The 72,089-nt window shown below is 45.4% G+C and overlaps 1 protein-coding gene across 1 annotated transcript; it reads left to right on the top strand.

Annotated features, from left to right (window-relative positions):
* Positions 1-30,735: 30,735 nt before the first annotated feature.
* Positions 30,736-70,971, top strand: KLF13 (KLF transcription factor 13). The gene is made up of 3 exons (XM_080980857.1): positions 30,736-31,973; positions 60,667-66,948; positions 69,333-70,971. Exons 1-2 carry the CDS (start codon positions 31,436-31,438, stop codon positions 60,957-60,959), a joined length of 831 nt encoding a protein of 276 aa, XP_080836983.1. The 5' UTR covers positions 30,736-31,435; the 3' UTR covers positions 60,960-66,948; positions 69,333-70,971.
* The last annotated feature ends 1,118 nt before the right edge of the window (positions 70,972-72,089 follow it).

Below are 72,089 nucleotides of genomic sequence, written 5' to 3'. Positions count from 1 at the left end.
TTGGCTTTTTTAGCTGCCGCGTCACACTGTTGGCTCATGTCAAGTTTGTGGTCAACCAAGACTCCTAGATCCTTTTCACATGTACTGCTCTCAAGCCAGGTGTCACCCATCTTGTATTTGTGCCTCTCATTTTTTTTGCCCAAGTGCAATACTTTACATTTCTCCCTGTTAAAATTCATCTTGTTTGTTTTGGCCCAGTTCTCTAATCTGTCAAGGTCGTTCTGAAGTGTGATCCTGACCTCTGGGGTGATAGCCACCCCTCCCAGTTTGGTGTCATCTGCAAATTTGATCAGGATGCCCTTGAGTCCATCATCCAAGTCGTTGATAAAGATGTTGAATAAGACCGGGCCCAAGACAGAACCCTGTGGCACCCCACTAGTCACTCTTCTCCAGGATGAAGAGGAACCATTGATGAGCACCCTTTGGGTTCGGTCAGTCAGCCAGTTACAAATCCACTGAGTGGTAGCATAGTCAAGACCGCATTTTACCAGCTTCTTTACAAGAATATCATGGGGCACCTTGTCAAATGCCTTGCTGAAATCAAGGTAGGCTACATCCACTGCGTTCCCTTCATCTACCAGGCTTGTAATTCTGTCAAAAAACGAGATCAGGTTAGTCTGACATGACTTATTTTTCAGAAATCCATGCTGACTATTGGTGATCACAGCATTCCTTTCTAGGTGCTCACAGACTGTTTGCTTAATGATCTGCTCCAGAATCTTCCCTGGTATTGATGTCAGACTGACTGGGCGGTAGTTATTTGGGTCCTCTCTTTTCCCCTTTTTGAAAATAGGGACAACATTTGCCCTCCTCCAGTCTGCCGGGACTTGGCCTGTTCTCCAGGAATTCTCAAAGATGACTGCCAGTGGTTCTGAGATCACATCTGCCAGTTCTTTTAATACTCTTGGATGCAGTTCATCTGGCCCTGGAGACTTGAATACATCTAGACTAGCCAAGTATTCTTGTACTATCTCCTTAGTTATTCTGGGCTGTGTTTCCTCTGCTGAATCATTTGCTCCAAATTCTTCAGGTCGAGCATTGTTTTCTTTATCGGAGAAGACTGAGGCAAAGAAGGCATTGAGGAATTCAGCCCTTTCTGTGTCCCCTGTTTGCATTTCACCATCTTCTCCTCTGAATGACCCCACTGTTTCTTTGTTCTTCCTTTTGCTACGAACATACCCATAAAAACCTTTTTTGTTGCTTTTAACCTCTCTAGCAAGCCTGAGTTCATTCTGTGCTTTAGCTTTTCTGACTTTGTGTCTACACGTGCTGGCTATTTGTTTGAGTTCCTCTTTGGTGGTTTCCCCCCTTTTCCATTTTTTGTACACATCCTTTTTTAATCTTAACTCAGTTAAAAGTTCTTTAGATAGCCACCCTGGCTTCTTTAGGCACCTTCCATGTTTCCGTCTCATTGGTATTGCCTGAAGTTGTGCTTTTACTATCTCCCTCTTAACAAACTCCCAGCCATCATGAACTCCCTTTCCTTTTAGTATTACTGTCCATGGGATAGCACTTCCCTAAGTTTTATGAAGTCGGCTTTCTTAAAGTCAAGAAATTGAGTCCTAGTATGCTTGGCTGCTCCTTTCCGCTGTATAGTAAACTTCAGAAGAGCATGATCACTCGCGCCTAATGATCCTTCCACTTCTACCCCACTAACCAGGTCATCAACACTGGTTAGGACCAGATCTAAAATGGCTGTTCCTCTTGTTGCTTCTCCCACTTTCTGGACAATGAAGTTGTCTGCAAGGCCAGTGAGGAATCTGTTTGACCTTATGCTCTTGGCTGAGTTTGACATCCAACAAATATCTGGGTAATTGAAGTCCCCCATTACTACTATCTCCCTTCCTTTTGCATGCTTGGCCATCTGTTCCAGATTTAACACATCACATTATTCTTTTCACCAAGGACCCCCCCCCCAATGCTTTTGTCTGGTCCCTCTGCTACAGGGTCCTCTCTAGCACTGGGAGGGACAGCAACCTATGGGCTCCTCAGCCTATGGGGTCTGGATTCTCCTAGTCTACTGTGGCCAGATGGGAATTCAGTCCCAAAGCAACCCAGTCGGCTGTCAAACTTGGTCATAGCTCGAAGAGTCAATAATCCAGTTCCATAGTTCTCAGTAGGAAGAGACCTCCTTTAGAAGATGCAAACAGTTGCTAGTTAAGAGGACGTTACTATGGTTTTGCATAGATTTGGGTTAACCTGGGATTAAGCCAGGGTGGGTTGAGGCAGCCCCGGATCAGGTCCACCTGGAGTGATCTGTGGCTTTCAAAAGGTAGGGCTATTTGGTGACTAGGAGGTGGATGGAGGAGACATATGTAGGAGGTTCAAAACCCTAATTAACCCTGCGAAAGACCCCTGAATTGGTTTGGGGGCCCCAATCTAGGTTGGATGATTCTGGGTTAGACTGGAGCTGCTCTAAGGTGCTGGATTGGGTATGGAATCAGAAGTGGGGGCTGTGCACAGCACTAAAATTTATGTAATTCACCTGTTAGATTCCCTGTCCATGCTTAAAGCATCAAAATAAAGCTTTGTTGAGCCATCTGCATGTGCCTAAGTGCTTCCTCTTATCAGATTTTCCATGATCACCTCTGGCTCCACCTACTTGTTTCCTGGCTCAGTTCAAATTGGCATGTTAACCTTTTAAGAGCCAGTGTGGTGTAGTGGTTAAGAGCGGTAGTCTCGTAATCTGGGGAACCGGGTTCGTGTCTCTGCTCCTCCACCTGCAGCTGCTGGGTGACCTTGGGCCAGTCACACTTCTCTGAAGTCTCTCAGCCCCACTCACTTCACAGAGTGTTTGTTGTGGGGGAGGAAGGGAAAGGAGAATGTTAGCCACTTTGAGACTCCTTAAAGGGAGTGAAAGGCGGGATATCAAGTCCAAACTTTTCTTCTTAATGGAATGCAACCAGAATACCTTAAGAACCACCTGCTCTCAAATGGACCTGCCTGAACCCTGAGATCAGAGTCTTTTCTACTGTGAGCAGGAATAAAGAACAGGGTCCTTTCTGTGGTGGCACCTAGTTTGTTGAATACCTCCCTTGGGGTGAGCTGCAGCATTCTTCCTCCACTTTCCAAATCGTATTTTAGAAAACAACTTGTTTCAGCCATACTTTTTACTCTCTGAGTGGCTGCTGTGGGTGCTAGTGATCTGCTGATGCTCCTATGTCTTTTTTCGTATGCTGATTTAATGATTTTAAGTCTTATGGACTGGTTGCTTTAAATGGTGTAGTTAGCTAAATTAAGAACCCTGTGCTCTTGAATCCTAATTGAGTGGCGAATACGTGGGGATGGTGGCGCTGCTATGCTTTCCAAGGATGTCTCTGCTAGCAGTTTCTCCCTCTCCCCCTCCTTCTCCTAACACCTCATAGCTTGGCAGCTCTGGGTTCTGCGGTAATTCAATCCTGTCTCCCTCTTCTCTTGAAACTACTGGAGAAGGGGGAGCAACCCCCCCACTCCTCCTCTGACGGAAGCGGAGGAGGAGGAGGGGGTGATCCCCAGCCCCCCTCTTCAGTCCAGTCTCTGATACGTAGTTAACTACATCAAGAGGCAGATTAATTCACCTTTCTCGGACTGAGCTACAAACAGGTGCCAGGGTGCATCCTGCTGAATTGTAGCACAAATTAAGCCCTCATTCTGGTGGCATTTCATACATGACATTAGGTAGAGTTGCCATATTTCAAATAGTGAAAATGCAGACAGAAAAGTTGTTGAGCTTTCGAGCCATTACTGAGGTGTTTTTATGGGAAATCGGCAAATCCCATTAAGCCTCTAACAACCATGCCTTTTCTCACCACCTGATGGCGCTAGCAAGCTACTGGCTGCCACAGTTTAGAACAAGTCGTAGCCGTTCTGAACAGTTTCTGATTTTAGATATAGGCAATATTATTACTGCACAAAGTCTAATGCTTGTTTGGTGACCTTCACATATAGCTGGATCAAGAGATTCTGCGCCAGGCACCTCTGAGAAGCAGGAATCTACCCCACTCCAACCCCATCCTGCATGAGACTTAAATATAAAAGAAACTGTGCTGTGCATTTACGTCAAGGTTTTCTTTACAGAATTCCAAATCCCACAGACTGGTGGGGTTTTTTTGTTTTGTTTATTCACTTTGAACTTTGTATGTACTCTGCAAACTTTGAGTACTCTGAAATCTCAAAATTTTGCTTTTTTATTTAAAAGAAATGCCCAGAGGAAGCTCCCTTCTACCGCCATCCTAGTCCACCTAGCTCATGACGGGCAGTGCTGAGTGGCAGAGGCTGAGTGGCAGAGTTTCAGGCAAAGGGGCAGGTGAAAAAGGTAAAGGGCCCCTGGACAGTGAAGTCCAATCAAAGACAACTATGGGGTTGCAGCGCTCATCTCTGAGCGCTGAGGGAGCCGGTGTTTGTCCACAGACAGCTTTCCGGGTCATGTGGCCAGCAGGACTTAAACCACTTCTGATGCAACGGAACACCGTGACAAAAACCAGAGTGCACGGAAACTCTGTTTACCTTCCTGCCACAGTGGTACCTGTTTATCTACTTGCACTGGTGTGCTTTCAAACTGCTAGGTTGGCAGGAGCTGGGACAGAGCAATGGGAGCTCACCCTGTTGCGGGGATTCGAACCACTGACCTTCTGATCGGCAAGCCCAAGAGGCTCAGTAGTTTAGACCACAGCGTCACTCACGTCACAAAGTGCCACAAAGGGGCATTCCCTGTCCAATCAGGGGTTGAACCTGGGACTTTCTGTGGGCCAAGCAGATGTTCTATCCCTGAGGAACAGCTCTTCCCCCAAAAGTATGCAGGAAAGGGGATAACAGCTCCATATCATTAGAGGCCATGGGTGGGGGCAGCGATATTCAGGACACACAACATCAGAACCTCGAGGAGTAAGCTTGCTTTGGATTTGTTGCCATAACTTCAGGGGAAGATGCAAGCATTTCAAAAGTGAAGTGAGCCCAGAAACAACCAGTTTAGTCCTTCCTGTTTCCAGGAGAAGCTGCCCAATCCTAAGTGGCTGACTTTTGTGGCCATCACAAAGTCCCTCCCACCCTGTGTTCATTTTTTAAATTCACTTTTTGTTTTGAGCTACTGCACAGACATTTACATGACTAAACATGCCAGGAAGTGTGTGTGTGTGTGTGTGTGTGTGTGTGTTTAAAGCCTGCCTGAAGCAGGATGACTATTCACGCTGAATTTGCATCCACTAAGTGTCTCACTAGAAGAGTGATGGGAAGCTGGGGCGGGGTGAGGGGTGGACCTCTTCCCTCTTGGGCCTATGTAATGGGAAAGACTCAAGCAGGGAATTCTATTTCTTCTCTATTACATCCCTGTAATGTCTTTCCTCCTAGGCAGCAAACAGGCATTAACATGGTTCTCCTCCCTGGCCCATTCACAGCCACCCCCTGAGCTCGGCAGCTGAAGGAGAAGTGGGCAGAGGCTGGAGAAAGAACTGTGAGCGGAAGGTGTCTTTCCCCCTCCCTTGGGACCCTCTGGGGAGCTCACCAAACCTGCTGCACTTGGAACTGGGTGTGGGGAGTGCAGCTGACTGCTGAGCGGGACACGCCTCTGTGCGCAGCCTGAGGATGCTTCCTCCGCCCTGGACCTGCCCATAAGAAGCAAGCCTAGAGTCAAGGGCAAGGGTGATGTCAGGAGCAACCCTTCCCCTGGTGAGGCTTCCGTATTTGTTAGGCCTGTTGGGCAGCACGCTTTCCCCAAAAGAGTGGCAGTAAAACAACAACAACCCCTCTGGCAGATTCAGATGGGGATCCAGTGCTTTCTCTGCCTCCTGCTCTTTCCTTTGGCTTGTCATTCTGAAAAAGGAACGGATGCCTGAATGCAAAATCTATCTCTCCGGAGGCCCAGCCCCAAAAACAACATTTCTGCCATTCAAATCCTGAGGGTTGACCTACTTTTCCTCTTTGCATTCAGCACTGGAACCCTAGAATAAACACACCCTGACTGTACAACAGGTGCTGTGCAGATCGAAATCTTTGTTCCTACTGGGGTGGGTGGGGCCCTGTTTTGCTAAGCCGGGCTGCTGCTGTGGCGCTGACATGACTCATAACCTCTCCTCTTTTCTGCTGCGGAGGCGTGTGGCAGATGGGGGTGGGCAGCCGCAGGAAACACAGAGAATGTGATAGGGGAGGAGGAGGCATGCACCCCTCCCTCTCTCCCCCACTCCCTCTCTCCCCCCAAAGGTAGAACAAGTGATTTGTGTTCCACGTCTTAATTGAGAGTGACAGTGTTTAAGGAGCTGGATCCTTCCATAATACAAGAAGTAAATATGGCAATGCATCCCAGAGATGGAATGGAAGTCTTGACTACACAGGAAAAGGTCTGAGCTGAGTTGTTGTTTTTTCTTTACTGGGCCTTTGGCAGCCTGAGAGCTGTCTGCTTGCCAGGGAGGAGTCTATAATAAGCCCAAAGCAGAGATCTTTGAAAGGAGAAGCAAGAAAAAGAGAACAGCCCTGTCTTCATGGAATGATGCCCTGTTTGAAAGGAGGGGAAAGCTCAGGACTGACAAATTTCAGGAGTGGACAGTCTGAGAAAGTTTCCCCTCTTCCATGCTGTAATGTTTGCCTTTTACAAGCAAGTGGAGTAAATAAGGGCGGTGGCAGCAAGGCTTAATGTTCATCCCTGGCCGCAGGCTGATGTTTGTTGGTCTTCCTTTTATTTGTTCCTTTAAAATGTGCATACCCTACTTTTCCATCTAGAGACTTGCAAGGTAGCATACGGTGCAACTGTTAAAAGGTGGTGGGACCACAGTCATGTACAATGTAAAATAAGATTAAACAAACAGCCAGAGGCTATAAAACCAGACCATGCGTGCATAGATCAGTGCAAGGGGGGGGGGGGACTCGCCATCAGCCTGCAATCTCTGGGGAAAGGCCAGAGGTCAGTGAGCACATAGCCTGCTTCACATGCAGAAGGCTCCCCGGTTCAATCCCTACCAACACAAGTGTTAAAACCAGGGCGGGGGGCAGTTGCAATACTTTGAAAATCCTAAGTCCCCATCGCAGCCTTGAACTAAGGCCAGGATGATGAGCCTGACCGTTCCCTTACACCAGGGGTCCTCAAACTTTTCAAACAGGGGGCCAGTTCACTGTCCCTCAGACACTGTTGGGGGTTGGACTATTGTTTGAAAAAAAATATGAACAAATTCCTGTGCACACTGCACATATGATATTTTATATCATGAACATCATTGCTGTAGGGATGGACTGAACAGGAAGAAATGGTGTTTCCAAGGGAGGGATAGCTACATGGGCATAGCCAGGATTTATGGAAGGGAGGGCAGGCTTCATGGGGGGGGGGCAGGACCTCAGTTAAATATTTTGGTTGATTTACTTGATTTAGGTGGGGAGGGCAGCTGCCCACGGATAGCTAAATTAAAGATGGATAAACGTGATTCTCTCTCTCTCTCTCTCTCTCTCTCTCTCTCTCTCTCACACACACACACACACACAAACACACCCCAAAGTGGATCAGCTGCTCCTGTGAGGCTCAGCCTGACCTACATATCAGCAGTCAGAGCTCTTGCCTCCTCACTGGCGCTGGGAGGGAATCTGCTGCCGCTGCCACATACAGCCGCCCCTCACCCCCAGGGCAGGATGGCGCTCCTCACTCCTGGAGTTGCCCACGGCAGGGGCAGCAGCAGTGGCGGCTTCCCATGGGCAGCAGAACATGAGCAGGTGCAACCCCAGGCTGGGGCAGGTTGTTGCCACCTCACAGGCTGCTTGCTTTGGTTCCTGTGCCTTTGCCATACCCACGATCGGAGCTGGGTCATCAGAGACCCCCGGGGCCGCCTTTGCGCAGCCCAGCGAGGTGCACAGTTGACAGTCTCCCGCCACCTCCGCTGCTTCATGCTTTGCAACTGCCCCCACTTTGCTGATATTGCTTTAGGTTGCGCTCGCACACGAGATGCCATACTTCCTTTCGCCTTAGACAGCGATGGGTTCTGCAACTGCCGGAAGGGCCAGGTTCAGGACCCTGGCGGGCCAGATCAGGCCCACGGACCGTAGTTTGAGGACCCCTGCCTTACACTGTATAACATACCAAACCTTCAACAATTCACAAGAAATCAACGGTTGGTCTGATTCTCTCCATTCCAATGGCATGTTGCTCCTAAAGGGAAGGCAGATCCAAGCTCCTGCCTCCCTCCATAATCCCTTGAGGGGTCACATACCCCTCGCTCCTCCACGAGGTGTGAAATCAAACCCCACAGTGGGGGGCAGGAGGTGTTCATGAGCAACAATGTTCCAGCAGAAATCCATTGGTAGAGTGGATTGAGACCCGATCCTTTCAAAGCGCACAATCAGGAAAGCCTGGAGGCCAGAGAAATGTGTAAATAATTTTATTGTTTTTGGGGAAGCAAGTACTTAAAGGGTGTTGGGAACTGGGGTGATTGACAGGGGTGGGGGGACAGTTTCATGTTTCTTCATGCCAACCACTCCTCTTCTGTGACATATCTGTGATGTATTGATGATGCTACTGGAAATGTATTATGGGAAAAGGGGGGGGGAGTCTTAAAAGCATGCAACCCCATGTTTGAGGTTCCTACTCTTTGTGTCTTTGAACCTTGTTGCAACAATAAACCTACTGACTGCCATTTTGCTTCTTTAACTCGGCTGGAGACGCCTTCTTTTGCTGACCAGAGCAACCTGCGGTGAGTGGCACCCGACAAGCTGGGCAGCAGAGTAAACCCGCACCCCAGGAATTTTTTCCTTATCACTTGTTATAAGGGTTCGGTTAGCGGATAATGGGAAAGCACCTTCTCTAGCTAAGACTCTGAAGAGTTGGTGCCCAAGTGGGCAATGCTGAGCTTGATGGACAAAAAACCCTGACGTGAGATGAGGCAGCTTCCGAGGCTCCAGTTAATCACGATTTGGGGCGGGGGCGGGGGCTCCCTGGAAAGCTAAATGGCAGCATAATTCTGTGTCTGCAATCGCGCTGGGACAAAAATCTAAGCAGAGTGGATCCTATTGACATCTAAACAAAAAGTTTTATACAGACTCAGCAAGATGATGATCCAACAAATACGGGGAACTAAAAGCAAATTTGCAAGGTTCTTCATGAAGAAATAGAGGAAGCTCTGCCTTAGGCTTCAGAGGAGGCCTCAGACACTAAAGGCAACATGAAGGTCCTAAAAGGCAGGAAATTATCTGCCATTATGGAGGATGACATAGACTCAGATGAGTACATTCATAAAGGCACTGGCCTTGGACTGAAGAGCAGCCCTAGCTCCATTTGAGCAGAAATTTGATATGCTTTCTAACTAACTAACAGATATTTCTAAAACAGCAAATGATGTACACAATTTTTCTCTAAACAACCAGACTGAGATCCAGCTCTTACAAATGACTGAAGTTTTCACTATGAAGCTGGAGGAAAAATGACAAAGGGATAAGAGGTATTTTTTTCACCTACCAGAGAAAGATGAAGCGGGGTGGGGGGGGGATGGTGCAATTCATTATTGACTGGATACTCTCCCTGAATTTAAACATACCATTATCCCTCAATGACACAGAAAGAGCCCATCGAGTTCCGGGCAGCAGAAGCAGAACTGGGGAAGCCCCAAGAGATGGCTTCCTATAGTCTTTGCTTTGAACACTATAGGCTCAAACATTCAATTTTCAGAGCATTATGGAATGTTAGAAAGCTAAAATATGGCAAAGCCACCATTGAAATATTCCAAGGTATCAGCCTGACCACACTGGGGCATTGGAGGGCCCTCTGGCCTTATACACCAGGACTAAAAGAAGTAGGTATAGCATATTGCTGGGACTTCCCTTTTAAGTTGATTGTCCAGCACAAAGGCAGAACCTGGGTTGTGGGTAATTACCAGCTGGCTGACCAAAGAGCTCCAGCTCCAAGCAGCAGATGACTCTCTGCAGTGCTTCTCCCCAGCTCAAGCAGGCAAGAGCACTCTCACAGGCTGGTCAACAAAAAAGGCAGAAAGAAACCAGGCAAGTCCAACTAGAAGGTAAGAAATTGTTTTATTTTCATTCCTTGTGCGTGAAAAGGATCTGGACTCCATTAACAAGTACAGCAGTAAGTTGGAAGAGCCTTTGTCCCAGGGTGGGAGGAGAAAGCATGGAGATTAGCACCAAGCCCCCGCCTGCCCCCTTAATCGATCCTAGGTTCCATTGGAGGGATCTCCACCACTCCCATGTTCTTGCTGACAAGCAGGGAAGCCCGCCCTAGGATTTTTGCACATTGTTTTCAGTGTGTTGTTTGATTTTCAAGTTAGAAGTCTAGCAGAAAAAAAATTAGTTTCTTGGAAAACACCATCTTTAATAGAACAGGAGCTGCTTACCTAAGAATTAACTCTCTCCTATCCATATCTCTCCCAACATTACTATGATTCCTCAAAGCCAAACTATAAAGCTTCTCTCCAACATTAGAGGGCTACGATTACCAATCAGAGTGGAGTGGAGGCAACCCAGCAGAGGGACCATCCAGACATTGTTTTCCTGCAGGAGACTCATCAACGCAGGAACCAGAGGGCTGCCACACTGAAAGGATGCTGAATAGCCAAGCAACTCCAAGCCCCTGGCTCTGGGAAAGACAGGTGTAGCCATGGGTGTAGCCAGGATTTTTTTTGCAGGCAGGGCAGAACCGACATGATTGGTCAGTTACTTAAGTATTTCTATTGTTTTACTTGATCTGGGGGGGGGGGCATCTTCCTGTCTGCCCCCCCTGGCTGTCCTGATAAGCAAGCGCTGCCCTCTGAGTATTGAGGAAACTTTGGCAGACCCAGCAGGCAGATCCCTCTTTGTTTGTGGTGTCAAAGGCAGCCATACAATCAGCATCACCTGTCTATATGCACCCAACTCAGCACAACAAAGCTTTTTCTGGAAGACACTAACAGAATTAGACCATTTAAAAAGAGGACATTTCACAATGAGCTTGCCCCATGACAGACTAAACTGTAAAATTCAGTCGGGGTGTGTGTGTGTGTGTGTGTGTGTGTGTGTGTACCACAAACGTGGCATTTTTCAAAACTGACAAATTCTTCAGCGGCTCATCAGGGGTGGGACTCATCATCGGCAGTGGCAAAAGGCAGGAGCAACTCTGCTGGTAGCCTGGTGAACACCATTTTGCATCCCTCACAATGCCCTAGAGCCACCGGCATCATAGGACATGATTTTGGAGCTGGTGGTGGTGGAGGAATAATGGCTGGCCTAAATAAATAAATAAATAGTGAGAAATGTCTTCTGAGAAATTTCAGCTCACCTCTACTCCTAATGTTTGAAATAGCTAATCATAGAAGAAGAAATCACATCAAGTATCTGGCAAAAATATGAATAAGTAAAAGAGACACACACAAAAATGTCTAGTGGCAAGAGGTTCCCTAAGACAAACTGGAAATATGTGCTTCCTAAGAAACCAAGAGGGAAAGACAATAACCAGACAGCCTCTGACAGACCATTCCAGATTCTGGGACAGCCACCACGAAAGCTCTGCTTGTGCTCAGTGATGCTGTCACCTGTCTCCAGGGCAGGAAGAAATGTTTTCTGAGATATGCAGACTGTAAAATCAACACTGAAGCCTTTAATTGAGCCCAGGATCTCAACACTAGCTGAGTATGTTCCTGCCTTGTCTTCCTGGGCAACATCCTTATCACAGAATTGTAGAGTTGGAACTTGTAATAATGATCCTGACTTACAGGACCTTGTTAGAATGAGTAACAAAATGTATGTAAGGCATCTGTTTTAAGAAGACACAAGCATGATGATTATGCAGGGGTCAGATCGCAAAGTCATATAAAGGTCAAAGGCATGTTTGTACATCTTACTAAGCAAAGATCCACCCCACATACCCTGGAAACCCACATGTGCCATAACCTTCCCTCCACCATGACATCCTCATTTGTCTGTGTGTGGCCATGGTACTTATTTCTCCCCTAAAGGATGGATTTCACTGTCTCCTCCCACTTCCCATCTGCTTGATCCTCTCCTGCTTTAGTTCTCGGCTGTGAGGCTGCAGTGCTGACTCCTCCCTTTTCCCTGGGGCTGATCAAGTTCTGTTAGAAAGACTGGGGCCCCTTGTTTGCATGATCCTTTAACAGGTCCTGACAGAAAGCCCTTGTTTATAACACACAGGGAATTTGCTGGTAGACACTTTGGAAGAATATCATGGCACTAAGGTCTCTAGGGGTTCATAAAGCCTTTTGCAAACTGACTCACGTCTGCCAAGTGCAAAGGGCAGCACATTATGAATGCACGCTTGAGGTTCCTACTTTGACGCTGGGAGTTCAGTGGGCCGAGGGCGTCGCTGCACTTAGAAGATTACTTCTGCCCTGTTAACATAAACTGTTGCTACCACAGACTGATTTGCTGCACACCGAGAATGTCAGGAGACAGAAGGGAAAGTGTGTGGATGGGGATGAAAGCCCTGATGGAAAATGGGGTCTGCTCTCTATATCAGCAGCACTGATTTAAACAACAACATTTTTATAATTACTCCCACCCCAGAAAGTTAAGCTCAAGATGAACAACACTCCCAGTTCACTCTAGCTCTTAGTGACTCATGCACCTTACACATTAGTACTGCTCTGCCAACCTAGGAAGAAAGGGATGGGTGTTAAGTTAAAGGAACGTCAGGCGCTCTCTGGCAGCTGCTGATCTGAGATTATGCTGGTGCCCAGTATGAGCGTGACCTGTGCTGTTGTGGAGGAGGAGATCAAGAAGAGAAATACTTGGGGGAGCAGGGTCAATGAACACCCCATTCTTGAGGAAAAGAGCACAGGGGGTGACATTCACTAGCTGGGCCCAATGTGCAATGCTGACCGTTTGCTTCCCAGGAAAACTGCAACCCTTCACAAACAAGATAGAAGGTTCATTAGATAACAAACACCATTCAAACAAAACACTTTAAAGGTGATATTAGCCACCTTGAATGCTGGATTGTTGGAAGTTGGGGTAGAAATATTTCAAGGAAATAAACTTTGAAAATCATTTTAAAGAAGCCGCATGGAATGCTCACATGGGCACATGTGTCGCGGAAGGCTATGATGTAAGGCTCAGAGGACACACCAGTCAGTAGCTAGATGAGAAATTCATTGAACAAGTTCTCTCTTGAACAAGAAAAGGACAGACATGGGAAGTTCCTGACTCTAGCCAGATTCTGCTAAGACCAGTGTCTCCTAGTGACTAAACTGCATAATGACACTATCCATGTAAATACAGTACGGTCATGTCTTGTGCAGGGCTTACATTTCATATTTGAAAAAATGTGTATACCTGAACTGGTCCCATGTGAGCAATCTTACATTCGGTGTGCCGAATGAGTCTAACCTGACACCCCTTGCAAGGCAGAGAGCTTTTAAGCTCCTCAGGGGACCATCTGAGTTCCTGCGAGAGCCTCTCAGAGCCCGGTAAGCAAGTCGGAGAGCTTACAAGCTCTTTCCATGCGAGGAGCATTTCAGTTCTCTACTTTGCATGCAGTTAATTTGCAGGATTTCAGCCAGCCAGCCAGTTTTCAACCATGTAAGGTTGGAATCGTGCAAGTTAATCATGTGCAAGATGTATTTAAAGAGAAGCTGCCTCATAGTAATTCAGACTATTTGTCCATCTAGTCCTATATTGCCTACTTTGACTGGCAGCAGCTCTCTAGGTCTCAGCCTGGGATCTTTCCCATCAGTTCCTGTCTGATCTATTTTGAATAGATTGCAACGGATTGCTGAGGACCTTCCTCATTGCGCTCTGACCACTGAGCTATGGTCTCTTCCTGAATATTCTGAAGTGCTATATAAATGCTAAGTACATTTTTAACAGAAAAAAATATGCAGGTATGACTGCCTCAGTCACACAGTTTTCCAACTCGCCTAAGTCCCTGGCCTTAGTGAGTTCAAGGCAAAGGTGAGCTTTGAACTGCGGACTTTCCAAACTCTGCACAGACGATCATACCAGGCAAGCAGGCTTTTGTTTCAAAGGCTCTGGACAAGCATTGCCTCTTGTGTCTGCTTACAATTTGTGCTAAAACTTTTTTTATTTAAAGGGGGGAGGCAGGGCCATGTTGCCCCCTCCTTGTTGGAGTGGTTTTACTTCCCCAGACCTTGCCAGCTCAAAGAACAAAGTGGGCATGAACTGTCCATGCTAAGGCTCACCACAATACAAGAAAGCCAAGGCTGAGCTGCCTCCAGGTACATTCACACCATCTGCTTAAGCCACGGGAAGCTCATGATAGGCTTAGATCACCTTCCAGCGTGACTCTCACAGTTAGATAATTGGCTAAGGTGATGAGGGAGGAGGGATCTGTGATAGATAGTCCATGATAGCAGCATCACACCTGCGAGAAATCCCATTATGCGCATGCAATGGTCAGCTGGTGCTGAATGTGCTGCCTGCCTCCAAATGGGGATGGGTGAAGCCACTGGAAGCACATTCTCCAGTGCCCCAACAGCAGCCCCATCCCCTCCAACTTAGGACAGTCCTGTACCCTCAGAGCACTTATTTTCACACACAAACACACCAAGGCTGCACCTTCTTCCTCTCTGGTAGATTTTGTTTACTCTGTAATAATCTGTCCAGTACTGGCTTGTGAAGCAGGTGTCCTAGTGATCCAGCCATAATAGTTTCCCTTTTCTAAACAAACACACGCACACGCACACACACACACACACACTTTGTAATTCAGTGTTTAAGAGCACAGGAAGCTGTCCTAGACCAGGTGAGACTTGTTTTGCTGACACCCACCCAGCCCAGCATTGTCAAGGTTCTCTAAAGGCTCATCCAGAGAAGGGCCTTCAGCATCATCTGCTGCTTCCTGATTCTTTTTTCCACTTGGAGATGCTTATAAAGCAGATGCTTGACTGCTCTCTGGGTTCTGCCCTGCCCAGCCCTCAAAACCAAGGTTTCAGAGGAGGAGGAGCAAAGGGAGCAAGAGTCTCCAGCACACCTCCACCTTATCACTGACGCTAGATTCCTGGCCAGCTCTCAACTCCCCTCCATCCCCCCCCCCCAGGGCCACAGAAGCAGACAATCCAGGGAGCCAAGCAAGAGCTTCAGAGCCACTGCCACAGTGCATGTGAAGGCACTCAAGGGGAGAGCTGCATTATACTAGGTCAGACCATAGGCCCATCTAGCTCAGAGCTGTCTACACTGGTTGGCAGTGGTTCTTTCAGACAGGGGACATTCTCACTCCTACCTGAAGATGCTGGGGATTGAACCCAGGACCTTCTGCATGCAGAGCAGATACTCTGCCACAGAACTATGGCCCTTGCCTTAGGAATGGTGGCCGAGATTTGTACTCACATGATAGTCTGAATTTCTTCCCAGCTCTCACCTTCCCCTCCCTCCCACTCCTTCAGGCTGAACAATGACTGGGGTAATCCTTTCCTTTTGTCCTCACAAGCTTTGAGCCTAGGAAACATTTTTCTGCTGTCACCAGGCCCCACTGGTTGAGTTGACAGCCTGGATAAAAACAGCCTGGTAAACTGCAGGGTTCCACCAGAGCTGTAACTGGCTCTCACTGTGCCACTTCTAAACTGGAGTCATCCACACACCTTTGCCTGGAGCAGTACAGTGGTACCTCGGGTTACAAACACTGCGGGTTACAGACTCTGCTAACCTGGAAGTAGTACCTCAGGTTAAGAACTTTGCCCCAGGATGAGAACAGAAATCGTGCAGTGGCAGCAGGAGGCCCCATTAGCTGAAGTGGTACCTCAGGCTAAGAACAGTTTCAGGTTAAGAACGGACCTCCGGAACGAATTAAGTTTGTAACCAGAGGTACCACTGTACATCTCAGGGTTTCCCCCTCTTCTGAGCCTATTTCAAACCATCCCTGAGATGTGCTCCCTATTGCTTAGGCATTTAAGAAGGCACTGTTTCACCTTACAGCCTAAGAATTAATCTCACAACCACACAAGTTTGTCCCCCTCTCAGGATTCCTAAGCTGGCAGTGTGGGGCGATTTAATTCTCAAGCCTTTTCTGACAGCCAGTTATGTGCAGTGGAAGGCTGGCTCAGAAAAGGGCTGCTTAGGGTTGGGTTTTCCGGCAAGTGATAGCTCTCTGTGTCCTGAAGCTGAGTGGGGAGCGCCCATCGCGTGCTTAGCAGCGAGCAAGCCCTCCCCCTTGTGTGAGTATTAATAGCTCCATGGAGTATGGAGGAGCTACTCAGCAGCAGGGTCACCTAAGGACAGCAGCAGCTGCAGCTGAAAACACAGTACTTAAAAGGGCTACGGTTCCCCTACCCAGTCGCACACAGGGCTCACTCCTCATTCAAACACAGCCCGCATGCAGCTGTCTTGCACTGCAAATCTGGAGGCTTTAATGACTTAGCCTCTGGCCTTCCTGAGGCTTGTGGGGCCCCCACAACTGGATCTCTATGGAAGAGCACAACTGAAGCTTCTTTCCTTGAGAAGCTCTGCTAAAGCCCACTTTTTCTACAATATTCCTGCCCCCAGTCTCCAGTCTTCCCTGAACAGCTGGCTCTGCAGGCTGGAGGGTGAGCTGATACAACAGAACGCAGGCCTCCTCCACTTCCAGTACCTGCGCAGTGGAGGGACTTTTGGATAGGTTTCTCAGCCCTGCCCCCTCGCCCCATGCCACAACAAGTTGCGCCTGCCAAAACTCCCTGAGGCTCAGAGTGGGAGGAAAGCCCCTGGCATTAAGAATGATTCCCCGCCATTTATAGCATCATTCTATCTCCACAGGGTGTTCCCTGTACACCCAGGTCACTGGAAGGAGGGGTGCAGCTGTAGGAATGATAGGAACCATATTCGGGGGGGGGGGGAGATGTCAGTTTTGACCCTCAGGCCACCCCCACATCTCAACCAGTCATGCCCTGGCTGCCCACACTTCACATTCCATGCGGTTTTGCTTGGCTGGAAAGTGTGGTGCATACAGTGTACCCCAAGGTATAAAAGTACAGTTTTGCCTCTGACCCTCATGCACCACCAGCATGTGGCCCCTAGAAGATAAAGTGGCCCCTGGGCTACAAAAGTCTCCCCCCCCCCACTTGTTTGGACGCGTGGGTGGCTCTGGGGTCAGGGGCTGCCTAAACTGCTCAAGGACAAAGATGGCTCATTATGCTGAGACATGCCTTGTCCCAGTCGCTTGCCAATCAATGGCTCTCTGGCAAGTGGAGCTGATAAGAACGGGCGCTTTTCACCTTTCATGGGTCAGTAAGTGGCTAAATGGGAAAAGAGGTAGGAATAATTGACTTGCAGAATGGGAGAATGGAGGTGAATTTCGCAGCTCACCTGCGGGCAGAGCTTGGCGGTGGGTGGGGTGGCAAGTGCACTTTAACCTGTTAATTAATTGCCTAGTCAAAGGTGCCTGCAGCACAGTTCTGAGCAGGGACAATTAGCCCAGAGAATCTCATAGAAAACTGAAGAAGAAGCATAACTTAGTCAAGTGGTCAGGGAAAGAATGAATAAATGAGTGGAAGCACAGACGTCCAGTGAAGCAGGAGCTGCTGGTGGGTCACTCTCCCCCACTCAGGATTCCTTCCCAGGGCTTGGGGAACCTTTCCTGCAGTGTGCAGAAGAAACAGGAAGACAGGAGAAGGCGGCAGGATTATTTTGCTTTCCCCTCCTCCTGAGTAACGTCGTGCGCAGTTCAGCAACAGCCCTGGCTGTCTCTTCTGCTCCTGTGGCCCTGTGGGAAATGCAGATGGGTAGGTCTGAAAGCCACCCAAAAACCTAGGCAGTTAGGCAGGCCTAACCTAGGCAGGCCACCCAAAAACCTCCAGCCCTGGGGAAGGGACACCTTGATCTAACAACTCTTCAGGGTCACTGGCAGCTTGGAAAACTGCTCTTCTTGCTCCTCCTCCAAGGAGACCATAGGCCCCAAGTCTAGGCAAGGCTGAACCTGAACAGCAGGCCAGGAAGAGCCAGTGCGCTGCCTAAGAGACAGGGATATTCTGGAGACTTCAGAAGGCACATGGGGCCACCACTGTGCTGAAGCTGGGATGGCTCAGTTGGTAGAGCATGAGACTTTTAATCTTAGGGTCATGGGTTCAAACCCCATGTTGGACAAAATATTCTTACATTGTAGGGGGTTGGACTAGATGACCCTCATGGTCCCTTCCACCTCTATGATTCTCCTCTATACTGCAGCCTGTGCTGTCAGGCCATAAAAGCGCTCTAGCATGCAGACCTGGAAGTCACCCCCTCAGGCCATGGCTAACTTTGAGACATGTGATGACCTTTAAGGGGGAAACAGCAAAGCGACTACAATATTGCACTAGCTGCAACCCAAGGGCAACTCCTGTTTTTTGCCCTTTATCCCTGCTAAATCAGAGTTCCAAGTTTTAGAGATGCCCTCTTGTTAAATGGTTGGAATTGCCAGATCTGCGTTCCTCAAGGTTTAGCCTCTCCCTCTGCAAAAAGTCTGCGGATTTTAGAATAGTTCAGTTGAGTTGAGAGGATGGGTGCATCTCACCTGAAATGAGCCTACATGCAACAAGTACAGGCATGAATGCTGAAATGCAATGCAGAGTCTGTCATTTCGCATGCTGCCCAAGGTCATTTTGGACGACTGATAACAGACTGTAGGGCAGTTATTTTTTTCCATAGTATATCTTTGATCTACAGAAGAAAACACCACTTTGACTGTTCTAGCAGTGCAGAGCATTCGGCAGATGGGAGAAACTTCAGAAACTGCAATATTAGAGCAGGAAGGGGTATTGGTGGTCAGGCCAGTTCTCTCATATGGCATGCTGAAGAGTATGATTTGCATTTAGTCATAGCCAGTGTGGTATGGAGGTTAGAGTGTTGGCCACGGTGAAGTCCCAAGGACCACTCACATTCTTTCAGCCTGATCTACCTCACAAGTATGTTGTGAGAGTGGTGGTTGTGGGGAGAAGACCACGGTCCATTTACACATTCTTCCTTGAACTTCTTGGAGGAAAGGCAGGATTTAAATGTAATAATTTTTTATTTTTTATTTTTTAAAAATAGGATCCCCACTCTGGATTCTGTGCTCATTATTATTATTTTTTAAAAAAATATTTTATTAAGGATTTTCTTGTTTTACAGAAGTGTAGTGCCTCGTATTTTTTTTTTCATGTAACATTTTTACAAATCCGTTTCATTTGTTGAGGCATTAGGGGGAGAAGAAAAAAGAAAAGAAAAAAGAAAGGGGGGTGGAGAGAGGGAAGATGGATGGGGGTGGGGTCGGGTGGCGGTGTTTCTATTATGTTTAATGTATGTAGAGTTTGGTGTCAGCGTTGCTTGTGTTGTTCACTTGTGTTCCTTTGGTGGTGAGAGAGGTTGGGGTTGGCCTAGGGTGTGATTGTTTGCTTGTGATTGGCTGTGGTGATCTTTGTTTTCGTGTGTGAGTTAAAAGATCTGTCGGGTCTATTTCTCTTGGGTGGCATTTGGCTTTTTTTTTCATCTGCAAAGCAACCTGTGCCAAGCTGCATCTTTCTAGCTGTCCTAGAAGATGATCCGGATGTCACTCTGTCTGTTTCTGGAGGAAAGAAGCCCTCCAGTTCTGACCACAATCTTCCTTGAGCAAGCTCCACCAAGTTCTTGCAGAGCTCCCTGCTCATTTCAGTAGTGTGGTGGGTTCAGGGAAGCTTGACCCTATTGCGCTTGGAATAGCAGATGTGACTGTTTGGCAGAGCTTCTTCCCAGAACACAACTGCAGGGCCCTTCAGAACTGAGGACGTGCCACTCACAATCTTGTAGTTCCCACCTAGCAGATCTCCTCCTCCCTAACCCTGCTAACCCCGGCCTCTGTGAAAGTCTAAAATCAATTAACCTTAAGAAGAGGGGGAAAGAAATTTAACCACTTGGGTTTGCTCAGGATTCCTGACATACGCTCTCCTCTTGTGGTGTTGACACTTACTAGGCATAAGAGGCGTCAAGCACTTCTGCTGGGAAATGAAATATTGCCTAACTCTGTATGGTAACCACAAGAACAGAAAAACATCTCTGGTTTTTTTGTTTTTTGCAGCTGGTGACATTTCCCCCATACCTCTGCCCAGCCTATCTCAATTGCAACATTTACACACACACATGGAAAGAGAGAGAGACTCAAAGCCATCTAATGGATCAGCCAGACTTCTGCACATGGCAAGAGCAGGCACACTCTTAGCGTCACACCTGTAGCTTCATATTACACCTCTGCCTAAGCCAGGCCAGAGGGAGGGAGGTTTGCAACACACATAGGAAACTGGTCCGCCTGTCACAGTGGTGCTCTTGAGGGTAGCAGCTCTCCGGAGCCCCAGCCAGAGGCAGGTCTTCCTCATCACCTGCTAACTGATCCTTTGATGCTAGAGATTGAACCTGAACCCTGCATGAGAAATGGCTGCTTTACCAATGGGCTGTGGCTACTCCTCAGAAGGCAGGCTCTGAACCAGCTTCTGCTGCTGCTCCTGCTGGGGGCGGGGGGAGGTGCTTAAGTAGCTCTTTGCCTGCCTCTGCTTAGCTCACATGGGACGGTGCCTGCAAATAAATCCTACCAGGTTGCCCTCCGCTCCTTTTTCTCATAAGTCCCATTACAATTTTTTCCTGCTGACTGGGACTTGCAGGCCTGCCACAGGAGCACGTGGGAGCTACCTCTGTTAGCTTTGCAGCCTTTGGCAAGCAAGTCTTGGCAAACTGCTTTTGAACTTGAAGCCTGTGGTCTGGCCCAAATGTCAGGGAGGTGGGTGGGTGAGGGAAACTCTCTTGGATGACCTTAATGTGGATCCTGCCCATGCCTGTATCACACCCAGAGAAAGGCAGACAACAAGGAGGCAAATGGCAATCTCAGGCCTGACTCAGCCATCCAGCTTCTTCCACACTTATGGCTGTCTTCAAATCCCCCCCCCCCCCCCGCAATGCTGGAGGGAGTCCACAACAAATCAGTGGTTGTTTCAGAGACTTTACAGAATACAGTGGTACCTCGGGTTAAGTACTTAATTCGTTCCGGGGGTCCGTACTTAACCTGAAACTGTTCTTAACCTGAAGCACCACTTTAGCTAATGGGGCCTCCTGCTGCTGCCGCGCCGCCGGAGCACAATTTCTGTTCTCATCCTGAAGCAAAGTTCTTAACCTGAGGTACTATTTCTGGGTTAGCAGAGTCTGTAACCTGAAGCGTATGTAACCTGAGGTACCACTGTAATGACCCCTTAGAGTTTAGTCATCTACGTCACAATTACTGTGACTTCTCCGAGGTTGAAGGAGGAGGATGCCCTGAGTCCCCTGGAGATACCATGGAGGGGATGGTCCTATTCCAAAGAAGTGGGGGAAGAGATCAGGGAATGGGAGATAGATGGTCCATGGGAAGGCCCAAGCAGAATAAGTGAGGTGGAATTGGGGCCTCAAGAAGTGTCGAAGGGGGCCAGGGGTCAAGTGGGTCAGGAGCTGGATCCTGAGGAAGGCTCAGGAAGGTTGTCAGAGTGGTGCCACCCCATGATTATCAGGCACCTCTAGCCAGGCACCTCAGAAAAAGCTGCTGTCACTGGACCCTCCTGCCATTCCTGTCCATAAGGCACCTCTTCTGGGGAGGCATCTGAGAGTGAGTCGGATATTGGGCAGGCACCTCCATCACCAAGGACATGGAGTTGCCAGTGCCAACTCAAACAAACTTTACAGGCCTCGCCCACTCGCCAGAGTACCCGTTTGCTTGCCCATATAGCAGAAATGCATCCTCTTTGCCACCATAAGGCTTGTGCCCACCTGATCACAGGAGCCTACTACTAGGGGCTGAGGTCCCCCCAATAAAATATCTGAGGATCCTGCCCCCCCAAGTTGACGGGGAATTGCCATTCAAATGGTGGGTATGCGCCGTGTCTTGTGATTGATTATGTGGGGTGAGGTTTACCTGCCCCCCCCAATATTTTGTTCAAGTTGGCACCCCTGTACCTGACTCTTCAAAAGGAAGAGGCAAGAGGACGCACCTTGTAGGAAGCCATGCAATCCACCTGTTGTGCCCTTCGCCCTTGTTGGGCCAGATTCATACATTGAACAGTTGGGCAGAAACCGAAACCCGGGACTGAGTTTGTCATCAGGCAGTGAGAGACAGTACAGAGGAGAAACGCAGAATGGTTCTGTCAGCCTGACTTTTCCCACCTTGTTGGAAGCATTTCTCGCGTCCAGTTCTTGCTAGGATTTAGCATGGCCCTAGATGATATTAAAAATGTTTTGCATTTGGAATTGAAAGCTATAATACCTTTCCTGAAAAATTCTACAGAGACCAAACCAGCGTTATAAGCATTGCTCCAGGCAGCCTTCTTCCAGTGTGCAGGACACAGCTCACACGTACGTTGGAGATGGACGCGCCATACGTGTGTGTGCGTGTGTGTTGGTGTCTCTGGCAAACATGCCTCTGAAATCTCAACTGCCAATGAATTTATTGAAGTTAGACCAGAAGAGCAAATATGAGACAGTGTTACAGCCCATTTTGTGGAAAAAGTGCAGTGCATGAGAAAGCATAACTTGTACTGTACATTTGCATTTCAGCCAAGAGTAAATTTTAGAACGAAAGTGAAGACTTATGAATTGCTAACTGTGTGGAACAAAGCCAGAACCCAAAATAATTGCCTCTATTCACTGTCTCTCTCTGCTGAAGAAACGCAGAGGGGCTGGGCCTAGACAATGGCCTTCGTGTACTGAGCTATTGAAACAGAATTAAAAATGGTAGACGTCTAATCCTGCCATTCTGAGCACTAACATTTTGTTATTCTGTCTTCGTTCTTTCATAGAAAGACACACACACACACGCTTCCTACCAGAGTGCATGATACAAAAGTAGCTGTGGGGTAACTTCTTGTACATGGAATTGTGCAATTAAGCCAATTCTCAAACTGGGGATAATAATAACATTTGCAGCAAGAATAAAAAAGACCAAGTCAGCCTGGCTCTCTTATGTCAGCTTGAATAAGAATCCCTCATGAAAATGTATGTCTCACTTGTTATTTTTTAAATAAGTGTTCCTAAGTGTCATATCCCTTTTCATCAGTAATCACTGGGACAGTTCTGCACATTCTGTAGTGCCTGTGTGTGAACACAAATGCCCATATGCACACAGGCCCAAGAGTCTGTTTCCAGCAGCCAACTTCCCTCACTTGACTGCCGGCAACATCACCTCCTTGTATCATCCACATATTTTTCAGATTAAGCTTGATGATTCAAGGACCCTTCCCAAACTGCAGAACAGACCTTCTTGTCTGCCTGACCACTCAGTCACCTGACTCTGCTGTCCAATCCCTGCTCACCAGACTGTATAAAGTTTCCTCAATCTGAGCAATTTGTGTCACCCAAAACCTTGCAGTGGGTAAGTTCTTGCTCTTTCCCCTTGTAATGCTGCCTTTGATTATGCTACCTGCCTCTGCACCATCAAACGTTTGGTTTCTGCCTTTGGAACTTGGCATCTTGCTGGCCTTTGCCTGTGTTATTTGCCTCTGGCCTTATTGACCTCAGACTGTTCCCTCTGGAAGTTGATCCATGCTCACCCTGGACAATGCTGCTTGCTTCTGATCCCACAAACTGATGTCCAGTACTGCCTGCAGATTCTGGAAACCGAGAGCTTGGGCAAGTGCTCTCCACTGGGCAGTGACATATTCCTGCCACACTGTAATTTCTTAGAATATGGTTGATTTGACCAACTGCCCGGCACTCATTATGGACGATCAGGGTCCATTGGTGTTTTTGAAGGCTGTGGGACTCCTTTTCCCTCCTCAGACTTGTGCCAAGAAGCTCTAACCCTTTGGCAAGACTTTCTATTTGGACTTACTTTCCATATATGGAGTTAAGCTTTTAACTGGCTTACATTTTACCTTTCTTTCTTTCTTTCTTTCTTTCTTTCTTTCTTTCTTTCTTTCTTGGTATTTTATGTGTCTGTTTTCATAAAGCCTTAAGTCCTGGGCATTGAGGGAGCAAGTCATCTAAGTAAATAAATAAAATGAAATTAAGTACAATCAAAGTAAAACAAAAGGCTGGTTTTTGTCCCACTGTAAAGCAACTGAAAAAATAATATATATATATATAAAATCTGAAACCCCGTCAGATGAAGCATGGAAAATGCTAATGAGCAGTGAAACGTTGCAGTGTCCTGAAATATTTTAAGTAGGCAAAATCCAATTCTTTCAGACATGAGGAAAGAAACCCAACCATCCCCTTTGATCTGCTCTGCGCACATTGCCTGTAATTGCCCCACTGACTTACCACAGTACATTACGTCTGTTGAAATATACATAGGTATTACTTGCATGTGGAATACAATGGGGACTTTGTATATTGAAGCTCATGCCAGGGCTATGCAGATGGTTGTGGGGGTGTTTGGCCAGGATTGGAGGAGGGAGGGGGAGGATGCCATGAGCGCCCTGGGTCTTCTTTGTGTCCCAGTTCACAGTAGCCGTTGAGGAGTTTACTGGTTAAGGATCGCATTGGAGCCAGTTCCAGGGCCTTTGTTTTCTGTCATGGTTGCTCCTGTAGACTGCTCATGAGCCTGGGTATATATTTGCAAATATCTAACACCCACTACTGGTTTCTCCTCTGAATGGAATGGTATATTCATTATTTGAAGCTGCTTCAGAACAACAGTGCATCTTTTCTTTAGTTATTAGCTAGTGGCCAGTTGTGTTTCATGCAGGAGGAGAGATGAGGAGATTCCCCACCCCTTTTCCCAAGCCCACTCCGTGCCATCCACATCTACCCATTCTCTGAGCCGAAAAGCTGCAGTGCCACTACTGTTTTCCCCACCAGCTTCCTCAGCAATGAATTGGATGGCAAGGATGTGCTGGTGAAAAATCATTATTCAGCCCTCTGTGAGGCACTTCCAAGCCTGCTTTCTCAAACCGAGATCTGCCTGCATATCCCAGACTGGTCAGGCAGGGGTGGAGCAAGGTGGCTGTGGTGGGTGCGGGACGCCCCGGGTGTCACCTCTGAGGGGGGTGACAAAATGCTGTGCAGCACTCAGCGTCTGTGAGAGATGCTGTGCCTTTGGCGTACGTAGGCTTCCCACGGCCAAAACGGTCTGCCTGCTGGCTCCTCCTCAGCTGTAGGGTGCAGGCAGACTTTGGCTCCCCCCAGAAAACTCAACAACTCTGGCTCCCCCCTCCCAATATGAAATAAAGTCAAAACATTTTTGCAGGCAAAAAATCATAATTTCCATGTGGAGGCGGGTGATAAGAAATTTTCTGCAGCGCGTGCCACCTGACCTTGCTTTGCCACTGTGGCCACCAGGCCATGGGGATGAGGATAATAAGGCCCACCTCTGAGAGGGGCAAGAGGGTCCCAGAGTGCACACCATGTCGCAAGGTAGGAGGGGCCTTGCAAACAGGCAGCTGTATCTGTCAGGACGCCTCCGTTTAAAAATGAGATGAAGCCACGCAGTAATAAAACAGTAAAAGGCATCAAGGAACAGTGAAGAAATGCAGAGCTGGTGGGCAGAGAGAAAGGCAACAATAGAAGCCAGAAAGAATGACACATTCTGCTTATAAATCAGGGGCAGAACCAGGGGGGTCATAGCCCCGGGCACATGATTTTGAGGGGGGCAGAAGCCAGGTGCCCGCTCGCAGGGATCCTCAGCCTGCCTGCCACTGGGGGTCTTGCCGCCACACCCCCAGCCTCCTTGCTGAATGGCAGCGTTGGTGGGATGCACCCGCCAAGGGTGGCATCAGCCAGCCAGGCTCGCCCCTGCGCAGGCAGGCGGTATGGCACAGTGTGGCCCCACGAACCCCTTGTGCCCCACACCCAGCCAGTGGCGGCAGCGGCAAGAGTTGGGCCAGTGCAGTGGGTTTTGTCTGCACCCAGCCCCTGGTCCTGCCTGGTGCGCTCCAGTATGTGCGCATGTTTGCCCTCGGCACCAAGGAAGGACGCAATGCAGCTGCTACGAATAAACAAACAAACCATTTCATTTGTATGTCGCCTTTTCGTAGTTAAAACCATGTTCAAAGTGGCTTACAACATGGGAAAAAATTACATGATTACAAATCTAAGAAAAATAGTCATAAATAATAAATATAAAACACATCAGAAAGAACACAAGCAGACTTAACAATTTCTACATTAAATCATAATAGGATCTAAAAATAAAAATACAAAAAAATAATATCAGTAACAGCTACAACCCCACTTGAGCAAAAGCTTCTAAAGAATTATGTATATACATGTATTAAATAAATAAATAAATAATGGTTCTGATTAACTGCAGAAAAGCTTGTTTTGTGAACCTCCCAGCAATTTTGAGACACCAGCACTGAAAGACAATACCCTGGGCAGGGAGTTCCAGGGGCTGAGCAACATCCCTGCGACTTCTGGGGAACAGAAGAGACGAGTGGAATGTGCTAGACCCAGTGCCAAGCTCTGAGAGCCAGGGGTGTGGTGTAGTGGTTAAGAGCGGTGGACTCGTAATCTGGGGAACTGGGTTCGCGTCTCCGCTCCTCCACATGCAGCTGCTGGGTGACCTTGGGCCAGTCCACTTCTTTGAAGTCTCTCAACCCCACTCACCTCACAGAGTGTTTGTTGTGGGGGAGGAAGGGAAAGGAGATTGTTAGCCGCTTTGAAACTCCTGAAGGGGAGTGAAAGGCGGGATATCAAATCCAAACTCCTCCTCTTCTTCTTCTTCTTCTTCTTCTTCTTCTTCTTCTTCTTCTTCTTCTTCTGTGCAGTTCAGACAGTGGAACATCAATTACATCTGAGGGGAGAACCTTTTGCCCACCTTGCATTGAGCCACATAGAATAATGTCATCAAAATATGGCAGCCAGGGCTGGGTCTTTCCAGAGAATAATCTGGGAACCGTGCCAGGGACACAATTAGGGCCCTGTATGAAGCATGGGGCTTCATAAAAGAGATTGCCAAGCCACATCAGCTAGAGCACTGTAAGATGACCACACCGGGTGCCAGTGCTCCCTATGTAATCAATAAACCCCTATGCAATTAATAAAATATTTCCATATAGCATTAAATATTATGGTGTTCTAATCTGAGCAGACAGTGTAGGGGGACCTTAGAAAGCTACTGCAAGTAGAAATACACACAGCATCTACAGTATTAAAAAGCTTTGGCTGCAAGTTTTTAATCTATCAAATTCAGCTGCATTATAAAGCATGTGTTCATGAGGTCTGGCTAGTGGAACCCCGCTGGGAGTGGTGGGCGCTAACGAGAACTGCAACAAGTGATTAAAACTTCCATCTCTGAAAATGAACACAACATCCTTATTATAACTCAAGCTCTCATGCCTGATCAGGCTAGAACATAAAGCAAAACAAGCGTACGAAGCGGGAGGAAAGTCAAAGAAAAAAAGAATAACTCACATTAATGAGCATAGTTACATCTGGGAGCATTGCAGCTGCAACTTAATTCTCTATCTTTGTGTAACAGAAATGAAATCATGAGAGTGGGCACTTTTGTTGCAAGGAGGAATGGAATCCCATTTGTTCTCAAAGGCCATCTATTTCTCGTGTGTGTGTGTGTTTACAATTTTTCAACTTTGAAGAAAAACAAACACACACATGACATTATGTTATCATGGGTTTGAGGAGCTTTGTTCAGCATTTGTACAGCATGGAATAATTTAAAAGTGTTAATCTCTGAGCATTGCCCCTGGGCGTTCACCGACCCTGCTCAAGAACAATGGTGCTATTGTTTGAGAAGGCTGTTGCCCATGCCAGGGTTCAGATGAACTTTCCTCCTCCTCCTCAGCTGGCCATTGGGCCCACATGGCAGCTGCGAAATGAACACATGCAATTAGGTGGCACCTGCTGGACTGAGCACAACCAACACACTCGTTTCTAGTCAATGATTCTTAGCCACGAAAGGGCAACCACCAGAAGGTTTAAAAAAGAAAGGGGGAGGGTGGGTCAGGTGAATCCTCTAGAACAGCCAGAGCACAATGCTGTATTTTAAAACCCGGATAGACAAAGACAGGAAGCTAACTGACTTCAACTCCCAGAACCCAGTTACTGGATGGGAGCCTGGCCAGGATCTCCTGGCTAGTGCTTTTGTTATGCTGCCTCATACTGAGTCAGACCAATGGTCCATCTTAGCTTGGTATTGTTTACAGCAGCCAACCTGGTGCCTTCCAGAAGTTTGGGACTACAACTCCCATTACCTCAAGACAGCAAAAGAAGGAGGGAATGAAAGAGAAGGTGCGTTTGTGGATGATGATTTGGGTAGATGGGAGCTCAACTGGGCAGGAACATTTCCCCCAGCCTTCACAATGAAACTCCAAATCAATACACAGATAGCCTTCAGTTGTGTTCTCTCCAAACTGGAGGGTTTGTGGGGCTGGTATTAAATACTAAAAGTAAAACAAGCAACATTACAGAAGGGTAATGCACCCTTTGTGTACAGACAAGGAACTTCCTGTACACATTGGCTAGTAAAAGCCAGGTTGAAAAATCAGGTCCAATATGGATAAAATCTGATCAAATAACATAACAATACAACATAAGCCTGGTGGATCAATTTGCTTCTCTCAAATCTGGCTCTTCTATTCTTCCTTAGAATTTCTGCACACGTTTCTGCACATTTGGTGGCATACGCAATTTTCGTTGAGTACAAAGGGGTGGGATATTAAAATATAAAAAGTGAGCAGGATTCTGGGTGGGAGGCTGAGGGCCAATACCAACAGCATAAAATGAGTTTAACAGAACCCAAAAGGATGGTTCCAGAGCTTAGATTCAGGAAATATGAATATTCTTGTTTCACAGCTTCTAAAAAGGTAGCAGATGTATGTATAATAAATAGCTGCATCTTGAGGCAGCGGAACACACCATCCCATCACCAAATGCACTTCAGTCTCTGAGTAATTTCAGCCTGGGATGCCCAGCAGCTTAGCTTTTTAAAAGTTTTTGTAATTTTATTTTCAGATATTAAAATGCAGTAATCGAATACAACAATAGAAAGCATAAAGCACTTTGGGAAGCAGAAAAGTGGTTTGAAAGTAAGTTCCATGTAGCTTTTTAACAAGTATGCAGAAGGCCAGAATCCCACCTCCAAGCACAACATCATCAGGAGCAGAGTTTGGTAATCTGTGGTAGTCTGGTGTTCTGCATGAGGCCAGAATTTGCCTTCTCTCAATCTTCTCAATTCTGCACCCCCTCGGTTCAGTGCCTTGTGCGGCAGAACTGCACCACCACCATGAATCTGGTGCTGTCCATTACTGAATGGAGTCCCCCCAGAGTGGCCCATGTGACCAACATGGTATTCTCTCCTGAATTGGCACACTGTTGTACAGGGCCGTCTTAAGCATATCCGGTGCCGTGGTGCAAATATCTTTATGGCCTGCCCCCCGTTTCCTAGAGTTGTCAACCTTTTTTAAGTGTGTGTGTGGGGGTGAGCCTTCGGTCTGGCTTGTTTACATTGCGTGGTCCGATGCGCGCTCGGCGTTGCACGTAAGTAAGAGGCGCCTGGATCACAGCCCAGATGGCCTCCTGCGAAGCCTCCCTCTAAGTGCCAGGTGACCCTTACTTGCCCCCATCTGGGGAAGTCTGCGTCACAGGAGGGCCAGCAAGCAGATCAGGTGGCTTGTCGACTGTGCCATCCTTGCTTGGTGCCAGGATCGCACAGGGCGCTTTCCTGCTCCATTCACAGACTCCGCAGGGAGGCGCACAGGCAGCGACACGGCCAGAGAGGGGCACCCTGCGCCTGCCCCCAATCGCGCCCATCAGGCACCCAGGCAGCCCTGGTGGGAGGGGACACAAAGGGGCTTCCCTGAGCTGGACGCAGTGCACTCCAATGGGTGGCTGAGAGGTGAGGAGCAGGCTGCCCCAGAGCGGGGAATGACTTTCCTTACCAGACACTGGCGCCCTGGTGCCCTGCGCCACTAACGTCTATGGGTAAGACGCCCATGTTGTTGTAGAAGGAACCTATACAGTTGAGCATGTGTCCATTTCTGTGCGACCTTTAGCTTTTCTAAGATGACATTTGAGTGCATTGGCCAGAAAGATTGTCTACAACAAGCCACACACTGTATTCAGGGAGCTGCCTTCTAGAGTATGCAATCTGTGTGCATTTTCTAATTATGCTTCCATCACAAAAAACAAGGGTTTGCCCACACTCCCGTTTCTCCCACACCTAGGACGTATGGGTCTAGGCCATTTTGCCTTTGCCATAACACTTTCCCCTAGAAAGCCCACTTTGGGGCTAAATCAGGGGCCCACTGCTTATTTTTAGAGTTATGGCTGAATTTTGTTTAAAGTGATATCTGAGACAAATCTAAAGGGTGAAACATCTAGACTTTTCATCAAAACGGTATGTGCTCGCCTAATTGTGACATTGGTCACAAGAATACGCAGCCATCCAGCCTGGCGCTTGGCAGTTGCCGACAGTGACAGATTGCAGAGCTCTTTGCATTAAAGTAATGACAGTTTGCTGATGATGACCGAAGTCACCAGCAAGTTGCCTTTTTGAAAAGGACTGAAGTGTGGAACTGCAGTTAACTGAAAACACATTGTTTGTGCCTGTTCTGTTCCACCAACGTTTGCAGTGGGTTCATTTGTTTTTCACAACTCTATGAAACATTCCTGGGTTGGCATTGCTAGCGTCACCTTTGTATTTCAAGCACTGGGCCCAAGGTGCCTGAGAGAATTCCAGGCTTGTTAAATTGCCCTTCCCTAGTAAACACTTTACTGTATTGTGCCCTCAAGTTGTGAAGGCTCTGCAGAAGGAATGTGCCTGAAAACAAATAAGAGGTTAATGACCGCAGCACAAGTTACTTACATCATTAGTCACTTTGCGCATGACAGCATGTGCACACACAAGAAAGCTTTTCAACTGCACATGTACTGTTTTGCCAGAGGAAAAGGCAACCTCTTTCTGCAAGGAGATATTTTGTCTTGCATAAGAGAAGCCTAAGAGTAATCTTGAATTTCTTGCCTTCTGTTGGGTCATACGGGGGGGGGGGGTGCATTAGCCCACAGAGAAGTGCAAATGTGGATCTTTTTATTTTGATTGGCTAATCCCAAGCCAATCAGCTCCTTCCTTTCGTTTAACTTGCTCTTATGCTCTGTCCAAACTCAAGTTCACAGCCACATTGCTCGCTCTGCATTGCTGCTGCTCTGTTCTCTCCACTGGCTCTCGGGCGGCTGCAGCAGGAGCAGCTGCTTCAGCAGCAGCTGAAGTCTCAGCTTGCTGCTAACCTGATCAGCTCAGGATACAGCTTCTATGTGACATCACGGCCAGATGTTTGGCAAAGCCACACCCCTATGAGGGTCTGAAGCAATCCAAGGAGTAATAACGGACCAGCTCAGTCCTGCCGTCAGAATGCACCCGGGAGACTGGAGGAACTGCAGGCTTGTTATTGTGGACAACCTTCATTAATTTTGTTTCAGACAAAAAGCTGTTCCGGACGGGGTTTGTTTTGCTTGGTGTTTTCCCTGGATGCCTTTCCTATTCAGAAGGAGAGAAACTGGGTGTGACCCATACAAAGAAAGTACTTTTCAGGGAGCTGTGGAGCCAGCTATCTCATTTTCTACAAAAAGGAACTCTCCGGGAGCGTGTATGTGGGTTTCTTGAAGGTTAACACAAAAGGAAAAATTGCAGTTGATTTATACACCTCAGGAGGCGTGAAAAATGGCAACAGCCGCCTACTTTGCCGCCGAGTGCCTTGTCTCCATGTCCAGCCGTGCTGTAATCCACAGCCCCACGAGGGAACCGGCCCCTCAGCCGGTTGGGAGAGCTGCCCCCCGCATCATCTCAAACAGAGCTGAGAAACCCGAAGTGAAAGAGGTTGGGAGAGACAATGGAGGTGGGTCCTCAGTGTATGCTGTGGCCAGCATTTTAGCTGACCTAAACCAGCATGTTCCACCAAAGCTTTCCTCGCCTCAGGGGGAGAATCTTGAGAGCGCTGACAGAGGGGGGGCTTCTCTTTCCCACAAAGAGTTTGGGGAAGAAAGTGTCTTGCTGGCCAGCAAACGTGGAGGAGGCAGAGCAACCACACCTAGCAGCTTGGGGGCACCGAGTCAGCCAAGCCCCAGGCAAAGAAGCAGGCGAGGAAGATGTCGGACTGAGCCTGAATTACCTCAGAAGAAGCATAAATGCCACTATGCGGGATGCGAAAAGGTTTACGGCAAGTCGTCCCATCTGAAGGCTCACCTAAGGACCCACACAGGTAAGTGACTGGCTGGTCTATTTCCAATAGCTTTGTTGGGAGGAGAGGGAAGAGAAACTGGCTGATGTTCAGGCTCCCAGGACTGAAGTCTCGGACAAGTTAATGAGAAAAACGGTAAACCTAAAAACTTACAGTGCAGCTCTTGTTGCTTCTGTAACAGGTAGTTCAGCCAAGCCTGTCCTTAATGAACACAGAAGTGTAACTGTGACCTGCTGCCCTCCTTTCTTCACTATCTCTGCTCCCTCCTGCTCCCTCCTTAACCCATGCCCTATTTCCAGGCATTGTTTCAGTTTCCTCCACTTATAGCCAGCAGAACAGCCCCTTCTAGGAAAAGGAGCATGTGGGTGTTGTTGCTATTTGGTTGTTTGTTTTGCAGTGATGTGGAGACGTGGGGTATTTTGGTGCTCTCTATATTGTAAGTACTGTCTTTCGGTACTGTCTACATTTCTATGGTTTCTCTGCAGCGAACCTTCTGGTATCGCAAGCTATACTGAGACCCAATCTGTTAAAAGGTGGCCTAGAAATTAAAAGAATGAAAAGGAGAGAGGGACACATTGATCAGAATCCATAACGGGGCACCCAAGAGCAACCAACACAGAGAGTAGAGTGGTTAGTGCTTAAAGCAAAGTGTACCTTGGTGTTTCACAGCACAAAAACTGTCAATAATAGTCTCAAAAATATAGTCACCTCTTTTCTTCTACAAATTTTCACAAGGAGGGGGAAAATCATCTTGGCAATACATTGGCCACAATGAGTAAAACTTTAATGCTACAAAGAATTATGTGCCTGGCCTCCTTTTCAACACCAACCATGGCTGGGGCTTATTGTTTCCACTTTTGCTCTTATCAAGGGAGCCGCACGTCAGAGTGCAAGGAAGTCAATGGCAACAGCCAGCCATTTCTGGGTCCCCCACCTGCTCTCCTTATTTAAGAGTTGGCACTGCTTTTCAGTTCATATGACCAGTGGCTGCTGGTTACACACTTGTAGTTGTGCGGGTTAATGATTTTGCAGAATACAATGACGACCCAAGGCAGTTTGGTGCCTCCCACAACATGGAGCACAACCCACCAGGAAGTTCTTCCATGAAAGACCCTTCAAAATGGTCAGGAACTGTGCAAGCACAGCCATGGCCTGCCATAGGAACTCCCTTTAATTTCAAGCGGCTGGGAGAACTTCCTGGTGGCTTATACTCCATGGGCTGGATCTGCCCGCCTCTCATTCTGCCACCTGTAACCACACCCAAGCTGCAGCTGGAGGCGAGGTGAGCTGCTGCCTCACTGTTGAGCTGCTTCTGACGCGCCCTTCCTCCCATTTTGTAGTAACCTCTGGAATAACCAACAAACCAGGGCTTTGCTTGGTAAAGGCATTAAAAACATGCTTTCCAAAGAACACCACCCTCCATACTCCTCTAAAAGCAACAGGGCACCTCAGTCCTAAATGCTTGCTTTAGAATTAAGTCCCCTCTATTTGAAAGGGTATTTCTTCCAAGTTTGCATCCTTTGAGTTGCCTCTCCTGACACCCTCCCTTACGGGAGCTTTCATGTTTAATGAATAATAGCTATCCTCTCTGTTGCTACTCAAAGTTGGCAAATTGTAGATGAATCACGCCACACTCTGCTCTTGCCCAAACTTTTCCTTCGCTTCCTTTAAACATGGAGACAAAGGGATTCTAAGCTTGTAAACTGACTGGAAACCGAAGCAGAGGATGCTGCTGGGAAAACTCCTCTCTTTGATACGGAGAAGGAGGGCTTGGCAGCTCACGCCTCTGGGGAGAGGGAGGGGAGGAAAGAGCTAGTAGACGTCATTCAGGAATGGGCTGGGGAAGTACGAGTCATATAGGGACACTGGCTTGCCGCCCTGCTCTCCTTTGTTGTTCTTACTATTAAAAAAGAAGCTCGCCTCATTCACTTGTTTCCTTCTGCAATGCAGGATTTAGTTGTGCTGTTTGTGTTGCTAGAGCGAGGTGGGAAACAGAGGTGGCAGCGACAGGGCTTGGTTGTAGGATTGGCTGAATCCCGAAGGCTTTCAAGCTTCTTTGTTTAACCATTTCCTACTAAGCCGGACTCCAGAGACAAGAGGAAAACAGGCCTTCCCAAATTCCCCTTCTTGGCAAGGAGTGGGTCCCTCTTTGAAAACAGTTTGAGGGGGCTAATATTCTGTCAGTCCACCCTTCATAATAACAAAGCATTTTGCAGTGGCGCACAAGGACCAGCTCACATTAATTCTATGCGTGAACAGCTACAAGTCACCTCCCCTTCTGGGCTTTTTTCATGAGCAGAGATGTTTCCAATCAAATATTATTGACATGGACAGCAGCCTGACAGGTAGAGAAGTGTATACCAGGTAAAATCCTCTCTCCCCTCCCCCAGTGTCCATTTCATTCAGCTTCATCCCCAAAGCCCATGGGGATGCCTGCACGTAGGACATGAGAGAAACATCAGCTGGTATTGGGAAGAATGCTGCCTCCAAACATAAGGAAGAGCATAGCCATTGGGGCCAGTAGTCACGAACAGACACCCTCCCTGAATTTGCCCCATTCTCTTTTAAAGCCATCCCTCTTGGCGATCATCATTGCTTCCTGCTGCAAATTCCATAGTTTAACTATCTGCTGCATGAAGAATTTCCTTTTATCTTTCCTGAATCTTCCAACATTCAGCTTCATTGGATGTCCATGAGTTTGTGTGTTACGAGAGAGGGAGATAACTTCTCTCTCTCTCTCCACTTTCTCCCTACCATGCATAATTTTATAAACCACTGTCATGTCTCCTCTTCCTTGTCTTTTCTCTGTAACAGGGGTCGGCAAGGTTTACCTTGCCTGGGCTGGTTCACTCCAGTGGAGATTCCTCCGTGGGCTGGGTCGTGTGTGCGCATGAGTGCGCGTGCCCGCAATTTCTGGCATCTGCATCTGCACATGCGCAGACGTAATTTCTGGCGCCGCAGAAGCAAGTCCCTGTGCTGCACAGTGCCGGTTTAGTGCAGCACTCGGGGACTCACCAAGTGGGTGGCTCGGTTCAGGGGCAGCTCGTGGGCCGGTTAAATGACACCTGTGGGCTGCTTGTGGCCCATGGGCCTTAGGTTGCCGACCCCTGCTCTATACTAAGAGTGCTTCTTTGGTCATAGAAGAGTTGCTCCATCCCCTTGATCATTTGGTTGGTAAAGGTAAAGGTAAAGGTAAAGGACCCCTGGACAGTTACCGTAAGTCCAGTCAAAGGCAAGTATGGGGTGCAGTGCTCATCTCTGCTCTCCACAGACAGCTTTCCAGATCATGTGGCCAGCAGGACTAGACTGCTTCTGGTGCAACGGAGCACCGAGACAGAAACCAGAGCGCACAGAAACACTGTTTACCTTCCCGCCACAGCAGTACCTATTTATCTGCTTGCACTGGCATGCTTTTGAACTGCTAGGTTGGCAGGAATTGGAACAGAGCAATGGGAGCTCACCCTGTCATGTGGATTTGAACTGCCAGCCTTCCGATCAGCCAGCCCAAGAGGCCCAGTGGTTTAGACCACAGCACCACCCATTCCCCAAGGTGGGAGGTCTTGCTCCATTTCCAAAAAGTGGCTAAGTTTTGTTGAAGGGCCCTCTGTACTGAAAGGTAGTTTTGGGATAGAGAGGCAGCGAATGAAAAGTTTGCAAAAGGGCTGCACTAGATGCACACCTATTTCAATTTTGGGGATGAAAACAGAATCATGACAAATGTAAAAACCTACAACACAGAATGTATTTTCTATCAAATAAGCCATCCCAATTGTTATAAAACTACACAGAAATTTTCTCCCAGTTCAAACACCCTCCTCCTTCAATGTCCTCAGCCATTTTGGAATCATATTGTGAATAGGATCACATTGTGAGGCTCATGAATCGGATTTGGACTTTAAGTGCTGACATTGCTGAGGGCAAATAAAGCTTGTTTAAAGTGAATGCTGCTTCCAGGACTGTCCACATACATGATACTAGGAAATGGATGTGAATCAGGTAAATGAGAACAAAGGAAGTCTATCTAGAGTAACACTTCACAAATAGTAGGTATGACCTTTCAACACTGACAAGATGTTTGTGAAAATCACCCCTCCCTTTTTATATTCATCCTACTTTACACATTATAGCTACCTGAAAGAGGTCAGCTAAATTGTGGGACAGCTCCCCATGTGGATCAGGCTGTTTTATCACCACATTTCATCAAAAAAATGTTTCAGGCAAAGTGGAAAGCAATTCAAAATACACAGCAATTGATCTGTTTCATGTGGATGGTTCAGCATGCAGGAATAGCTGCCACAAGGAGCAAACTAAAGCGAACATAATGTTACATAACGTTAATGTGTGAGCTAGCAAAGCAAGATCTGTTTTGTCAATATCCAGCAGAATTTCCCAAGCATTCCTCTCACCCTGGTCCAGAAAAAGGGGCCATATGTCTTCAGTTATATGTCTTCACGTTGCTTGCAGTTGCGCGCCATCATGGGACTTGAAGTCTAATCCTACTGTGTATGGTTATGCCATGCTTTCTAAATCGATGGACTGCTTTTATATCCCACCTTTGTCTCTCAGGAGCCCAAGGAGGCTCACATGGTTCTCCCCTCCTCATTTAATCTCCACAACAACCCTGTGAGGTAGATTTGGCTGAGAGGCAAGAGTGACTGGCTCGAGGCTTCATGACCAAGTGCAGATTTCAATCTGGTCTTCAGGGGCCTAGTCTGACACTCTAACTACTGCACTACACTGTCTCTAATGTATGAATTAGTGAATGAGCAAGATTGCGAAGTAATCTTTCAATGCCAGCTTAAGGTATATTTGATCATTCAGGCCTTTGGAAGATAACGGAGAGTGGAAAGCCATATGTGACTATCAGGGCTATTGCTGAAATACTGGAAATATTTCGCTGCCCATAAATATTCTGTGCCCCCCCCCCCCCCCAGTTTTTAGGAATTGTATTTTTTATTGTGTGTTGTATTTTACAGAATTAGTCATGCAAGCTACCCTGGGGCAGCTTGGAAAATGAAATAAATAAATAATCAAGATCTACAAAAAGATTCAAAAGCTATTTGTTCAAAAGAGAAGGAATGACAGCATGAACAGGACCCATGTAGATTCTAGCTGAAATTCTGCTTTGATGCTTCCACTTTTTGGCGGCTCCCGAAACATGCTTGGATTTGGATTTCATAGGGCTCTGGAAAAACAGGCAATCATTCATACTGAGAACTTGATCTTCAGGAGAGAAGGAAAATAGTTCACATTATGACTGGTGAGATGGAGCTAATTTTCTATTTCTCCATCTAACATTTAGCTCAATACTTCTTACTGTTGGTTGTTTTTTTTAAATTTTTTTTTATTTAGCACCATGTGTCCAGGCTGCCCTACCCACACGCCATAATTTGCCTCCCTAAAATGGTAGGATGGCAGACCCTGATGATCAACCCAAAACTTCAGCTGTTTTTGCCAACTTGGATTCAGCATTTGTTGTTTGCGCTGAGGACCTTGGCTCCAAACCACTGCAAATTTCTGCCTCAATAATATCTACCCCCCCGGTGTGTCTCAGTTCCTGCAGGAACAAAGTTGTGATGGAACAGGGTCACTTACACACCTTGCAAGACCGGAATAGCTTGTTCAGCATTTTATACGCCAGGTGAAAGTTAAGAGGAGCCCTTCAGGCAAAAAGCAGAGGATCACCTAATGATTGATTACACTCAGACAGAGACATACGGGACACCTTGTACTTGTTAGATGTGTGTGTCTCGTTTGTCTTTTCCTTTGGGCTGCTGTGCTCATAAATAGTAGTTTTCCCACTGCAAGTTGATAAAGAAATCTAAACTCGCATGCCGGAAGGGAAAAGAAGAGTGCTGGAGTGAGTGGAAAACTGGGGCTGGGGTGGGTTTGTGCTGCCTTTCTCTGCGATCACAGAAAAAGAATAATAGAGCATGGCACCAAGCGTGGAATTCAGTTCACTGAGTAGTCCAACTTCAATTTAAGAAGGGCCAAGTTTCTAGCCCATATACTGATGAAATAGAAGTGTAAGAGAAGAAGAACAAGTAGTCCTGAAATGCCTGCTCTACCTCCTCAAAAGTAGAGGAGTGGGGCTCTGTGTTGCTCTCCAACTCCTTCTCAGGACTAGAATCAAAGAATTCTTATACATCTGCTTATCTTGCATAATCTACGCAGGTTACAGATACCATCTTTTTATAGCACACAATTTAGACTGACAGTGCAGAGCACCCTCAGCCCCAGCATGGAATTCACAAAGCCTTCAATATGAGTAGCTTCTGATGTCCCTTAGATCCCACAGCAGCAGGAACTGGGACCTGTTTTGCCAGCCAAATGAGTGTGTGCTGCCCATGTGTTCATAAGCACAAGTTGTTCACCATACTTTAACCATAGTTTACATTTTCAGGAGTGTACTTAAAAATCATTGGTGTATAGCTAAAAAAATATGGCATCACGGTACCGGGGGAACTTGAAATACTTATTATAGTTAATAGATTTTTTAAGATACCATTTACAAAACAGTCTCAAGATGAGTTACAAGCTACAGTATATAAAAAATACTAAAATTTAAAAACACTAACACTAACAGACTATCTTTGACCCCCTGCAATACTGAAACCCATCCTCCCAACCCTCAGCCTGACTCACTTCACAGAGTTGTTGCCAATATAAAAATTACAATGAATGCAAAAATTGGTGGCTGGTGGGGTTGCCTGAGCTTCCTTCCGCAAGGCTGACTACAGGAACTATTGGAAGAGCAATCATGATGTTTAGAGATCACAGTCTGGTGGTGCTTTTAAATATAGAATCAAATTATAGCCTTGCAGTCCTGCAGCATTTTTATCCTACTGAAGCTCTAGAAAGAACCTATTACTGTATTTTTGGGTCTAGGGTAAGCCCCTGGCCCCATTCTGAGTTTTAGACAATTAGAGGTGGTAAGGAGGATGGGCAATGAGAAAGAGGCCAAGAGGTTTCTGTACCACTCCCAGTACGTTGGGGATAACATCTGAATAACATTTAGTCACCAATAGCATTGAGATGCAGCCCCACCACCTGACGTGCAGCATCCGTTCATATTTGACAGAATCTGACAGCTGATTTGCAGCAGCATTGAATAAAATATCTCCATTTAATCAATTCATCACTCAGCCAGAAAATGCTCCATTGGAGCTGCAGGGAAGGGCATCAAAACCAGTCAGAAATCACATGCTGACATCAATGAAATGTGAATAGCAAATATGATGGGGAAATTTTCAGTTTATAAAACAGAACGCCAACTAGAACATGTGCCAGAGATTGAACTAGTTTTGAAATTTTGTTTCAGCCACAGCTCTGTACCTCACCAACAGGGAAACAGCCTCCCCCCTGCAATGTCAGAGGGGCTGAGCCTGGCTCTCAACCCGAGAAGCAGTTACCACACAGCACTTAATGCCACAAGATTCCTGTGCATGTAGCCTTACTTAATAAACAAACAGGAAAGCAGCATCCCATCTACCTTTGCCATCTAGGACATGTGAACAGCATATCTTGCCATTGTCCCTGGAGAGCCATTTTTGCAAAAAAGGCAGAAAGGCAGAAATATCCTACTAGCATGGAAATACCATCGACCATGACAAAACATTCTTAACAACAGATAAGTTGGTTTCCTTTTTTACTTGCTGAAGGCCTGTGTTAGATTCAAAACATTTGCCCCCTCTGCTGGGACAATCAGCCTCTGAGTAGGTGCTGTGTGCCCTTCCAACATTTCCCAGAAACAAGAGCTTTCTCTTCAGGGAGGGGAGTATCAAACCCTCCCAACTTTCCTCTCCTTTTTTGCAAATTTAGTACAGTACTGATCTAAACCAAAACAAGCGTCACATGGTAGCACAGGAGATATCTGTCTAGATTTCCCCAGAATTTTCCTCTTGGTGTCTTATCCCCAAAGCCCTTAAGGCAATGATAAAAATAAATAATTAAGCTTGCGTGGAGGGGCGGACAGCTTCCCTGGAAGGAGTTCTCCAATTCCTCTTCAGTTTGCTTTCCATGGGAGCCCATGATTCCTTACAATTGACAAAAGTCCTGATAATTTCTGTAGGTCAAGGGAAAGGAGTGCATTCTAAATGCAAAAGAAGTGAAATTTGAGTCCAGTCAGAGCAATGAAAGAAAGGCACCAGAGCCACCTGGAATCAAGGCCATTATACCGTTCAATGAGAAAGAGAAAGCCCACTCCACTGGGAAGTCTGCCAGTGGGAGCCCCAGCGATATTAACAAGAGCTGTGCAAGTAAACTGTGCTATGACTGTCATTGTAAGGCTTCCACAATTGCCCTTTCCAGTGGTTAATTCACACGTAAGAGGGTACCTTTGGATGTTCTGTCTCAAGCACCACAGAGTCTTGGTCTAGCTCTGAGGGGAAGAAAATGCTTTGTCTTTGCAGGGAGGGGAGAACTTCTCTGTTGATGGTTTTAATTTTCTTTCTCAATTCCCATTCATACACTACCACATCCTCCTCAAGCCCTCGTTGCTTTTTTAAATAGGGAATGGGATGACCCAGCTCTTTGGGTTTGGATATGCTGATGCTGATAAATGTCTGCTCACATGAAAGGGTTCATCCTTTTACACATAGAAAAGCTGACATTCCTTAACCCAAGCAAGATATTTTGTCTTGAATAGCTTGGGGAAGATTGAGAGATGCTGTGTTTCCTTCCATCTAATGCATTCCTGCTGTGTGTTTGCAGACATGCTTTTCTGTACTGGGGCACATTCAGCAAACATAGTTGCAGCCTCATGTGTGAACCAAGCAAAGGCAGTGTTGGATGATACCCAATGACTGAGGTTATTGGGAAAGGAACCAGACTCTATAGCAGTAAGAGGATCACTCTGCCCAGGTTTGCAACTCTGTGACAGGGAGCTGCAGCCCGTCCTGTGTACCATACCTGTGAGGGAAGGGGAAGAAATTTGATTCAGTTTACATTTAAAAGCAATTTGTACTTCCCAAAACAAAACCTAGACAAAAACGCAGCCACCCTTCATAATTCGCATTTCTCTGAATTTTGCAATGCTTTTCTCCAACCAAGAAAATTGTCCAGAAATGCATTGGCTTGGGTAAAAATGCACATATTAGTGAAAATAGCACACCCAAAAAAGTGTTAGGCCCTGCTTTGCAAAAATGTGTATACTGGGCAAAATAGCATACAAGCATGTGTATATTAGGATCAATTCACAATAAAATGCTGATGAATTTTTGTGAGGACTCTAAATAAATAAGTAAATAAATAAATAAATAAGTAAATTCTATAGCTAATGGGGAACTATAAGGAACTGAATTTAAGACTGGAAAATAATAATAATAATAATTTATTATTTATACCCCACCCATCTGGCTGAGTTTCCCCAGCCACTCTGGGCGGCTTCCAATCAAGTGTTAAAAACAATACAGCATTAAATATTAAAAACTTCCCTAAACAGGGCTGCCTTCAGATGTCTTTTAAAGAGAAGATAGCTGCTTATTTCCTTCACATCTGAAGGGAGGGAGTTCCACAGGGCGGGCGCCACTACCGAGAAGTCCCTCAGTCTGGTTCCCTGTAACCTCACTTCTCGCAATGAGGGAACCACCAGAAGGCCCTCGGCGCTGGATCTCAGTGTCCGGGCTGAACGATGGGGGTGGAAATGAGAAATTGAGAGAAAACTAAATCCCTATGTGTACACTTGTAATATCTAAAGTGTATACCAAGTAATATGAGAAGAGGTCCTTGGCTTACCATCCATAATCTGATCTGGGAAGTTTAAAGTAGAATCTCTACACCATTTCACATGTTAGACAGCAAAACACCTAGCTGTTGCCATCAAGAGTATTCAACAGGGAGCGACAACCAGTTTGAGAGCACCTGTACAATACAAATGCTTCCAACCTTCCACCCAGTTTGCCATATTGACACTTTACATTTTTAGGTGTGTGCTTATTTTTAAAGGTGTAGAATTAAATAATCTCAGGTGTACATCTGAAAAGGTAATGCATGAAGAAGTCTTTCTTATTGGAATCTAGACTCTCAGTTTGAAGGTCCAGGGTGGTCTCTTGTTTTATAGCTCTCGTTTTAATAAATTGGCCTTTGGACAAAAGAATAAGTGGTGGAGGATTTTCTGTCTCTGGCGTCTATTTATCCAACACCCACAATTCCCCCTTCCAAACTCTTCTAGATAATGAGTCAAATGGCTTCATATCAGTTCCTTGGCAACATTAGCTAGAGATAATGACAAGGGAGCGCCAAGTGACTAATTAGCCCTGTTAACATATCAAGCTCACAATCGAGACAGTAGGCTTTGTTTTCCACTTTCCGACAGAAAATTAAGAGGGCAAAATGTATTAGACATTTAATTTTTTTAAAAAAAGAACAACATAAATTCACCAAAAGGAGAAGACAAACTGATTTAACAAGGTTAGCCTAACCCTCTGACTCAAGTGATCTGTTGCAGATAACTGCAGTTGTGACTCAGAAATGTCTCTCTAAGCACTTGGGCATGAAGACAGGAGCAGAGGAAGCTGTCCTCTAATGAAATAAACACATGTAGCTCAGTCTTTGCTCCAGTGGCTGGCAGAGGCCCTCCAGGGTTTCAGGCAGGGAGTCTCTCTCAGCCCTACTTTAAGATCTTTGGGAGTGAATCTGGGACCTTCTTCATACTAAACAGATGCTCTACCACTGGCAGTCAAGGAAGGCATCCTGAGAAAAGGACTCACATACCTTCTAAGTGGGTTTCGCAAAAGCCAAAGACAACTCACTCAGCACCAGAGATGCTGACTTGGCCCAAGACTGAGGGGGCCAAGCTCCATCATACACATGACGTCACATCGCCAGGAGGAGGCTGAGTGCAGAGCCCAGCATGGCGCTGCTTCAATGGCCAGCAGCTCCTCTCTCACAGGAGGAGCAGCCACAACAAGGCGATCCCCTCCCAGCAGATATTAGGGGAGCGAAGACACCTTGGCCCCATAGAGCTGGCACCCCTACTCAGCAATGTATTTGCAGGAAGATTTCCTTTAGATCTAAAAATGGAAAATTCCCTTGTATGTTAAATCTACTCTATGTACATAATAAACTCAAATCCCCAATAATTCAAGACCAGACTATACAAACCTCAAATCACAAGGTAAAATTGTTCCACCAGTCCTCAGATAAGGGAGGGAATTGCAAATCAAAAGCTGCTAAAAATCCCACTTAGAACTCTTTCCCGTCCTCAGGAAATGGGGAAAGATGAGCCAGTCAGTTTTGATGTCTCAGTTTCTCATTTTTCCATTGTTAATTTCAGTTTACAACGTCAGGTTGCATTAAAGAACGAAACAAAACCTAACAAACATTTTGTAAGCAATCATGCTTAATATACACATTTTGCAAGTAAATTTCTATAATGTATGTATGTTTTCACTAACATAACCAAGTCTACACACAGTTTCCCTAAATGTAGACAGTTTTGTATGCATTTCCTGACAGGAGAATGGTATCACAAAATTTGGAAGAGAGTGAATTTTCAGGAAGAGCTGTGTCTTGGTTCAAAATTTAGGTTGGATGGATTAAAATGTGAGTTCTTTTGTTTCTGAGGAACCATTTGATCCTGCATTGCCTGACCATCCACACTACTTGCAAACATGGGCTTAGTTCTGTGCTAGGTTCAGCCTTAACTGATCCTCTTTCCATCAAGGTTATACCTAAAAAGGGTGTGTGACCAGAGCCAAGCCATATCTTGTGCAGAAGCTTCCCTTCCCTTAGGTGGAACTACTGAGCTCCACAAGGGCTTGCAATGGTGCAGCACTCTGAAGATGCCCCATCCCAGCGTCTCCCGTGTCTTGGAAGAGACCTTTTCTTGTAGTGAGAGAAGGGAGAACAAGTTGCTTGGGCAATAAAACCTAATTTCTACTTGCTTCAACTGCTGCATAGATAGAAATAGGTCACACAATCTACAATGCAGGTTATACATTGCTTTAAGCATGCTTTTTGTTGCTTAAGTGTCTGCAGCACTGTCCATTATCTTTTTCGATAAAAATATGCGACCTCAATCCAAATTGGAAACACAATGTGTGATGTCTAATCCTTTCCTCCCCACCTGTTTTCATGCCACAATTCACCCTGAGCTATTATTTGTCAAAAATGAAAGCAGCCAAGGCTGTTTGGTTCTTATATATAGGCAAAACACAGAAGCAAATAATTGATCAGAATGGGGCATTTTATCAGCTGTAACCCAAATGCTTTCCTAAGCAAGGCAGCTTTGTCACATTGGTGCTACAGAGATGTTAAACCAGTGTTCAGGGAGAACATGCCAGTCTTTAGGAGCATCACACTAGATGCTGCTTTTTATTTATTTATTTAAAAGATGTAAAATGTTTAAGGTGGCTACTAAAAGGAAAGAAACAGAAATACAACAAAAACACCTAGCACATCATTAAAATGAAAGCAACCACAAAGGACCACTTTGAAAAATTTAAAACCAATGTTTAAACGAATCCACAAAAAAAGAAAGGCCTTCATAGAGAGGAAGGTCTTAGCCCAGCGACAGAAGATGGCCTCATTGAGCAAGAAGGCACAGAGTTTGGGTGTGACCATGAAAAAGGCTTTTGCCTTGGTCCTTGGGCCCATCAGGACTTTGGGGCAAAGAGGAGGACCCAAACAGGTGATTCCATATTCAGCACATGAGCACTTCTGAAAAGTCATAGGAAAATATACTCAGGCATATGGTGTGGTTTTTTTACTGGGCGGACAAAACAAGTGCCAACTTGACATTCAAAACATTAATATAAAGCAACAATTCAGAATCTGTTTGAAGAGAAAGCATTGTTTCCACATTTTCAAGCACAAATGCATTTTTCTGTTGTCTGGCTTTGCACGTTTGGTGCAGGTCCAAACCTGGAAACCTGGAACGAGTCCATGTTGGCCACGTGGTTCCCAGTTCTGTTTTATAACTTCATGCAGGACTCAGTGTTTTTCCTCCTTTTCCACTCCAAATAATCCTGGATCAGCTGTTTGGATGTCAGCTCTTGCTGACCCAGCCAAAAAAGAAAGGAGAAACCACAATCCAAATTTAAGTGCAACCATTTCAGAAGCAATTCTTAAGGGATTTCTCCCTCTGTGTACACTTCTATTTTTGTAGCTTGCTGGTCACCCACTTGGCTTTTGCTGGAGATGAGGCCTCACGTGGTCAGTGAGATCATTATCTTACTGCATATTGTGAGACAACGGTCGGACAATGAGGGTTATTTAAGTGCAGACACAGAGGCCAGACAAACGTATCCTGTGTTTTGCAAAGCTTGCTATTTCAGTGGTTTATGTACAGAAGATACACTTGGGCTGAAAAAGAAAAATTGGTAACATTAACAGCGTCAACTAGCAACAAAGGAATAGTTTCTGAAGCTGTGCTCTTGACATTGAGTGCTGGAGGCAAATTAAACGAATAAATCCAAGCAGTGTCCACTGGGCAGTTCTCCTGCAAAGCCTCAATGAAAGAGAGGTGGACACCATTGCAAACAGAGGTGCCAGGCATTTGTTTTGCCTTCTTTGGGCTGCAGGGGAAAGAAGTCCAGTCACCCAGCTACTATGTATTGTATGTGTGCAATGACCAAAGCCATGGTTCCCTCCCAGGCACTTGTACTGAGGGTTGAGAAAAGAGCAAGCTGCAGATTATCTCTTAAGCACTTCCTGTAGTGTTAGCAGCACTGAAGTTACCTCCCTGGGGTGCAAGCCTGTGTGTAGGGAGGTCCTGGGATGCCCAAACATCAGCCTTGCTGACGTGGTCCAGAGGAAAGCAGAGCAAGCTTGGCTGTAGGAGTTGCTGGGAGGCACTGTACAAAATGCCATCCAACCACCTTGGGGACTCCACTCCAGGTTTTACTCCTGAGCCTTTTCTTCTCTAAAGACATTCCACAAGGCAGCAGAGGTTTAGGATCGTAGTTTTCTTTCTCCTAGTTGGGCTACCTTCCTAGGTTGACAAGCCCCATCTGCACCCACACATATTTTAGAAAATATGGCTTGAAACCATGCAGAGAGAGTGCAGGGACAGATGAACACATAAGCAGAACTCCAGTTTATTCAGGGGAGAGCTACATATGTCAGCTTTTACATACTCTTCTCACAGGTAGCTAAACCCAGGTATAACTGACATCTCCCCAGGGACAGCATAATATGAGAAAACCCCTTATGTCATTGTTCTTTGGCCTGTGAGCATTCTTGTAGGCTGGGGTTTTTCAGAGCAAGATCTCCCTCAGATGGTCCTTCAAGAAGACCTTCAGTGCTGGTTCTTCTCGGATGTGCATGCTCCCCAAGGTCCACAGGCTGTGGGGTGTTGGGTTCATCCTGTCTGTGTCCAAGACAGGGTCAGAGCCAAGCATGATACCAAGAGGCCAATATTTCTGAATGGAAGACTCTACCTCCCCCTCCCCCACCCCCACATTCCTGCTCACACCAGAACTTCCAGAGGAACCTAGAACATGGCAGATCAAATAAGTCCAAAAGACACAGACAAGCACAATGGGACCCCCAAACAATGTGAGAAATAGAATCATACCATAACACTGTAAGGGACCTCAAGGGTCATTCAGTCAGAGGCATACCTAGGGTCCCTTGTGCCCTTGTACAATGAGCTGTATCAGTCCCTCCCATGAAAAATCACATTACTGCAGAGAAGAGTGGGAAGCTTCTCCCACATTTGATCTCGCAGAGACAGCGGCTTTGTGTTCCCACAGACATCATACATCATACTGTCCATAGTCTGATAGGTGATGTTTGCACCCCCTGCTTGAGCCGGCATCCCTAGAAGGGTCCAGTTTTGCCTCTGTATCTAGTCCGACCCCTTGCAATGCAGGACTATCAACTAAAGCATTTGTGACAGATGGCCACCCAACCTCTGAAAATACAGTATGTTGCAGCAATGATACATAGAAACATATCTAAAATGCAGCCCCCCAAAAAGGTTGAAAATACAAAATTCCCATATGAATCTGAATCTAGAAAAAATTATTGTAGGGTTGTTACTGATGAGATGTCTGGATTGCATATGATTTCACTGCTTTGTCAAAACCTATTTAGAATCATAGAATGGTAGAGTTGGAGGGGACCCCAAGGGTCATCTAGTCCAGCCCCCTGCATTGCAGGAATCTCAACTAAAGTAACCATGGCAGATGATCATCCTGCTTATAAAAAAGGAACTGCTCAGGGCTGGCAGCAGAACAGAACCCTCTGTTTTCTTGTGTGCGTCTGTCCCGAAAACATTTTTGGTAGAAATAATCCTAAGTAACTTAGTCAGTAGGTTTCCCCCAGATGAGGCTTATTTTTTCCTGGAAGATTCAACACCAACCCCCCAAATTGGCAACCTGAGTCACTGAAGTCTGTGGCTCACCATCCAAGCTCTCCAGCAAGGACCACAGGGGAATCAGAACTAGTTTGCACTTAGCAGGCATTTTTCAAAATGAAACCCAGAGAACAGCGCATCCATCTTTCAAAATTCACACTTCTATAACTTTTGCAGTGCAGTTTTCCAGCCAAGTGATGTTTACAAAAATGTGTATGTTGGTGAAAATAACATACCAAAATGTGTTATAGTAGGGGTGACTGCTTGCAAACCTGTATGTATTGTACAAAATTGCATGTAATCAGGAGAAATTCACACCCAGATGCTGATGCTGAATATGCAATCAATCAATCAATCAATCAATCTACAATTTATGTGTATATGTGGAGAGCTGAACCTGAAAAAATGAGAAACTGACATCGAGATTGACAGATTCGCCCATCCCAGCCTGCAGCCCGCTCTCAAGCGCTGAAAGGATCCATGTGCTCAGATCTTCTTCTAGTCTTGCCTTCAGGCCTCTCTTCTCAGGATTAAATGGAGAGCAGGCCTTTTAGAGTCTTAACCACACCCTTTGAACACTCTGCTTGTACTTTCTGATCTTTTTAAAAGGAAGAAAAGGTCCCTGATAGTGAGCAGCACATTTGCAATGTTCCCCCATTAGAACACCCCACCCATTCAAAGCTAGCATGGAGGGAACAGAGCCATGTCAGCCTTATATCACTAAGGCGTTTTGTGTTACAGAAGGTCTGGTCACCTGATCTGTCTCACTGGCAGCCTGAATTTCTAAAAACATTTTAGCTGCTTGATTTTGTTAATTGCATCACATGGCCTTCTCAAGAAGTTTCATACCACAAAGTCTTAGACAGGAAACAGTAGGTCATTTTGTGTGTCAGATCTCCACCGCTTGCCTCATCTCTTGTGTACAGACATTTCAGTAAGTACTGTGTGATCTCTTGGGAAAAAGTTAACTTATCAGAGAGCAAGACTCTTGCTCAAACTTTTTTAAAAAAATTAAATGTAATTTCTTGCTTAAACTGGAGACTGTGGACTCTGTGTGGTCTGGCAAAGCCAAAACTGCACAGCCTATCCCTGGCATAGAATAGCAGTTTCCAAACATCCTTCCTGTACAACTGCATCCACAACAGCAGTCCTCCACTTCCAGTGACTTCAGCAAGGGCTATGCTACAGGCAGTTGGGTTCCAGGACTCAGAGGTCTGCCCATCAAAGTGGCCCAGGAGGGCATCTGGTCCAGCGTGGGAAGGGAGCAAGTTCCAGAGCAGCAGACAATGATCCAAGGGGCCAGAGACAGGCGGATAGTCAAAGCCAAGCCCTTCTCATGTTACTGAGCAGCCCACGGCTTCCTAACAACTCTGGTAATGTTAGAAAAGCTAGGCTACACAGGAAAAACTGGTGGTGTGTCCTTCCTCAACAGGGTACTCAAACAACCAAAACAGATTTTGGCTGAAGAAATCAACCCTCAGCAGGAACATAAAATTCAGGGGCATGTTTAGCTGGCCGAGGCATATATATATATATATATATATATATAACTGAGTAAATGGACCCCGTTAATAGCTCTGGCCATTAACCATCTCCTTCCTGTTCCTTGTGAAGGGGCAGTTCATCATGGCAACTGTAGCACCACATAACTGTATTGGCAGCTTCTGGGATACAGAGGCTCCGTTCAGGAATAGCCTGTACTTCATGGCATATATCAAAACGCTGCAAGGTTTTCACAGTGCTTTTACAGAAAACAAAGTCTTCCTGCAGCATTTACATTTGATTTCCCACTCATTCCTCTATTTACTTAAGTCCTAATGATATGCTTGGGACTACACATTTCTGGCCATTTCCCAAGCTATGTTTTTTTCCACATAGCAGAGTTGCAAGGTCTAATAAGGGATGCAAAGGGGAGCATCAACTGAAGCACTGCTAGGGAAGGTATTTTCCATGTCCTGCCCTGTGCTGTGCAGGGAATCACAGCAGACCCCAGTTTTATAAACCACCAAATCTAGAGGGATCAGGGTTGATGTACAATGGAGCTTATGAGAAATCCCTCTGGAGACATCTTTAAATAGTGCTTTTCATGATTTCTGAAATATTTCCTCTATCTTCATAAAGGTTCAACTAACCTTTTGGTTCTGAGGCCTGAGGAAGCAAGCTAGGGAACTAGAAAGAATTGTGGGGAATTGATTATACAAACTCAATCAATGTTGTTGTTGTTTAGTCGTTTAGTCGTGTCCGACTCTTGGTGACCCCATGGACCAGAGCACGCCAGGCACTCCTGTCTTCCACTGCCTCCCGCAGTTTGGTCAGACTCATGTTAGTAGCAAGTGAATATCAGTCTAACCAACTATTCTGCAACTGTTCATGGTCCTCCATTACAATAGGGATGGAGAACCTGTCATCTTCCAGGTACTGTGAGCCTCCAACTCCCATCAGTCCCAGCCAGCATGGTCAATGATTAGGGATGATGGGAATTGTAGTCGAGCAACATTTGGAGGGTTAGAGATCTCCTTCCACTGTCTCAAAATTGCTTGGTTGCTTCAGGTTTTAATCAGTAAATTAATCAACTCAATCTTTAGTTGATTAAACAGGGCATATTTGATTAAGGGTACACGTCATTGTTTATTAGCATCTGTTTTACTTCTGGTTTGCTGCTGTCCCTAGAGAAATAAAAATGACTATTAAGGGTGTCATTTGCATCTTAAAATAAGTTGTAACTTATGCTTAGAGAAATGTTAACTCTCACTTTTATTGCAAGAAGGAACCTATATTGGTAACAGTCACACTTATAATTGATCAGTTAAAAGGCAGGTGATAAAGGTTAAAAGGCAGGGGCTCTACTGAAAATCCAAACTCTTTAAAATATTGCTTTCTGGAATGCAGCTCACATTCCTTACCAACAAAGACACTTGTAAATGCATGTGTATCCAGGGGTTACAAAAGCCCAGCTTTTGATTTCAGGAAGAAGCTTTTATAAGGTGAAGGCGATGAGTTTATAATGCCACCCAACAGTAATTGCACTTTGTAAGCCTGAACACAAGTCTAGTGTTGAAATATCAGCCAATGAAACAATTTTTCAAATACTTCATTCATGGTAGTTGTATCCTGTATTCTAATTGCCTGGGGTTGCTGTAAACTGCTTAATTGTGCCCACCCTTCTCTCCTGTGTTTCTATATTCAGTGGAAAATCAAAGGGAGACCTCCTTTCCTCTCTACTTCCCACATTATAACAGTCATGAACTCATGGTATCAGATCACACCACCTGAGTGTTTGGGCAGAGTCGTATGCGAAATGTGGTCCCTGAAATATCCAATGCTCAGACCATTTAAAATTTAGAAAATCTGAACCAACACATTGAATTTGAACTGGAACCTACTGGGAGCCAGTGGTTTGGAATGGCTGGTACACTGCAGGGCCAAGGAACTTTTCTCTTGAAGAATTCCAGTAATTTCCCAACATCTCTGGCAAGAGTGGGGAGCATTTTTTGGCCCAAGTGCTGCATTGCCTCATGGGGGAGACTTCCAGAGGGCCACGTGCAAGTGATGGGCAGAGTCAGAGCCACCAGCTGGTAGGACAGCGAACGTGACTTTAACTTTTGTAGAGTAGGTTACATTCCAATAATGAAATCATGAAAATGTCAGGTTCATACACACTTCACTGTCCTTTATATTAACAGCTCCATGACTCATTGCAGCTAATTATGAAGCACTGGAGGAGAGTGTGGAGCTGGTCCAATGTAGTCTGGGGAGGCGGTGCGGCCTAGAGACCATCCTGAAGGCTGGGAGGGCAACATTTGGTCTCCAAGCCTGAGAGTCCCTCTTTCTGATCTGTGGGTCAGTTTCCTCAAAGAACAGCTGGCTATGCCTTGTCTGTATCATTCTGCACTGCAAACGAGAGCTTGCAATTGGAAGTTTCTCCACACCAAAAATAAAACCCTGCACAGAAAACCAGTTGTCAGGAAGAAAGAATTGTAGCCTACCCTTTTCACTGATAAGGCACTTTTCTGTGTGCAATAATGATTTATTCCCTGCAAATGGAAAGTTCAGTCACATGCGCTATGCCTGCAATCTGCAAGGGAATAATCCAGAAACAGGTTTGCCAACTAACTCCTTTGCATTTGTGAGAACTGGCATCAACAGCTTAATTTCAAGTCTGAAAGGAATCTTCTTTGGTATGGAGCTGTTGAGCAGCAGCTCTGGTGTGCTTTTGTCTTCCCCTGCAGCGTTCTGGTTGGCTCCGAGTCATCCGTATTGTTTTACTAAACAATACGTAGCCTGTAGGCACTTCTGGCTTGGTGTACCCTGCTCATCCCTGCTCTGCTTTTTGGTACATTTACAACTGCTGATCTGGAGGCAAAGCAATCAGTGACAAGTCTGGGCAGTCTGAAAGCAATTAACAGATTGCTCAGACGATGGAGCCAGGCCAAAGTCTGAGGCTTTATAGGGCCCAAGGCTCCTGTGTGTCACCTGCTGAGGGATGGAATCATAGAATAATAGAATGGTAAAGTTGGAAGGGAACCCAAGGTTCATCTAGTCCACCCCCTCCAGGATGCATCAGCCCATTTCTGATCCATGACATTCTCACGTCTGCTTTGTTCCATTTTTGCATTAATTCATGAAGGTTTTTTAAATTAAAAAAATCAGAATTCAATGTTAACTGTCAACTATTTAGATATGTTTTTTAATTGTCAGGGCTGTGGGCAGAGGTATGCTAGCAATGTGCTCAGATTGACACCAGGCTGTTTTGAACAAAGCACCCTTTCCCCATCATTTCCCATCACCAGAGTTATCCCTGTTGAGCTTTAAGTGTGCATGGCATGGGCTGTGCACTCTGTTGTATGTGTGAGGTTCCCATACTGATAGTGGTGTGTTGTGACTGAGTCATGAGTTCAACCATAATCTGTCATAGTGGTATGGGCAGGCTAGTCTTCCATGTGGAGTAGCTGTTGATTCTTCCCCTCCTCAACACAGCGTGGCCAGGGAGGAGGTCCACTGTCCACCCATGACTCAGCCCTAGTTTTAGCCATTACCAGTTGTGTGTGTGTGTGTGTTTGGGCAAATATTTCATGGTGTGTCCGGCTTTCCACAAAATCTTTCCACAAAATCTTCAGTGAGTAGATCTTGTACAGGATCATGTTCTGAATTATTCACAGTTCTTCACAAGGACATGGAATGACAGGTTTTTGGAACAATCACCCCCCAAAAAACAACAACACTGAATTATTCAACAGAGGGACACCACTTGGTCAGGGCTAGAACCTTGGCTGCCAATATATTGGATTGTTTATGAGCCTTAATTTCTCCCAAAGATATATACCTTCCCTCCTTCTTTCTCATAACCTTACTTAAACTGATCTTCTCCAAGCCCTAAAGCTTGCTATGTGCCTAGGTTCACCGCACTGATAGTCAGCAGAAAGACTAAAAATATAACCAGACTGGAAACTATATAACCGTCAGCTCTGGGCAGTCCCCCAAGTTTTGGAAATGAGATTATTTTTTTTCGAGTTTTAGAGGTTTTTTTTTTGGGGGGGGGGTTCAGCTCTGCTGTGTCTTGGAATTTCCAAGGAAGCAACCCCACTTGGTTAACCCAGGTCAGATAGGTTGAGGTCATTTTTCTGGCTCAGGAAAATTAAACTTCAGGAGTTACCCAATATGGAAACATCAAATATTTTTTTGGAAATAAACTGATGTCAAGATGACTTTACTTCATGAATATTTTGTAGTGAAGAGGGAGCCAGAAGAGAGAAAATGAATAATTCAGACAGGGGAGTGAGGTTTCATTTTTATATTTTTCACGGAAAATGCAGAAGGTCTCTTCTAAGCCATCTTTCCAACATCAAGGTGGCACAGATTTTTTTTTTTTTTAAAAGCATTGCCAAGACTGTGGTTAAAACTGAGTTCAGGCCATGATGACACATAAGCTGGCATTTGTATGTGTTGGAGACTCTTTGAGCTTTTACAACTCTAAAGAGTTGAGGGGGGAAATAAATGAAATCTGTAAAGGGCATAAATAACTTGCAGGGCTTAAAATAGCTCTGTTTCCGGCTTGTTGGAAGAGGGGTGAGCTCTGGTTTTCTTTTGCGCATTCTGGTAAGAAAGCACCTTTGATACTGTTCAAAGCAGGGGCAGCATAATGCATCAGCTGTCTCATGGATGGTTCCAAGTTTGGCTTGTTGGTCAGTTTGAAGTGCTTATATAAAACAGTGGAAGTGGAAATACTTTCCCAGACCACGCCAAGAGTTATTTAAGGATGCTTTGTTTAAAAATACTTGCTGGTTTACTCAGACCACAGTTCCACCCCAATAAACCCTATGTGATTGGTCTATCTTTGAAAATCTCCTCCCTTTTGCCTTCTGGAGAAATAATATTCTAGCTGTTCTTTTAGTGGTCAACAGAATAAACCAAGCCTGATTGATAAATGCTTTTGGCGGTGCCCTGATTCACGTGGTGTGGGAGCTTTGCCCACTTGTGAGGTGTGCAATGGTTTGACTTTCCTCCTCAAATAAGGAGAGACTCTACTAACAAGCCAATTGTGCAGATGGATCCACAAGTGGAGTGCCTGATACCAAAGATGTGGGGCTTATAACTGACTCCCCTGGAAATGTTTTCATTTACACCACCTCGTTTGCAAGGATAACTTCAAGTTGTTGCAACTGCTGCCTGCTTCTCTCACATCACACTCCCAACTCTGACCAGTTACTGGCTTGCACTGGCGGAGCCTTGCAGGCATAAGGTTTACACCAGTGACAGTCTTCTGTCTGTGCAAGGATCTGTTTATTTATTTATTTGCAAAAATGAATATGCCATCCACTTTATGAAAAACATTTCTGTGAATGACATAAGATCAGCAATAAAACTACATCCATAAAATAAACACAAAATATATCACAAATCAGGTGGACGTTACTTGGGAAAGGATCATCTCCTGCCCCTGGGAGAGCCTAGGCGAACGGCTGTGTTTTAAGCAGGTTTTAAGACGGCTTTGGTGCTTGCCTGATGTCTTCCCAAAGAGCATCCAAAAAGGCAGCCCCCGCTATATTACAGGCCCTGGTCCTAGTGAACATATAACAAACCTCAGGAGCATTTGCCTGAGGACCTAAAGAACTGGAAATAACTAGCGAAGGTATTCTCAAAGGTAGCTGGTCCCAAGTTGCTTAGGCCTTTATTTGCCAATAGATAACAAGCTACCACAGGAGAAGATCTCTGTCCACCCATCCGAATCCCCAGCCGTTTCTCTCCTCTCTTCACAGTAGGATTGATACTGATTGTAGAGAGGATCAAGCATTTGTGAAACATATGCAGTGACTGGCAGTCAACAGGGAATACCGCCATGCAGTGTTTGCCAATGTTAACGTTCCTGTTCCAGCTTCAAAAAATCTTTCTTTCTTTCTGAGAAGGCATAACAATAACAAAACAAAACAACAATAGCAATTTATTATTTGTACCCTGCCCATCAAACATTAAAAACTTCCTGATACAAGGCTGCCTTCAGATGTCTTATAAAAGTTCTATAGTTATTTATCTCCTTGTCATCTGATGGGAGTGTGTTCCACAGGGCGGGTGTCACTACCGAGAAGGCTCTGTGCAATTTCCTTTGCAACAAACTGCTTGGAAGAGTCCTCAGGAACCCAATATAAATACAACATGTTGGTATGAGTTTGTTCTTTATGCTTTGTTTGTTCTTCTGGGCAGAAGTGAAGCTGCCACGTGATGTATGCAAGATTGTAATTTTAACACATTTTTAAAAATAGTTTTTATTATGCAGGTTTTGTTTTAATTAGATACATGCCTTCAAGGATATGCACTGAACTGAAATGCATTTGGTGATGAGTAATTAGCAAACAGATAAGACCTAAATTGTAAGTAGGCCCATCTTGCTGCTCTGCTTCCAGTATTTGTTGTCTCTATGACAAGAAACTTAAGTTACACCATATAATATAAAACAATACAATACATAAAAGTCTAAAATCAGCTGGCACCTCAAGGCAGCCTCAAGGCAACTCATGTGAATGTTAGGTAGAAAACACTATTTATTATTTGTTTTATTTTATAAAATTTCTTTATCTCTTGACTGTAAGAACCCCCCGCCGCCCCAAAGTGGACTACTACAGCTCCCTCCAGCTACAGTAACCTACTAAGAATGCCCAGCTTTTTATATGTGTTAAAAAGGGGGTCATGTAAGCGAGCCGCCCCCCAAGTGTGAGTGATGGATGAGCGGTGACTCCTGTTTCTATTATAATTTGTATGTGCGACAGGGACTAGAAAGCAGCATCCCTTTCCCTCAATTATCTGGGGAATATGCGAAAGCATAAATCCTCTCCAGATTGGTTCAATGTGTTCGGCCAGATCCTCAGCTTTTGCCAAATCTGATATGGTGCTGCCACAGAAGTGTGGCTTGCAATATCTTTACTGTGCTGCCTTGGCACACAGACACCATTCTCTGGTATCCCTGCTGTAATCCAAAGCTCTTTAGTAACACAACAGGGGGGAAGAAGCGCAGTTTGAGCAGGGAGGAAATGCTTATTAGGTTAGCTAAAGGTCTGCCATTCCTCTCTTTGGTTGCCTTCAAAATATTGGATAGAAAGCAATTTTTTACTCCCCCTTTCAGAGTACTGGACAACAAGCATGGCTTTGCAGTTGACAGGGGCAGCTATTTTGCTGCAAAAGGGGGTGGGGGGAGCCTGTAGAATTCAGGTTGCTGCAAGAAGACTTTGCCACATTGCTACTTCCCTAATAAATATGAGGCAACGAGTTCCTATAATCTCCATTTCTCTTGATTGCTTTATTTCCTGCCAGGAACAGAAGAGCACTTTGTACAATCTCACCTGCTCAAAAAACCGCATCCCCACCCCTCAACCCCAGTTGAGAGTTTCCATACAGGGTGTTGGTACGGAGCAAAGTCTCATCATAATTAATACCCTACGGCATGTTTGTTTCTGTGGTGTTTGTGCAAAGCTTCAGGTTTAGGCTAACTTTATAGGCTGTTTTCCACAAGACACCAAAGGATCTTGTAGCAATTCTTAAGTGCATGATAATATCGCACCTGTGCACACCAAGCATGTTCCGTTCCTGTTTCTAGGCTCATTTACATCTGCCAATTAGAGTGCCTAGTAGATACCATGGTTTGAGCGCCCGCTAGACTAGGTGGGGCAGCTAGGGGGTCCCAGGGACATGGCCAATGAGAGCTCACAGGGCATGGCCAAGTTGTCTCAGTTCTTTCCCCATCTTCCTCCTTAGTAAAAAAGGAATGGGCACTTTAACCTTTCACTTTCCTCAGTACTTAGCACAGAAGTGCCTTACCTTGGTTGAAAAGGGGGTCACTACTGTACAATTTCTAATGTGGGTTCATGCTGCAATAACTGTACATTATTCAAGAGTAAGCCCTACTGAATTCCAATATGAGGATTGCTCCCTCATACAGTATATATGTGCAGGATTGAAGCCTGAACTGGTTGGTCTTAAAGGTGTCACACACGACTGTTAAAAACGGACCCTATAAATTTTGGACCTATGGGAAAATATAGGTCTCCTCCACTTCATTCATTTCTACATCTTTTGTCCAGAATGTGGGATAAAGTGCAGGGGGGTTAAGGAGACAAGGACTTGGGAGGCCAAGGTCAAAATCAGCCGCAAAGCTCAGCTTGTGACTTTGTGCCATTCATGGTCTCTCAGCCTAACCTACTGCACAGGGTTGTTGATGGAGTGGCTATAAATGTAGTACTGATAATATAGGAAAATATATAGCAAATATATTAAAAATCAACAATATGAATATGAATTGAAAGCTGTTGCAATGCAATGATAATGGTTAAGGGAATTCCCCGCCCCAGATTACCATTCCAGCTTCAGAAATTACATCTTCCTTGGCAGCACCATTTACTAATCATGGTTGCTATGAAAACACAATCAACCTGATACTTGCTTGGTGCAGTTGATAACATGATCAGAAGCCCCCGCCACCTTTTGTTCTGGCTGAGAAAATCCAGTGCTCCCTTTACAGTCTCTCACACTTTAGCTTGAGCTAATGGAAAAGTTCAGGTGTATCCATTGCCCGGCTACATGTGCACTGCAGACAGGGGGAAAGCAAAATGCAGGACGTTTTGCATTCTGCAGAGGGTCAGAGAAGAAATCAGTTCCCCTCACCCTGGCAGAAGGGAGCAGTGATTTGACAGAATGGAACAGCCTCACATAACCACCTGAAATGAACTTTGGAAGGCTTTCGCTGAAGGCAATTTGACCTGAACCTTTCAAAGGGGCAAGGAGGGCGCATTCTTATGTTTGCATTTTACCAACAAATCAGAGGTAGCTCTGTCAGTCAATTAGAAAAGCCAAAATCATAGCAATACAGAGCCATATTCCCCAAATGCCCTGCATTCTTTTGTTTACTATCCGGAAGCCTTCTGGGAACCTTAAATATTTGCTCACAACTTTGTGATTCTGCAGTTGGCTTTAATTAAACCTACTGCACTTCATCTGCTGTTGGATCACTGCCCTATCTTGTCTGGGAAAGGCGAATGTGACGTGCCCATAGATCTTCATCACATGCTGGAACAGAGTATGATTTTGCAGAAGGTCTAGTAATGGTCCCTCAGCCACAAGGGGAAAGGGATGAGCCATTGCTGCTGCTGCTGTTGCTGTGAGTGCTGGAAGGAAGAGCGCTCCCTGCTGTAAGGCCCATTTCCACCTGGCCCAGGGGGCAGGGCCCAGACTCACCTGGAACAGCTAAAAGAGGCTCCTGGGAGGCTGAAGGGACATTGCTGCAACAACTCTTGGGTTGGGGAAACTGGCTAAAATGTTTTAAAATGTTTTAAACAGTTCTAATTTTGGTTCCTCTGTTTTGTTTTTGTTGGGTTGGTGTTGGTTAAATGTTTAGTTGGGGTTGGCGGTTATTTTAATTTGGGTATAACTGTAAACTGTTATTGTTATTATTGTTAGTGTCTTCTTTATTGGTTTGCTTGTATAAGGTATTTTGTTTTTTAATGTTTTATGTTTTCTTGTGCTTTTATTTATGTTGTAAGCCGCCCAGAGTGGCTGGGGAAACGCAGCCAGATGGGTGGGGTATAAATTTAAAAATAATTATGATTGGTCCTAGCAGTAATGGCAAGCACTTCTGCTCCCTTGGAAGAAACAGGTGATTCAAACAAGAAGGTCAAGTAAGAGTAGCCAAGCCGGTCTTACTAATATTTATTTTTATCTATTCATCTTATGGGTAGGAGAAAACACTGGCAACTTGATGGATATTCTTCTTTCCTACATTAAAGCTTGTTGTACATTCAGCTTCTGTGGTCTGATTTGATTAAAACTGTAGAGTGCTAGTTGAATTAGGGAAAACATGCCTGATATAATTCAAGGGGCAAGTGGGACTGACAACCTCATCACGCCTCCTCATTCATCTCCCTGTCAAAACCCAATGCATGAACCGCATGAATTACTTCTTCTCCTGTGCAAAAAGCAGCTCAATATGAAAAGGCAATCTGGCTAAGAAAGAAGAGAGCTAAACAATGGATGTTGAGGGAAAACAATGGATATCATGAGTTGCCGGGAAGCAATGAGACAGGAACGATATCCAGTGAAATTTAAAAAAAGCAGGGTTATGGTCTTCATGGAACCCATAATGTATTTGTTTTTTTAAAAAATCCCCTCATTCACCTGTGAGACTCTGATATGGGATGTAAAATAAGGTTGTTGTTTTTTAAACTTTATTACTAAACTTTGGAATTAATATCTTGGGATCTAATGGTAAAGTTTGGATCGTGAAGCTGTACTGCTTTAGCATGTGGTTCCTGATGAGCTACCTTCTCCCCTATGTACCTGCCCACTAAGATCACCTACAGAGACCTTCTCTTGCTGTACCCAGACTTGAGAACTTCCGACCCAGGGAAGTAGCTGGAATTTTGCCACTGTGTTGAGGCCCGCTTGTTAAGCAAGCTCAGAGGCTGAATTCCTTACTTATTGCAATTATATGCAGCCTTTCTGGTTTTAAAGTGCTTTTAAAGTGCTTAACAGCTTTTTAAAAGTGCTGTTTGTTTTTTATTTTTGTAAGCTGCCTTGAAATTCAGGAGAAATGGCAGGGTCTAAAATAATTTTTTTTTGGTAGAAAGTGCTGAATAAGTGTAACAACAACAACAACAACAACAACAACAACAGCTGAGTTTTTTGTATGGGTTCCCTAAAGCAATATGACTACATAGCACCATAATGTGCATACAGTTGGATGAGCAAAATGGAGAAGTGTTGCTTCCTGTTGAGTAGAAACTTCTACTGAGAGCACGCAGGTGGGGGCTGTTGGGTATCTGGGTGCAATTCTGCTGGCTCAGAGGGGTTTGCACTGGTTAAGACAAAGCAAGAGACCTCCAGCTTCCCAGGCTATCCCTATACTTTTATCACTACGCTGACCTCCCCCCCCCCGCCCCTCTTTAATGTTTATTTAGACTGGTAAGTGTAAGGTTCCGTCCTCTTTACAACTTCCTGCTCCTCCTCTCACACTTTTTCTGGACCTTGAGGTGAGAGTTAGTCTTGGATCTTTATTTTGAGAGCAAAGGTGGGAAGCATGGATTCTTTGCTCCTCCAACTAGATAGTTAGCTAGGACTATAGAATGCTTCCCTATTGAGAATGTAGATCAGGGGTAGGCAACCTAAGGCCCGGGGGCCGGATGCGGCCCAATCGTCTTCTCAATCTGGCCTGCGGAAAGTCCAGGAATCAGCGTGTTTTTACATGAGTAAAATGTGTCCTTTTATTTAAAATGCATCTCTGAGTTATTTCTGGGGCATAGGAACTCGTTCATTCCCCCCCCCCCCAAAATATAGTCCGGCTCCCCACAAGGTCTGAGGGACGGTGGCCCAGCCTACGGCTGAAAAAGGTTGCTGAGCCCTGATGTAGTTCCATTAGTAAACATAACCTTTCTTACTTTATACCAAGACTCCGTCTGAATACTTTCCAACCAAAGGTGTTTTCCAAGCAAGGATTCATTTAACTAAACTAACTTCTGCTGCTGCTGCATATAAAGTCTGCATTCTAAGCAGGCTGGGCAGCGTTCCTATGCAGAAAACCCACAAACTCTCTCAGCGATCCAGCGCCTCACCTTTGAATTCCTCTATCCATTTCAGTTGGTCAGGAGCCCGCTTTCATTATTTTAGCCCCCAGTTTATTGTTATTTTATTCATTTCTGGATTGAAGAGTTTTCCATTTTCTTGAGCATTTAATAAAATCTGATTGTCTTGCTGCTGCTGCTGCTGCTACAATGCTGGGAAATGTGAATAGGACTAGGCTGCTGCTTTTATTTTGTTATTATTTTAAAATGCTGTAAGCTGCCTGCCTCCAGAGTCTTTCAGGGTAGAAACATTTGAATAAAATAGTAATAAAACAAATACCGCTATTTCATAGTCTCTCTTTCTCTCTCTCAACAGGCGAGAGGCCTTTTGAATGCCGTTGGGAAGATTGCAACAAAAAGTTTGCCCGTTCCGATGAGCTGGCGCGACATTTCCGCACTCACACTGGGGAGAAAAAGTTTGGCTGCCCTCTCTGCGAGAAGCGCTTCATGCGCAGTGACCACTTGACGAAGCACGCCCGCCGCCACAGCAATTTCCACCCCAGCATGCTCAAGAGGAGGAGCGGCAGCAGCTCCCGGACAGGATCGGTCAGTGACTATAGCCGTTCAGACGCATCTAGTCCCACCATCAGTCCTTCAAGCTCCCCGTAGACCTGCCTGCACTGGACGCCAGCACTTTGCTCTTATCATTTTATAGATATCATTTTTGGAGTTTTATTTGCCTTGCACATTTTGCTTATCCCCCCCCCCCCGTCTTTTTTTGTTTTTGTTTTTATACATCGTTTCTCCAGCAGATTATCTCTGGCACAATGGAACTAACACTGATAAGCCTCTTCTCCATCTTCTGCCAGCAATTTTTCTTCCTGGTCAAGATTTTCAGTTATTTTGTCAGCCAGCCTTCACTCTCCAGAGCCTTAAGAAGACGCTCCTGTTAATTGTTTTTAAATATATCTATATGTGTGTATATTTTTTAAAAAATACCTTTGCTCAGGTGTCAAAGCAAATTTTATAAAAAAGAGGTTACAAAAGAGGAATGCCTAATTGAACTGGATTGACTTTCCACCACTCCACAACCTCCTCTCAACTTTCTCAGGGATAAGTATTTATGTAACACAGTAAGTACAATGAAGACACACTCTCTGCAGCCTCAGCAGGCAAACAGATCTGCACTCAAAATGAGTGGGGCCGAGTTCTTCCACTCACTGAGGAGGAAACCAGCGCTGGACTTCGCACTCAAATGGTTTGGTTTCACATTTGCTATAGATAGGTTTGGGGAATCAGGACCATCTATGGCATGCCCCTGGATGACTTCATTAAATCCCTCTCCCTGCCCCCACCCCGTCAATGTCATTTCATACCGAGGTGATTTTACCACATCAACTTCCTGCTGCAGAAACCTTGTCTATAAAGTTCGATACAGTCCTACCTTCCCCATGGGGGCGGGTTGAGGGGATTTTTTTTTAAACTAATGAACTCGATGCCTTTATCATTCCCACCCACCCCCAAATATAGGGAAATGTATTTACACTGGGGAACAATGCATTTAAGTTCAAAATGGCAAGTTTGTGGTTTTTAGGCATTAGGGATTTGTTTTCCAGGGTTCTCCTGTAAAATGCCCTATGGAATAAGTGAGGCTTCTGCAGAAGAACTTCTCAGAGGCTTGTGAGCCCCACGCTGTCCCTGAGCTGGTCTGTGTTGCTTGCTCATCTGTCACGGGGCCACCAAACATAGGTGCCTAGACTGTATCAACTTGAACTATTTTATCTTATGCAGGGGGTGGGGTGGGGGTGGGGAGCAATATTGGGAAACTGTTTATATAAAGTTTCATCAAAGCTTTATCCAGGTACTTGTTATAAAGACCCTTGGTTTTACATTGCTTCAAAGCAGAGGCTTCCATATAACACTGCACTGTAGCTATTTGGTCAGTAAGTGACAATTGAAACCAAGTAGTAGTAATCAGAAAATGGTCTCTTATTAGGAAAGGGTAAAAAGAGAGAGCAGAACTTGCATCTAGAAAGTGTTACAAACATGGTGTTTTAGCTCAACAGCACTCCGTATTTCTCCTACACTCGCATCCCACGGGTGTATGGTTTGACTGGGCATAGATAAGAGAACCCCTCTCCCAGCCAGCTAGTCCAGGGTTCCCAGATGGACGTCCCACTCTCTTGGCTACCACAGTGGAGATCAATCTGCCACGTTACTTGCCTAACATCTGTAAGGAAAGCTCTCTCAGTCACAGCTGGAGGGGCCAACTGGCCACATCCTGAAGTGCCTGGGTGGGAGATTTGTGGCCATTTCAAAAATAGGCACCTCACCCCAGCAAGAGAGATTTGTGTGCATAAAGAGCCTTCCACCTGCATTACTGGAGTGGAGGCACATCTTGCTAAAACTGGCTTGGTGCGCAGATCTATCTTGGGTCACCCATTGTTAAACACTTACAGTTGGGTCAGGTTCTAGGTTTATAAATGCAAACTTTTTTAAACCAACAATTGGTCTATGCATTGCAAAGTGCATAGACCTCATTACTGCCAGCTTGGTTGGTTCTGAAGCTGTATATTAAACATTCAGGGTTTTTTCTTTGTAATTATCTTCTATTATTATTATTATTATTATTATTATTATTATTATTTTACTGTAAATGATGAATGCAGTTGATTGTAGCACACCAAAACAAACTCCACAACCCCAAACTGCTGTTTACAATAAGTATATCTACATTCCAAATGTGTCCTGCTTTCCAGTAATTCCATTTTGCCACCTCTTTAACAAACCCCCCCCAAAAACAACAACATCGTTTCTAGGTACATACAAAGATTGCTCTAAGTACAAGGTTCTCTCTCTAATGAACAGTCACCTACAAAAAAACACAGGTCAAAATTTAGATATTTCTATATTTTATGGCTCTAGTTTCAAAGTTCACATTTTCATTAACATTTCCAACTTCATTCAGCTATAAACCGTGCTAGACAAGGCTTTTGGTGTGGATTTATAACTACAGGCAGGAACAATGGATCAATTTGGCTACTATTATGTGCAAAATCTTGCTTCTTTTGTATAATGAGTTGCCTTACCTCTATAGCTTTGCAGGGACTGGCCAAGTAAAGCTACTCAAATATAGGAAATTCACATTTCAGATAATTTTCATCGCTAAGACTGGGGGTAGGTATTGGGAAATATCCAGCACAACTAAGAAGGAACATAAATTACCTATAAAAAGGCACACACGCTAGGAATATAGCTAGCCAGCAACAGAGATTGGTTTGTTAATAGGAGAAAGTATTTATTTTCATAGTTGGTAGGATATGAAGGACTGCAAAATCTAATCTAACCATATCACCTGTTAATAAAAACCACTTAAAAGAGCATTACTATTTCTCACAGAGAACAACCTCTCTCTTTTCTTTGACGAGCAGTGTGAAATTGCAATAATAAAAGGTACTATGCACTAGTAAATTTCCTTTGAATCATGGCCAACGCACAAGTAAGCTGAGCTGATGCTTAGAGTGGCAATATTTTGAAGGGTGCAGAATGAAGCTGCATGTGATCCATGGAAGATGCAATGCTTGATCCAAGAGTTATACCAAAGAGTTAATGCTGGTGCAGGTGATCTGGTCATGGAGTATTGCCAGCCTCGCATCAGTTATTTGAGTAGGAGTGCTTACGCTAGGGGACACAATGGGGTCCATCTAATCCAGTATAACTCTCCTTGGTCTTTTCCATCTCTGATAACCTGAGATGCCAGGGACTGAATCTGGCATCCTTTGCACATGCAAAGTGTGTGTTCCTCCATTGAGCTTTGCAGCCACTTCATGAGAATTGCTTAGATAAGTAGAAAAATACAGGCAACTCTCTTAAACCTAATCTCAATGTAGCCTACAAGTACATATGGGTCAGGACTGTCACCTAGATATGTAAACAAAGGGAAAGTGTTGCATATATATTTGGGATAATTTCTAATTTGGGATTTGGAGGGTTCATGCAGATTGCTTCTGACATGCTTCTGAGATACTTAAAAAACCATTTCCGTTCTTTACAGTTTCATAAATAATAGTAAACATACACCAAAACACTCAGGGTTTCTCTGGTGACAGAGAGGACACAAAACCTCATTTCAGCCCTGCTGGCAACTGCTTGGCTATTCGTGTAACTTTCATCTAGTTTGCTCATACCAGCAAGACATGAAGGCAGATGCAGTTTCCTCCTTCATGTATGTGTGTGTTTTCTTTTTATCTCAAAACATTGGATTATATGTAGTTATCTGTAAAGTTATCAAGACCTCCTGAGCCACCCCCCCCCCCCAAGCATTAATATTCCCAGGCTTTTCAGCTCCATGCTCAATAGCACATTTTGCAAAAAGAAAAGAAAACTTGCTGTGTATTGGTGTCATGTGCAGATGCATAACTGACCCAAGAGATGAATGAATCCATTTCTGCACTCAGGAGAGTGTATTGTCAGGTTACCCTTTTGTCCTTGTGTAAGGAGAAACAGGTATATTCTGTTCATTTTACATCAGCAACCTCATGGCAGTAGGTGTTGGCACAGTCATAGAGTGATCGGCAGTAGTATTGCAATGCAGCCCAATAAGCAATATAGAGATGCTTCCAGAGAGCATCTAAGTGCATATGTGCTTGGAACAGATACATTCAGATAAATATTAGGAAGTGGTAGAGACTCTTTGGCGGGATGGGGAACCATCTTCCATCTTAGATATTACTGAACTTCAACTCCCATCAGCCCCAGCAGGCAGGGCTGATGGTCAGGGTGATGGGAGTTGTGGCTCAGTGACATCTAGAGGTCCAAAGGTTCCCTAAGGACTGTGCTAAAAAATGAACAGTCCTTCTAATAATAAATCCCACCCACCCCCACTCAAAATCCCTGGTGGATCTGCTGCTTCATCTGAATCTGAATCTAACCAATGGCAACAATTGAGGCTGGTTTATGCTGGGCTTTATGATAATCTGGTTCCAGCTGCCTGACTAGACAAAGGTGACTGGAAAATACGTAGGCTAGAGCTTGTCTACACAAACAGTAGGTCAGGTGGTCAAGGGTTGAGAGGGTCATAGGCGAAATGTCCCTTGGTGGGCCCCCTTCTGACAGACACTCCAAGCTGTGCCAGGTAGACAGGTCTAGCCAGCCTTTCCCTTTCCCCACAAAAGGCATTCCAAAGCACTAAATGTTAGGGCTATTGAGATTTGTTAAGATTACTGGAGTCTTACTGGATCATGCCAATACCTAGTATCTAGTCCATTGTTCTGTTCTCACAGGGACCACCCTGATACCTAAAGGAAGCCTATAAAGAGGACAGGAACACTGGGAGAACTGAAGAAACAGTCACCCACCCCAAACCTGCAATCTGAAGGGGCTGAAATGGTAGAGTTTTAAAGAAGCCAGCTGTTGGCTGCTACCATGAAGAACAGAATATGGACATGGATACTGATGCCTAGTTGTATCAGCAGGGCCATTTGTTTGATGGTTCTGATAGTTTTATGAAGTATAGTGAGTTCCTGGATCGCCAGCCTCAATTTGTATTGAGCCATGATGGGCCATGACCCTCATATGCATTCCAGAGCATTCAGGGGAATAATTGCCCTGCAAAAACACACTGCAAAGAACCGAGTGCATTTCTCAAAACAAAAGCACATTGTACCTCCTCTTCCATCACAACCCACTTGTTTTGCATAGTGAGTTGCCATACCGCTATAGGCTTGCAGAGACTGGCCAAGAAGCTGGGCTGATGACTAGAGAAACTCTAAGCAAGAGGGCTGTATGCTCCGGGAAGGCCCAATTCCCCCCATCTAGTTTTTGCTTCGTCGTTTGTTATTCGGTAGCTGTTTACAATGGTGTCCTAGGAATAGTGTATGGTAATGTATATTTATAAGTGAACACACACCTGTGCCTGATGGCTTTCTGTATTTTACACACATTTTAGTGTAAAACATCATGCCTTCATTTCGCAATATCTTTGAGCCCTGCAGCCTTCTGCTGGTTCTTAAAAGCCCTCTGCACTTGGGGTGCTTTGTAATATAGGCCAAGAGCAGTGCTTTTTTGGGGGGGGGGACGCAGGGGTATGCAGACCCCTAAACATTTTGTGAATCTTTGTACTTTTGTCCATTTACTGTATTTATTTCCCCCGATTAGAACTATAAAATTGTGATTTTCTAGAGTCAAAATGAGAGTACCCCTAAACACTTTTTTTAGGAAATAAAGCACTGGCTAAGTGTCATGTTTAGGATCAGTTTCCACAACATGGAACACAAAGGTTCTCACCCACTTTAGGCAATTAGCATTCACACCTCGCTTAATCCAAGCAATAATGATCAGAGTTCTAGAAGTTAAGTCGTGTGTTAAGCAAGCTGCTTGAAAAAAAGCTTTATGTAGCCAAGCAGAAGGAAAACAAACTTCGTGTATGACTATAAAGCTTGTCTTCTCATAATCTTTTATTTTGCAAATTTAAACAGGCAACTGCATACGCACACTGATTTCCTGATGTGCTATTACTCCCAAGTAGAACTTGAACAATGCAAAAATAAAAATGGGAGTAATCCACTGGGAATTTCTTTGCAGGTTACCATCAGAGGCCAGGATGCACTATCACCCGAACCAAGTCTTAAGCGCTTCCTGCAAAGCAAGGGCAGTAAAGGTAGAATCATAGAAGAATCATAGAATCATAGAATCATAGAGTTGGAAGAGACCACAAGGGCCATTGAGTCCAACCCCCTGCCAAGCAGGAAACACCATCAGAGCACTCCTGACATATGGTTGTCAAGCCTCTGCTTAAAGACCTCCAAAGAAGGAGACTCCACCACACTCCTTGGCAGCAAATTCCACTGTCAAACAGCTCTTACTGTCAGGAAGTTCTTCCTAATGTTTAGGTGGAATCTTCTTTCTTGTAGTTTGGATCCATTGCTCCGTGTCCGCTTCTCTGGAGCAGCAGAAAACAACCTTTCTCCCTCCTCTATGTGACATCCTTTTATATATTGGAACATGGCTATCATATCACCCCTTAACCTCCTCTTCTCCAGGCTAAACATGCCCAGCTCCCTTAGCCGTTCCTCATAAGGCATCGTTTCCAGGCCTTTGACCATTTTGGTTGCCCTCCTCTGGACACGTTCCAGTTTGTCAGTGTCCTTCTTGAACTGTGGTGCCCAGAACTGGACACAGTACTCCAGGTGAGGTCTGACCAGAGCAGAATACAGTGGCACTATTACTTCCCTTGATCTAGATGCTATACTCCTATTGATGCAGCCCAGAATTGCATTGGCTTTTTTAGCTGCCGCGTCACACTGTTGGCTCATGTCAAGTTTGTGGTCAACCAAGACTCCTAGATCCTTTTCACATGTACTGCTCTCAAGCCAGGTGTCACCCATCTTGTATTTGTGCCTCTCATTTTTTTTGCCCAAGTGCAATACTTTACATTTCTCCCTGTTAAAATTCATCTTGTTTATTTTGGCCCAGTTCTCTAATCTGTCAAGGTTGTTTTGAAGTGTGATCCTGTCCTCTGGGGTGTTAGCCACCCCTCCCAGTTTGGTGTCATCTGCAAATTTGATCAGGATGCCCTTGAGTCCATCATCCAAGTCGTTGATAAAGATGTTGAATAAGACCGGGCCCAAGACAGAACCCTGTGGCACCCCACTAGTCACTCTTCTCCAGGATGAAGAGGAACCATTGATGAGCACCCTTTGGGTTCGGTCAGTCAGCCAGTTACAAATCCACTGAGTGGTAGCATAGTCAAGACTGCATTTTACCAGCTTCTTTACAAGAATATCATGGGGCACCTTGTCAAATGCCTTGCTGAAATCAAGGTAGGCTACATCCACTGCGTTCCCTTCATCTACCAGGCTTGTAATTCTGTCAAAAAACGAGATCAGGTTAGTCTGACATGACTTATTTTTCAGAAATCCATGCTGACTATTGGTGATCACAGCATTCCTTTCTAGGTGCTCACAGACTGTTTGCTTAATGATCTGCTCCAGAATCTTCCCTGGTATTGATGTCAGACTGACTGGGCGGTAATTATTTGGGTCCTCTCTTTTCCCCTTTTTGAAAATAGGGACAACATTTGCCCTCCTCCAGTCTGCCGGGACTTCGCCTGTTCTCCAGGAATTCTCAAAGAATGTGGTTCTGAGATCACATCTGCTAGTTCTTTTAATACTCTTGGATGCAGTTCATCTGGCCCTGGAGACTTGAATACATCTAGACTAGCAAAGTATTCTTGTACTATCTCCTTAGTTATTCTGGGCTGTGTTTCCTTTGCTGAATCATTTGCTCCAAATTCTTCAGGTCGGGCATTGTTTTCTTTATCGGAGAAGACTGAGGCAAAGAAGGCATTGAGGAGTTCAGCTCTTTCTGTGTCCCCTGTTTGCATTTCACCATCTTCTCCTCTGAGTGACCCCACTGTTTCTTTGTTCTTCCTTTTGCTACGAACATACCCACAAAAGCCTTTTTTGTTGCTTTTAACCTCTCTAGCAAGCCTGAGTTCATTCTGTGCTTTAGCTTTTCTGACTTTGTGTCTACACGTGCTGGCTATTTGTTTGAATTCCTCTTTGGTGGTTTCCCCCCTTTTCCATTTTTTGTACACATCCTTTTTTAATCTTAACTCAGTTAAAAGTTCTTTAGATAGCCACCCTGGCTTCTTTAGGCACCTTCCATGTTTCCGTCTCATTGGTATTGCCTGACGTTGTGCTTTTAGTATCTCCCTCTTAACAAACTCCCAGCCATCATGAACTCCCTTTCCTTTTAGTATTACTGTCCATGGGATCTCACCCAGCACTTCCCTAAGTTTTATGAAGTCGGCTTTCTTAAAGTCAAGAAATTGAGTCCTAGTATGCTTGGCTGCTCCTTTCTGCTGTATAGTAAACTTCAGAAGAGCATGATCACTCGCGCCTAATGATCCTTCCACTTCTACCCCACTAACCAGGTCATCAACATTGGTTAGGACCAGATCTAAAATGGCTGTTCCTCTTGTTGCTTCTCCCACTTTCTGGACAATGAAGTTGTCTGCAAGGCCAGTGAGGAATCAGTGAGGTAATTTGCAATCATGGCTGGATTTTCCACCATGGTGTTGGTAGGAGTTACCTGCCACATTATCAAGTCAAGAAGAAAGGTTCAGTTTAGCCTTGACCTGAAATATTGTTTGTCTATGTGCAGGGTTGTTTTTGTTTATTTGTTTGACACATGGGGGGTGTTTAAACATGCAACTCCCACTCCCACTTATGGCCTGAAAGTGGTGCAGTCCAGGAAATAAGTTTAACCCTTGGTTTGGGTGATGGTATCAACTAGTCGCTATTGAACTGAAACAAAGGATCTGCTCTCTTGTGTAGCTCTCCGTGACTTGACTTTGGATATATAGGAGGTCTTGCTGGGGCCCTGCACCCCTTCTGTTTACCAGGCTGCCTGCAGAGAGCTGTCTGATAGCCTCCTATATGTTGGGGATAGGAATGTGTTTATTTCTCCCCAGTGAATCCAAATACAGTATATATAGCAATGTTTCTTCCACAACTGAGTGGGAATATCTTCATAACAACTCTGGGTATTTATTTCATTACAATGAATGATGTGCCTGCCCAAAATTTCTGGGCACATATTGCTTTGAATATTGGAGAAGTGGAACATTCATCTGTGGCTTGGGGCTGGTCTACATATTACTCTAAACACACCAAAGTGCCTATAGGTTATAACCTTTGTCCCTTTATGATCACAACATATCGCACCATCAAGAAGCATATTCTCTTCCACATCATCTGGGGTGCATGACTAACAGCACAGCACCTTTTGGGGCTGATGCATTCGGACCAACACCAGCACCTTCCACAGCGTGGAGAAGCCCCATGTGAAGAGGAAGTAGGATGTGGTTACTGGTACAACATGCCATTCAGCTAGGGATGAACACTTGGCTCTCATTCCTAGGCTTGCCTTTCCCATTGCCTCCTCAGTATTTGTAACCATCCCTTCCCCTGCCCTTTGGTACCACCCAGCACTGTCAAAATGAGATTGTAAGTGGGGATCTGCGAAAATGCTGCCGTGTATCCTCAACTCCTGACAGGGGTGTTTCTGTCCAGGGCTCTTCCTGGCCTGGAACAGGAGCCCTGCTATGAGATGATGTTTCAGGAGAAACATCACCCTCCAGAAACCTCCCCTTACTAAAAGGCTCAAGCAGCAACACAGAGGTGTTTCTGCATGGTAAATGCAATGTGTAGACCACCTCCAGGTCCTATGTCTGTTGAAGCCACAACTGTGTATACTGCTTTTAGTTACTTGTACATATATACTGAAATCTTTGTGTGATTACAGGAATGAAAGTATGTGAATATCACATGTTTACATACATATCTTCACTTTGAGGGTGAAAAATGGCAGCACTTGCCATCACTTCACTCTCATCCGTTTTCCGAGCAGCACCTCAAAGCTTTCATGGGTCATGTTTTTTGGATTTTTTAAAATGAATCACTACATCGAAGTATTGCAGTTGTACAGTCATATGTTGATCTCTACTTGCTCTACTGTAATATTTTTTAAAATGTTATTTTGTACTGCATAGATTTATATATTGTGACAATGTTCCTAATCAACAAACAGAAAAGACAGACAATTAACAAATGTCAAATGTCAACTTGTATGCATGATTAGTGATGTTTGCATTTCTAAATAAAATTAATAATTAAGACAGAGGCATTTATCCATTTCTTCCAACATAACATAATGATAATAATAATAATTTATTATTTGTACCCCGCCCATCTGGCTGGGTTTCCCCAGCCACTCTGGGCGGCTTCCATAGAAACCAAAAATACAGTAAAATATCACAGATTAAAAACTTCCCTGAACAGGGCTGCCTTAAGATGTCTTCTAAATGTCAGGTAGTTATTTATCGCTTTGACATCTGATGGGAGGGCGTTTCACAGGGCGGGCGCCACTACCGAGAAGGCCCTCTGCCTGGTTCCCTGTAGCTTTGCTTCTCGCAATGAGGGAACCGCCAGAAGGCCCTCGGCGCTGGACCTCAGCGTCCGGGCAGAACGATGGGGGTGGAGACACTCCTTCAGGGATACTGGGCTGAGGCCATTTAGGGCTTTAAAGGTCAACACCAGCACTTTGAATTGTGCTCGGAAACGTACTGGGAGCCAATGTAGGTCTTTCAAGACCGGTGTTATGTGGTCTCGGCAGCCGCCCCCAGTCACCAGTCTAGCTGCTGCATTCTGGATTAGTTGTAGTTTCCGAGTCACCTTCAAAGGTAGCCCCACGTAGAGTGCATTGCAGTAGTCCAAGCGGGAGATAACTAGAGCATGCACCACTCTGGCGAGACAGTCCGCGGGCAGGTAGGGTCTCAGCCTGCGTACCAAGTGGAGTTGGTAGACAGCTGCCCTGGATACAGAATTGACCTGCGCCTCCATGGACAGCTGTGAGTCCAAAATGACTCCCAGGCTGCGCTCCTGGTCCTTCAGGGGCACAGTTACCCTATTCAGGACCAGGGAGTCCTCCACACCAGCCCGCCCCCTGTCCCCCAAAAACAATACTTCTGTCTTGTCAGGATTCAACTTCAATCCATTAGCCGCCATCCATCCTCCAACCGCCTCCAGGCACTCATACAGGACCTTCACCGCCTTCACTGGTTCTGATTTGAAAGAGGGGTAGAGCTGGGTATCATCTGCATATTGATGGACACCCAGTCCAAACCCCCTGATGATCTCTCCCAGCGGCTTCATATAGATGTTAAAAAGCATGGGGGAGAGGATGGAACCCTGAGGCACCCCACAAGTGAGGGCCCAGGGGTCTGAACACTCATCC

This window comes from Podarcis pityusensis (genome assembly GCF_964106645.2).
Source record: "Podarcis pityusensis genome assembly, chromosome: 14".
NCBI classification, from domain to species: Eukaryota; Metazoa; Chordata; class Lepidosauria; order Squamata; family Lacertidae; genus Podarcis; species Podarcis pityusensis.
Note: the sequence above shows the minus strand (reverse complement) of the source record. Positions and strands in the feature narration are given on the sequence as shown.

Bases quoted from the DNA above. Each gene is read 5' to 3' on its own strand.
- KLF13 (XM_080980857.1), top strand. From the start codon at position 31,436: ATGGCAACAGCCGCCTACTTTGCCGCCGAGTGCCTTGTCTCCATGTCC. The intron at 31,974-60,666 runs GTAAGTGACTGG...CTCTCTCAACAG, and splicing joins TCACCTAAGGACCCACACAG to GCGAGAGGCCTTTTGAATGC.